The 72,089-nt window shown below is 37.8% G+C and overlaps 1 protein-coding gene across 1 annotated transcript; it reads left to right on the top strand.

Annotated features, from left to right (window-relative positions):
- Positions 1 to 40,815: 40,815 nt before the first annotated feature.
- LYPLAL1 (lysophospholipase like 1) lies at positions 40,816 to 64,036 on the top strand. Its single transcript, XM_015857280.1, has 5 exons — positions 40,816 to 40,946; positions 43,860 to 43,959; positions 53,748 to 53,917; positions 63,044 to 63,159; positions 63,777 to 64,036. Exons 1-5 carry the CDS (start codon positions 40,835 to 40,837, stop codon positions 64,014 to 64,016), a joined length of 738 nt encoding a protein of 245 aa, XP_015712766.1. The 5' UTR covers positions 40,816 to 40,834; the 3' UTR covers positions 64,017 to 64,036.
- Positions 64,037 to 72,089: the final 8,053 nt, after the last annotated feature.

The following is a 72,089-nucleotide window of genomic DNA, read 5'->3' as shown; positions in this document are numbered from 1 at the left end:
GTCAAATATTGATGAAAATAGAGAGACTGTCAGAGATCAGATAAAAGAAAGAAATGATTACATTTGGAAGAACAATGTGAAGTGTGTGGCCAACAGAGATTTCAAATGTAAGCTAATAGCAATCCACCAAAGAACAAAGCTGGAGGAAGTCCCACATATTCAATCACATTTACAGTCAGTTAGCATATGTAAAAATGTTATGGTGCATTTTTCCTCATTTGGAACTCACAGAGTACTCGGTTCAGTAGATTTGACTATGGCACATAGTTACAGTATATTGCCAGGCATCAGAAAGTTGGAAGAAAAAGTGACAAACGTTGTTTAGGTCATTTTGTTATAACACTGGTTTTCAAAATTCTAATACAATTTCTGGCATTTCCAGAATTTAACCAAGTTATAAAAAGAAAAGGCTTACTGTTTTTATACATTATGTGTGCTCCCATGAAGAAGTTCTGGTCCTTTGGGTGTTATTTTCATGAGTATCATGGTACCTGGACATAGGACAATACCTTATTTTGAAATGCTTGATTGCAGTAAAAAAGCTGTAGCAGAAGGGTTTGTTAACACAGTGCTTATTATGGAGCGACCCATTTTTCCAGAAGGATTTTAAGCAAAATCTCTAAACCACAAATTTCCACACTTTGCTGCAAACAGCAAAGATTTCAGCAACTGGCAAATCAGTGTTTCCTAGGCCTAAATAAAGATTTATTTGCCAAGTTTTTATGTTTATATATAGAACTACAAAATCTTAAATCTTTAAATGTAGAAGATCAGGAGGATAGATTCTCTACACATGGAAGACCTGGGTAGTGTTTCAAGTTCACTTAAAAATACAATAGCCTTTTCTGTAACAACACAGTCCTGCAGGTTTTACATAGCTTCAAATATTTCAAGACAGTTTTCCACGTAGATTCTTAGATATGTTTAGTTTTGTTTAAAAGGGCAATGAACTTTGTGTCCTGTGTTCAGATGTTTGTTATATTGCTTGTAAATCTTGAGTAACTCTGTGGATTTCAGCACAGTTATTGTATACATAAGTGTTGTAACTGAGATCAGTGTGGTCTTCTATTCGTCTTGGAGAGAGATTACAACCCATCCTTTCATTTTAGCAGCTCTTAGATCAAAATTTATATTTGGAACCTCTGTACATGGGCACTGCAAAGCTGACTACTCCCCTAGATAGAGGATGAGATTTGATTCTCCATTCCATTCCTTTGGGTTTGAATCTGGAGTTTCATTTTTCATCTTATCTTTACTGTAGTAAAAAATGCAAAGAGAGAATGAAGGTATCACATTATAGAAACTGTCATAATCACTTTGCCCTTTTCCCCATATTTCACACTGTGATCATTCCCTTTCGTGATCACAGGGATGTTTCACTCACATGTGCTTCAAAGCCTGGCTTAAGCTGGGTAAATCCCTAAGGAAATACAAGACAAAATAAAGACATGGCCCCCAAGGGGAAATTCTTTGACTGCTGCATTTGGATTTGAAAAAGGCATGATAACATCATCCAAAAGATTTAGCACCGATGATATTTGCCATGTGATCTTTATCAACATTTGTATCATAAATACACATATACAGACCTAATTAAGGTAAAAGGGTTTCTTAGCCATGCTCCTCACTCCTTCTAGAAGTGAAAAAAAGCGCAAAATGAGCATTTGGAGAACAGGAGAGAAGTTATGACCATAGCCTGTAGGAAGTGCAGATAAGAGGGCTTGTACTAGAAGTGCATGTGATGACAGTAGTGTGTATTATACTAGTATCAAAATAATCTTTTGATCTGGAGAACTGCTATCTGCATCTGCAAACATAACATGAATCTGGATTTTAGAGGAAAAATAAATCTCTTAATTTCCAATAACTCTACATGCTGCCCCTAGAGGTGAATAGAAGGGCTTTGATTCCCAGCGCTAAACTGCCAAGATCCAAATGGAAAACAGTAACATCCCAACTTGTAGCCATCTGTGTCAGTTATGGAAAGTAACCTCTCATAGGTTAGAAAGAGGTTTAACTTGGAGAAAACAGTAGTTCTCATGAAGTTTTTATACAGGGAACTTCAGCTAAACTTGGAGTTATTCTGCAAGTCTCTGCTTTAATAAAATTCATTTTGTTTACCAAGTTTTGTTTCCTCTCATGTTTCAGCCTCACACAAAGTATCTCAAATGCAACATGTAAGTACAAGTAACATTATAACACAAATGCACTGATGCCAACAGGTTTTAAAGGAACGCATACAGTTCCCCTTTTGAATGGTTTCCTTGGTTTGCACTGTATTTATAAATATATTTTGTTATCTTCTAAAGTGTAATTTCTTATTTTGTGTCACTTTATACTGAAAAAAAAAAAAAAGAAAAAAAGAAAAAAGAAAAAGAAAAGGAAATAAAAGAAAAAAAAAGAAAAAGGATCTGCTATTGACGCTTATAAAAGACCCAGATTTCACTGGAGAAGCTGGTGATGTGATCATTTACTGATTTCATTTGGGCTGCATATATATAACAAAAAGCAGAATTCAACAATCTGTCCCTTGCAGTGAGAATGTGCAGACATACCGAATGTCATAAATGTTCCCAGCTGGAATTGAGACCTATATTTTTCTCATAAGGACAGCACATAACTTGGGAAGTTTGTCCTTAGCTCAGAGCTGGGTGGCCTAATTCCTTCTGTTTTAGGTTTCAGACCAAAATCAATGTGTACATCTGGATCATAAGTGCTGAGAAATTTTGGCTCATAGTGGGAAAGATTACAACTAGACCAACATTAGTGGTATAGGAGGAGCTGACAGCCTTGTGCACTCCCACGGAGTGATTCTTGGACCATTCCTAAGAAAAAGGGTTTTCAGCAGGCAGCCTTGCCAACAAAGAGAAGATGGGCAAGATGACTACAAGCTTTTGCAAATATGATTTTGCTTGCAGACATACTGCTTTACTGAACTCTTCAAAACTCTCCTAAATGAAAGATGGGGAGATTCAAATATGTGTTTCTGGTTTAGACTGCCTCTGCATGAGGGAATTTTGCTTGTAAATTCTCTTATCAGTGATATTAAATTAATGTCAAAAGTTGCTAGACAAAATGCAAAGTGCCCTTTCCTTTCCTTGAATGTGTTCTAGATAGGGGAAAATGCAAAGCTCATGAGTTGCCAGAGCTTCTCTTTTCCTCCTGTCCAGTGAGCAATATTTGGTTATCACGGGTGGGGGTAACCTTCCAGATTCCTTGTGCAGGAAGCAACAACAACACAATTTCTGGTTAGAAGTGCAGAGGCTGAAAGATGTGACACTGAAGAGTGGCAAGCAAAAAGATTCTAAGTGCTGGTAGTTCATGTTTGTGGAATGTTGGTTAGCATGAAGTCAGTAGTATGTATACTTAGAGAATGGGTGATGTGTCTCTATGTATTATAGAAGGTTCAGGATTGCAAGTGGATTGTTTTGACAAAACAAGGAATTATGTTTCTCTCTGAAAGGCAGAGACTGCTGGGGAAAAGTGTCATACAAAGGGAGACATTAGATCTGGTCTTGACAAAGCAGTCAAGTGGAGTTTGGGCACGTTGTTGACCTTCTTCCTTGGTCACATTTAACCAGAAAGGTTTCAGTTTCCCTTAGGTTTCATCAGTCACAGGCAGTGAATATATTTTCATTACCTTTGAAAACTTGAGCAGTTCAGGGTCACCTCAAGCCTGTTAATCATATGGTGTAGGAGGTAACCAGTCTGGGACAGCAATGAAGTAGCAGCTGCAGAACATACCACTTGATGGTCCAGCCACAGCATGCGTACCACCTCAGTGTGTGCTCAGATTTGCCTGAAGAGGACTGGGATGTTTGTGTCACACATGAAAAGCTGAACTGTCTGTCTGGACACCCCTGCTCAGAGGACTTTAGGCAAGAATACTATATTGTCACTCAGTGCTTCTTAGGGTGATTCCACATTATCCCCTCATGAGTCAGACTCCACAATTTGGTCCCTCTCTAAACTGCAGAGATTACCAATGGAAACACAAGTTGTTGTGTAAGTTGTTTGATACAATTTTGTTTACATACTAGCAGCAGTTTCTCAGAAATTTTAAAAAAATAATCAAATAACACATTAACTCAATATCTGAGTTCCAGTGCTAGTCAGTCTTCAACTCTGACAGCAGCACATCCAGCTGAAATAGAAAATACTTTAAGTAATTTACACAATAGTTACATTACCCTGATGAGTATTTCTTCCAAAAGAAGGTCACAGTTGCATTTGTGACTCTTTATTGTTTGCAGTAAATTGGGAAGCTCAGTCTGCATGCAATAGTATTGGAAGAGATTTGCAAAGCATTATTAAAAAGACACTAGTGTCAAAAGACTGTTCCATAAAAACACATGTACTAAAACCTTCAGCATTAATTGAATCATGCTTGTGTTTTGGCAATGCTGGAAACCTGGCTCAGCTGTAACTCCGGTGATTCATTAGTGCTAATTAATGCTTTTTCCAGGCTAGTAACAAACTAAAGAGAGACTGTTTTTCTCTACTGATCATTCCACAGTTATAGTAATGGCTTGATTTATGTATCAGCCACTTAATGCTCTATTTCATTCATTCCTAAAACAGTTTCAAAGGGATGGAGAGCGCTCGCACTCAAGTTTAAAACAAGCAAACAAACCATTGTGTTTTCTCTCAGTACTGCTAAGCAACAACACTGGGTTTCCTAGGGCTTCCTGCCCAACCTGCCCAGGCTCCTCTCCCCCAGGAATCAAACTGCGTCCTTTCCTTCTCAATCCCAACTGGCCAGGCTGGGCTGGCAGTGGATACAGGGCTCAAGCTCAGGCAGCCAGCTGACCGGGGGCTCCCAGCATGGTCCTTTCTGTCCCATGCTCTCTCCTCTGGTCTTCACTGCTGATTTTCCCCAAAACGCCTCACAGCTTCATGCAAGCAGTTCAAGCTGAGGGCACAATTGTATCTTCAGACCTACACCGTGGACCTGAACTTCAATATTATTCTGCTCTAGGATCTACAGGGTAGATTTCAGCTCCAATATTTTGCTCTCTCTACAGGCACAAAAATGTGTGTGCCAGCAATAGCATAAAAAGTGTAAATGCTGCAAAAATATGTTACCATTTCCTCTCACTCTGCTGCCCAGTTTAGAAATTTGGCTGCAGGCATTCACTGCAGTTTGGAATTTTCTTTTAATATCGTTTTTCTGTAACTGTTTTCTTTTACATTTTTGAAACATTTTTAGTGCTCAGGAAATGTCTTAGAAGGGGAGCCTGGAAACAGAAGCACTTTGCCTACACATAGATCAAGAATAGGGTGAGCAGTGCCCCATCCTGCCAAAGAGCTTCAGTCGAGGGTGATCTTCTCAGTGGCTGAGAAAATATTTCAAGCTTCATGTACATTCAGTTCTTGGTCACTTTTGGCTCAGCAGTGACAATTTGAGTGTTGTGAATCTCTTTCCATAAAGTACAAGACTGACATCACCAATGCGTTTCCCATATGACAGCAAAGAGTTTCCAGATGGAAACAAGTTTCTGACTCTGTTGAGTGACCATGAACTGTAGCAGGGACAGAGAGCTCTCTGAATCAGATAAAACTGCTATTGTAAAATAACAATAATAATAACAACATCAGTAAAATATCTGGCTGAGGAAATATGAGAGAAGAAATGGGGAAAGTCATGTTAGTTTTATAGGGTCTGCTCACTATACAACAGGTATAGGATCAGACAGATTGCTTTTGACAGAAACAGTAAACCACTGTGGCCTTGCGAGAAAGGTGGAGTACATTTAAGCTGATATATGAGATCTGTTAGAAAACCATTTGTGCTCTCTGTCCTTTAGATTTGTTAATGATAAAAATACCAGCTCCTAACATATTATTTGCATATGTTGGCTAATAATAAAATCTTGTTCTTTAAAATTCCAAATTAATATCATTTGCAAATACAAGACATTTGAATTACATGCAGCTTAAAATCCAACAAGAGAGAAAAACGGGAAATTAGAGATGGGTTTGCATTTAAAGGACTAAAACATCACTGGGATCACAGAGACATGGTGGGGCAGCTGTCATGACTGGAATGCTGCCCTGGACAGATGCAAGCTCTTTAGGAGGTACGGGTGGGATGGAGAGAAGGGGATGTCATCTTTTACACAACAGAGCAATAAGGAAGAATGGATATCTTTCTAGGGAGAGATGTTATGTCAGATAAGGGTCAAGATTAGTGGTCTGAACAAGGTGGGTAATGTTGGGGTGGGTATCTTCTACAGTCTGACTGGACAGAAAGAAGTAGGCAAGGCTTTCTTCTGAAAACTGAAAGGAGACAAGAAGTCTTATGTTGACGGGGCCTGGTCTGTATGGGGACTTCAACCATCCTCAAATCTTTTGGAAGGACAAAACAGCAGGGCACAAGCAAACCACGTTTCTGGGGTTCACTGAGGACAGCTTTCTCATACAGAGGATTAAGGAGTAGATGAGAGGAAGCACCCTCCTGGACCTCAGTGTAGTCATGAATGTCAAGGCTTGGAAGATCCTTGGCTGTAGTGACATTGAGATGGAAGAATTAAGGATCTGGGAGGACAGAAAAAGAGCAAGGCCTAGGACTACCACTGTGTATTCAGGAGAGCAGACTGGACTGTTCAGTGGCCTGAGAGGAATAGCCCCATTGGATACAGTCCTAAGTGAAAAGATGTTCAGCAGAGCTAGCTGATATTCATGGATCACCTCCAAACTCTGGACTGGCCCATCCTGACTTCTAATAAATCAAGGAAGGGTGGCAGGATACCTACTGAATGAATAAGCTGCTCCTGACAAAGCTCAAAGGTAAAAAGGAAGCATAAAACAGGTAGAAAAGGAGGGGTAGGTGACTTTTGAGTAGTAGAAAGAGGTCTTGAGAAGTGGAGAATATCAGGTTAGGAACAATTAAGCAAACTGAACATTAATAAGATTTGATGAGATACAGCTATGAGTGCTGAGGGATCTGTTCAGTGTCACTGCTAAGCTATTCCTAATAATCAGTGTGACTGGACAAGTTTGGTGAGGACTGGGAGAAATGAAATGCCACTTCTATATTTAAGAAGAGCAAGAAGGAAGATCTGAGTAAGTACTGGCTGGTCAGCCTTGCCTCAGTCCCTAAGAAAGTGATGGATTTAATTCTTCTGGAAGCCATTTACAAACACATGAAGGACACAGAGTTGATTTGGAGCAGTCAGAATGTACACATGAATGTGAAAACATTCTATCACTAGTGGATGAGGACAGTTGCCCTGCCGTTCAGAGAGGACTAAAAAGTTGGGAGAGATGGGCAAAAAAATCCTAGGAACATTAGTGATGGGAAATGGACACTCTTATTCCTGGGGCGGAACAACCAGAAATGACCCCAGAGATGCCTTCCAACTGCAGCTGTTCTTTGAGTTAGTGATGGTTTTTTATTTGACTCTAGTTGGAACAAAAACTACCACCTTACCAGCTGTCATTATGATTTCACCTTAGAAAAATCATTTGAAGTAGATTTAGGACTATCCTATTAGTTTATCTGATCCGGTTCTTGAACTAATGATTAATTAGAGGCCTCTGTACTTGGGGGAGTGTCACATTTTGAAAGTGACATAAATCTACATCCCAAACACTGAGATCATGAAACAGCCACTGACAATTTCTCAACAGTACTGCTGTTAACCCTACTGAGCTTGAAAAATGTCATTTTAAAAAATTATGTATTTGCTCCCATAAAAGTTCTTTGATTCTGGCTGGCTGTAATTTTTCTGATTCTCCAACCACTCTTAGAGTTTATAAGCTGTAATTCCATGTAAGTCAATGCATTTGCACTTCTGCAAAACTGGTGTGAGAGAAAAGCCTGACGCAGAACTCTCCTAAACTGTGCTTTCCTGCACACTGTTAAACAGCTGACATACCTTGCTGTAAAAACTTTTCTGTTGGATATATGGAGCACTGGCACATTGAGTTATAACTAAGTTCTGAGGAGAAATATGTGTTTTCAGACTTGCGGTCACTGAAGATGTTTCAGATTTGTACTACTGAACCTTAGATCTGAACCATTAACTTTTACATAGCAACTTTTACTTGTTTGCTTAAGGCTTTCAGGGAGCTTTGAAAAATGTTCAGTTGCAGTAGAGCTACCAGGAATTACATGTGTGCTCTTTCAATCTTTAGCTAAATGCAGAATACAGGGAAAACACAATACAGATTGCTTGCTTTGCAGGAGTTGTTTGAGTATCTATGGTAAACACATCACTAGCACCATGATACAATTCAGAGGGAATGTACAAGGAATGCAACATTCATATAGGAATGGTGCGGGGTTAGGAAGGAACATATTCACTGAACTAATGTTGGGAAACTGAAACTGATAGTTCAGAATGTAATTTTTTATGCAAACATCAAGGTTGGTCTAAAAACTCTGAGATTGTAGCATTCTTTTTGTTTGCAAAAAGGTGTGCAGAACTAGACAACTGACTTTAAAGCATGTTATTGCTCATTGTTGTAAATCTAAAGCTGATTTGCACAACAACAAAAAATAATGGCATATTTAGACCAAGCATGACCTTGCTGAATCAACATGGTACTCTCAAGAACAACAAAATAAAACCACATGACACTTATTTGTCTTTATAGATGCATCTCACAGTATGCAAAGAACAATTGCAGTGGCTATAAGGGAACCAGTTTTATCCCCTGTAAGCTCTAGGTGACATTTGGCTCCATTAATGCTACAAGCAACAGTGAACTCCCACAGGTAAGGCTTAAGTCCTTCAACACCGACATGAGTTTCATTTAGAGTTGTTGGCAGAATAGTTTGTCCAGTTACGAAAAAACGTCCTCACACAAGCAAGCTCCCTAGAGGGATGTACATATAGTGCAGTGAATTTTCTGAGCTTTTCTGGAATTGCTACAACATTAACCCCTCAGAGACTCTTCTGAATTACATTTTTCATATTGTCTTCCCACCATGTATAGTTGGAAGAACCATGGAAAAATCCCATCCTAGCTCTGTGTGCCTCTCATTCTTCTGCACTTCTCTTTGGATACAAGAAAACAACAAAGCCTTTTACTGGATTGCATGATAGAAGCATCCAAGGTTGGATGTGGGAAAATGAAATGCTTTAAAAAGATGAATTAGAGCTGTTGTTGTTTTTCTGGTCTTCCCACGGGCATTGTGTACAGATACAGAATGTAATCTATCTGGCAGCTACAGTGCCAGGTTTGGTCATGCCTCCATCTACCAGAGATATTGTGAATTACGTGCTTGAGTAACTGTGAACTTTTTGGAAGGTGACTGGAGAGTGTCCTACTCCCATTGCAGGGAGGGTCACGTCATTCCAGCTCTGCTGCAGAAGTCAGGGTCACCCGAACTACCAACCACAGCCTGAAAGCATATCTACAGCATGTTTCCCCTCTCTCTCACCTACAAATGTACACAACATTGGGTTGGAATGCTATTGAGAAGGGTGAAAAATAGCATGGTGAAACAACAAAGCCACCACTCTGGATTTGCTCTCTCTTAATTCTATATGTAGTAAACAACCATAATACAAGTATATTTACAAGAGAGTACATGTCCTAAGTGCACCTCTGCAACACAATGCTCTGTATCTGTTTGCTACCTGTGCTGCCTGTAGTGTTTTTATTAGTTGAAGCCCACACTTGACTAACGTTCTCCTGCCACCATACCACAAAACTAATATTTAGCCCAACCCTGAACATGATATTGTCTGCTGTTCTCCTGTCATTAGAGATCATTTCCTTAATATCACACGTTAATATGGTATATATGACTAGACAACTAAGACAGAAGCAGAATTTTCATTTTTCACTTCAACACATTGTATTCTGGGAGCTGACATTTTGGCACAACACAGCACAGGCTGTAGCTCAGCAAAAATATGATTTCCTTTGCAAGAATCTCATATACAAGTTGTTAACTGCAAATCTTTGCTCTGTGGATGGCTGTACTGGATTAAGTGTAAATATGTGTCCCTTACACTTTGCCTGAGAGAAGGAGAGGAAGGAAGTTTTTTAAGGTTTTGTTAGTATGATATCTAAGGCTTGAATAAAAACCTTACCCCAGTAATTCAGTAGGCGGCAGGACAGGTTTAGGAGAAATAAGGTTACCACATGTTAAAACAGTAATCTGTTTTTTATAAAATCAAAGCTGAAAAAGAATTTTCTGAGGGACTCTGAAGTGCTTGCTTTTAATTTATTTCTTTTTTTTTTCCCCCCCTTCTGTTTAGCTACAAAAGTGGGGGCACCAGTAGTGGCTAAGGAAGGTGACTTCATATTGCTCAAAGATGATCAAAATGGGTGTACAAGAACATGAGGGTTTCCTAGAGCTCACTTTTGCAGAGGAATAAGTTTTCTCCCAAGCTTTCTGCTGCTCTTACACTGCTCTCCCTTCCAAATAATTATTTCTGATTCATACCACAGACTATGAGAGTGGAACTGGCCTTTCATTTCCACTGTGGTTGTACCAGGGTGTATTTGACTCATGGATGTCAAGTAATCTAGGTCAGCATCAGCTGCACATGAGAGCTCTTGGGTGGTTTTCCAGATTAAAACCATGCTATTAGCTCCCAGCATTTTTTCCTTCATGAACTGATAGCTGAAAAATGCACACAACTCTGGATGACAGAAGTTATTAAAGAATGAGTAATACTTAAAATATCGTAAAAAGAAAAAACTCCACTTGCTGCTGTGGTTGATTCTTGCAAATATAGTGTTAACCCACAGGGATCTGACCCCATCTTCTAAAGTATGGCCATCTATGTGTGGCCCATATGATGCGAGATCTCACACACATGTGTACTAGTGTATTTGTGCACCCACAATATGAGGTATGCTTCTCACTTTAAATTCAAATTTATACTCAGTCGCATACAGCAGATGACATCCAGTAGTAGAAGTTGTGGGGCCACAGAATTTTTGGCAATTGAGGCTTAGACTATGAGCCCAGCCCACTTTGGAGATCAAAGGATGAATATATCCTGAACATCTTCAGAGCCTGGTGAACAGATCTCCTTTTTTTTCCTTTTTCTATAATGAAACTCTAATGAGGTCAGATTAACACTGCTGCAGCTGACAGATCCACTTGCCTTACATGACTCAAATAAAGGTGAAATGCACCAGCCACTACCTCACTGTGCTCACTTCCAGTGTTTTGTCTCCATTAACATCCAACAAGCAGTGATGAATGTCAGTGGGTGCTAAGTTTTCCACAAGGAGAAATTCAGTGACACACCTTTGCTTCAAATGCTCTCCTGTGTCAGACACCATTTTATCAGTCTGCCCCTCTGCTGCCATCTGTCCCATGGTAACAACACATAATGGATATTGGTGGGAAGGTTCAGTCTCTACTGCCACGCCACCAACATCCACCTCTGATATTGAGGGGTAAGGTAATAAAATAGGTGCTATTACCTTCAGAGCAGCCTATGAGCCTATTCCTTGTGAGTCTTTTTGTATCTTGGTGGATTGGAAATTTCCACTCTGACCTACATGGCCCAGTTAATTCCACCCTGAAGGAGACTATAGTTTGGGTGCCTACCTCACTGCACTGTCTCCTAATGAAGCCTAACTGAGCACCACTGAAGCCAGATGAGACAGACCCAACTCTTAAAGATTCAGTGATTCAGTGATGTGATTCATCGCAGCCCCTCGGATGTTTCTGGGAGAATAGAACAATCTGGCACATGTACATTTCTCACAGTTAACTCATGATGCACCCAGTGGAACCAGTACAAGCACAGGGACTCTGGGCAGACGTGGTCCTACTGATCCTACAGCATCCAGACTTCAGTGGGCCTGCATTCACCAACCAGAGAGTGAGAGATTACACCCACACAGCCTCAGTGATTTCACTTACATGACACTGAAGACAGTATCCAGCCCTTAATGTTTAATCTCAAAGAACACACGATAAGTAAAATCAAATGTAGCCCTTCTGTGATATGTTGCAGCTGCCATATTAACTGAAGCTCTGCTCAAACACCATTCTCCTTGTTGTCACTAAAAGGTATTTAAAAACTCAACAGAAAGGGATACAGACTAAATCTCTGAAATGCTCTCATGCCATTCCTAAATCTCTGTAGCTTTTCACAGATATTCCATGGATAGTTTTTAAAATATATTTTGGTGGCAGAGCATGACAAAACCTCATAAAGGAAAATTGACCGTTGTAGTGGAAATGCTAAATCACAGCCTGAAACTGTGGTTGAGCACCTGGTGGGAAGGTGGGACCAACCCAGGAGAGCTCAGGTGCATAAAATCCACCCCTTCCCAGACCTCATTTAAGGGTTGGCAGTGGAGATAATGGTATTTTGCTGTAGGTTCCTGCTTAGCTGAGGCCTTATTGAAGTTTGTAACTCCTTTCCTTCATTTTTGTATCTGTGATTGTAGTGTTTCGGCTTTTTCTCACTTGTAGCTAAAGACTTGGTCACCCTGCTCTTATCATGATATTTTCCTTCTCATTATTGCATTAAAACTATCTATGGGATCATTTTTTCATTTTATTAATGCATCCATGCTGTATATGTATTCTCTATTTCATTCCTTCTGGTTTTCTTCTTACTCCATCTTTTGTTTCAAGTCAAATTAACCTTTAATTTTTGTTAAACTTGACTAAAACAACCAACTTTCCTTCATCTTTCTTTTTCTCATTCCTTCTTCTTTCTTTCTCTCTCTTCTTCCTTTCCTATGTGTTATTCCTGATTCATGTTTATTTTCCTCATTGGGAAATGATGTTCCTAAGCACTTCAGAACTTATTATTTTAAGCATTTCCAAGTAGCAGAAATATCTTTAGAACTGAAGCATCTTCTCATGGGTTTTAGAAATCTAATGAGACACGTGCAATATATATATATTACAGTATATGTATATATAATTCTGCTCACATTTCAATCAGTCTTTCTGTTGTTATCTGTACAGCTACTTATGTACACACTGTACAGTTAAAGTCTGTAAGATTTCCAAACTCAGTGTAATTAAAGCTTAGGATAACTTTATTAAATTCCTACCAGAAACAACAGAGATCTAGGGTTGTTCTTCTACCTTACTTTTCAGATTAATATGAGCAATACTCAGCAATCGCGATTGCTTTTAACTTCTGATATCTTTGATTTATTGATTGGCTCCAGTTCACAGGCAAGCTGAAGTTAATATGGATTTTGATTTTGTGATGGCAGCTTTGTAAACAGACTGGTAAATCAGACTCCCAGAACTTTCTCCAGCAGGACAACTATTTTTATTCCTGGAGGAATTCCTAACAGGATTGCAATATGACAGGTATCCCTTTTACTAATACATACAATGGTCCCTTTCCCATCTCTTAGTTACTTTTCTCACTCTCCTTTGTGCCGGGGAAAATCTTTGCCTTGAATTTCTGTGGCTCTTTTTCGGGTGAGACAAGGAAAATCTCTGAAGAGACTGAAGTGAATTTTTTGAATCTCTAATGGATGCAGGATGCTTACTTTTGACCCAATGTCTTGGTTATATGCACTATTGCCCTCTACTGGCCAGGAGCAGAGCTATGATGGGTCCTTCCTGAGGTAAAACAGCTCACTTTCCAGAAGATACTTCCACTGTGTGAAGATAACAGCTGTACCAAGATGCTTTCTTTACTCTCAGAAAGGAGCCAGGGTCTTGCAATAGCACTAAGTCAAGGATTGCTGCCTTGCTCCAAGTCTTTACTTCCCACCTGAATAACCTCTTAATGGTGCTGATGTTTATTATCCAAAGTGTGTTTGAACTATGTATTTTTAGAAAGTGGTTTCATGTTGTCATATTTCTATGAAGTTTAATTGCTTGGTAAAAACAGTGAAATGCTTAATCTGCTGGAAAAACAGCATGATGAGCTGTAGGCAATCCAGGGGGTTCCTGGAATGCATGAAGTGTACCTTCATGGACCAAAAAATAGACAGCCCCACCAGGATGCATGCAATACTGGACCTGTTGCTTGTAAACACAAGTGAATTGATTAGTGACATCATTGGATGCTGCCTGTGCTGTACTGTCCCTGTTGTGGTGGAGATCACACTCCCAAGGGATATGGGACAGTTAAAGGGTAAAATTAGAGTGCTAGCTTTCAGGAAAGCAAAATTCCAGTTTTTCAGGGAGCTGGACAACAAAACCCACTGGGAAATAAGGGCAAGGGAGTGGAACTGGCATAAGGAAGCTTTCCTCAGGGTGCAAGAGGTCTCCATACCCAGGTGTAAGAAGTCAGGAAAAGGTGGCAAGAGTCCGACATGGCTGAACCAGAACCTGCTGGTCAAACTGAAGAGCAAGAAAATGTACAGCTGTGGAAGCAGGGGTAGGTAACATGGAAGGAGTGTATGAATGCTGCTATGCTGAGTAGGAATAGAGTCAGAAAGGCCAAAGCCTTGGAGAAATAGTTCTTTTGACTTTTCCATCAGTATTTGATACTGCACCTTAAATGTGAAAAATGAAAACAAGAAGATAAAGCTTGTCTCCTTTCCTACTTGCTCTGTTTGAGATCTTTCAATAAGCCTTCTGAGAGCCATTCAGATATATTTGTGTGCTTTGTGGATGTAGGAGTTGTTTCCAGATTGGTCATAGTTTGGTTCTATTGCTTCCCTTTATTTTCCCATGACTGCAGTGTGCCAGCATGTTAAGAAAGAAGTTGTGCTGATACAAAAAAAGAGTTTTTTCATATGTTCCTTGCAGAAAGATCATTTCCTAGATGAGTTAATTTCTACATAGTGAATCTTTTGAGTCATCTAAATTAGAGGATACAAGCCTTTTCCTTGCTGAGGGCCAAGCAGACTTTTCATGCACCTTTTGCAGACCACACAGATCAATGTTATTTTATAATTTGGGAGGAAAAAAAATACTACTTCAAGACATGACATAAAGTTGCAGGCTAATCCTGCCAATGGGTTCTCACATCATCTCTACCTGACCTCCTTTTTGTGATGGACTCCCATATTGATACACCTTCTTGAAAAATAACTTGTCAACATTTTATTACGGGAAACACCACATGTAAGCATTCCGGGCCTGGAAAAGTTCACAAGGAATGTCTTTGAAATTGTAAAGAATAGCTCGTATCTGCCTAGGTCTTTAGCCTAAAAAGGTACTTGCTGAAGCAAGAAGGATTACATGTATTTTCTTCTACCAGCTCCTTCTGCACCCCTCTGCATTCACTCTGGAGATGCTGGGCAGTGGCTCCCATGGATATCTGTCACTGGATGCACTGCCACCCTCCCATGAAAGTAGCCGTATTTGTGGAATCCATGTTAGCTGAGGGTGTATGAAGTCTTAGGCTTGCAGTCTGCAGGTTTTCTGGCATCAGGGGCAAACAGTCAGTGCAGGTCTGGAGCATTCTGTACATGTATCCCTGTATCATCTCACAGTTCTAAAAGGTATCTTATAGACAGCTAACTATACCTCCGTCTTTCCAAACTCTCTCCCTGTATTCTTGTCTTCTCTCATACATTGGAAGTTTTCTTTGTATCAGAGAAATCCTCCCACATGATATGCCTTTGTTCCCTTGGCAGTATTTGTTGACAAGAATGGATTGGATACAGAAAACAGTCTAAGAATATGAAAGCATAACTAAAACTTAACTGGAGTCTACATTAATTGAGAGTAGATCTCAAGGCTTTTCTCTTGTGGATTTTAGGACTTCATATTCTCTTGCATGCTGTCAGTTAATGAGACTATAGCACAAACTTGTGAAAAGCCATGCTTATCACGTTGTGTCACTAGCTGAGGTTACTATACGGTTGTAGTTTCCCAGAATATATCCTGTCTTTCTGCCTGGAAATGTTCTCTGAGTAGTAAAAGATAATTTTCCCCATTTGTCTGGATAAGTCAGCACAGAGAAAAGGTAGCTCTCTGGCTGCCAGATGTCCAGTCGCCCCAGGCAAGCATATGTGCAGATCAGTGGGTAGATGCATTACTTGGTGTAGTAAGCCAGATGGGCTCCAAACCCATCAGTACTGCTGTGCTTAGTATCTGTGCCACTCCTTAGTTTTGGAAATCTGGGATAAAGAAACATGGAGCTCCATTAGCTAACATTCCTTGGTTCCACATCAAATAGCAGTAGAGCAGTAATAGCCTGTAATTTCTTTTCTTAAAATACTTGTGCCTGACTTTCTATATTGCCAGCACCTCACCTCCACTTGAAACCATCAGGCTCTGTGCTCCCTACTGCAACAATCTTTTCATCTAATCTGATGATAAGTGTTAGATTTAAGATATCTCACCAGTGGGAAAACCCCAGCCCATCTCTTGGGGAATAAGGAGATTCTGGTAGTGCATTGCTGCTGGGATGACTCCTATAGTATCACCTAATCAAGAGCATCAACTTTTGGCTATCTGAACAGCATCAAGTTGCTGGGAACTAGGCCAGTTGCTGAACCACTGAAGGTGAGGGGTGGACCAGCAACATGTGCTCTTGACCTCTCAGCTTAATGAGAAGCAGTTCAGATGTGATTCATAGTCTGTATATCTATGGAGATAGAGCTGGTCTGTGGAATTCATGTCTCTAACTATGTGCAGGGATTCTTGTGTGTGTTTTACATACTGCTATAAAGTGATGTCACTTGTATACCTAGTTTTGATCACAAACTCCCTAGTAAGAATTTGGCTAAAGATACATGGCTGTGATGGCTCACGGGATACATAAAAGGAGACAAACACAAAATGGGCAACAGTACTGCTGAAAAGGAGGTCTAAGGTGTGATGTCAGAAGCAGAATTTTACGCTTTACTGTGGCTCTAATTTCACCCAGCAGAAAGGAAAGAAACTGGTGTTGGGTTACCCTGTAACCAATCTAACACATTTGAGAGTTCTCATCTCACCCTACAAGCTTCATTCTTACTGCTCTATGCTTTTCCAGCCAAACAGAGTAGGAGTACTGCTTCTTCAAATCTACAGAAAACTACAGAATCTACTCTGCATTGTTATTGGATGACTTTCTTGAAGGTGTAGATCAGCCTCACAAACTTCCTTTGTGCACTGGGAGCTAAAATGAGCTAACCTTCTGTCAAGCAATGAATTTCGGTACATTTTTTCCACTTTTGCAAACGTTAGACTGTTTGAGTGAATCAAGTACTGAACATGGCACAATGAGGAGGAACTCTGGGGAAAAACTAGTGAGCTCATAGTCCAAAACTGATCCAGTCACAGTATTCAAAGAAAAAGAAAGAAAAAAGCCTTCAAATTTTCCACTACGATAAAAACAGAAGCAAGTGTTAGAATAAGTAAGTTTTGACATCCATTGTTCAGTGTCACGAGTGTTATTTCTTCTTATATAGCAAAACAGTGGTTAATTCATAGCTCCTGGGATTTTTTCAAGCATAAATCACTGCAGGGCTTTTTTTTCCCAATATCAATCAGTGGTTTGTAAAAATCTGCAGGGAGAAATAAACCATACAAGCTGGCAAGTAGTTTTAAATGCCACTAAAACAACTGTGGTAGTTATAAACAGTAAACAAAACATAGTAACCAATTTAAACACTAGAGATTGTTGTATCGTAGGAGCATAAATCATTAACTTAATAATTTCAGCAGCAGCAACTCAAATACAAAATTAAGCCAACAGTACCCCCTGTGGCAATAATGAAGTACTGTATATCGTACAGAAAACAACTTCCACAATTGGTGATTGCAGCATGGAGGTCCTCTGAAGGAGAACCTTGGAAGAGAGACCTCCAATACACTTCAGCACAAATGGCTTCTCTATAAGGAATGGTGTCCCAAATGCATTATTATAAGCACAATCCTGAGATGAGGCCAGAGGCTAAGGGAGAGATACACGCATGTAAATGTGAGAGATCACTGCTAAGATGCAGACCACTCATTGTTCTCAGAAAACACTGCTGGTCCTTTTTCTGAAGAACTTAGTGACACACCAGTGTTACTCAGTAGCTGATTTAAACATAGAGGTGTCTAAAGATGCAGTGTTGACTCTGGCTAACCTCCTGTTACAGTAGGACTGAAGGGTTCAGATCCAAGTATCCCAGCTGGCCCTTCACAAAACAATGAAGCATATCTGAAGTGAAACCATGTTCCCCTTCCCACAGCCAAATCCATCCTACAGCTCTTCCTATTGCCTGGAAATGAAGCTCAGAGAGAAGCCTTCTCTCTGGCATTAGTCATGGAACTAAGGGGGTTGAATCTTTGCTTTAACTCTCCTCTAGTTTTCTGAGAAAACTGCAGAACTTCTAGGATGTGTGAAGGCTGCTCAGCCAAAATTTCTTTTAATTACCATCTTCAGATTTTGATAGCTTTTCAAAGAGATGCAAAAGCACAAAAATGGCTGCCAGAGTTGGTAGAAAATGCTTTCACCTTCTTTCTTTCATGTTGCTGTTTCTCTGTTGGTCTTCTTTCCAGTACAGCGTTTCAGATGCAAGAACAAATTGGGTATTTCTGATAATGGTAGATACTAGAGGGGAAAAAATCCTGTTGTAACTTCTCACTCTAGAAGAAACATTTAACTAAGGCACTTAGTTAAGGCACTTATACACAACTAGATCTTTTATTCTGTGAAGATATGTCATGACATACATTACGGCTCGCAAGAAGTATGAAGTCACTCCCAATACACCAGGGAAGATGCAGACTGAAAAGTATGTGAATGACTGCAAACATTCCTGAGTGTGAATACAAACTATTGATTCAAGCCTGTGTATCATATATAAAATATACATTAACAAATAGAGATGATGAAAGGAATTTGCAGAAATGACAGGCTGTGGTGTTATGTATTCTAAAACTTACCCGCAATTTCTAAGATAAAATCTTATGGAACTTATCTAAGAAACTATCATCATCTGCAACAGTTTTAACTATATTACATTATCTTCTTAAAGCATGTCTGAAAACCCTGGAACAATATGAGGTCTTTTTATTTGGTGTATCAGAGAAAAGGAGATACAGCAGAACATTGCTACTACTGGTAAGTAGTAATTAAGTAATTACTGGTAAGCAATGCAAACAATATGTCTGGGTAACCACCAAGAGCTGAGTTGAGCCTCAGTTAAAAGAAAGCTTTTCTTTTGGGAAGGCCTTCTGAAAATCAAAATGCAGAATCAGGAAAAGAGATCAAGACTTTATGCAGATCATTCTGAAGCTTGAAACCAGCATGGCGACCAGGTTATTAGGTAACAGAAAAGCTGAATTCACAAACTCTTGGCAAAGCCATCAGGAATGCAGGTGGTAAAACTGCAGGGAGCCTGCACAGCAGAGGGGCCAACTAGGAGTCCAGGGGAAGATGAGCAAACAGCAACAGCAAATGGGGCACAGGGCTCACATCAGCAAGCAGAGGTGACTGTAAAGGGATGAAGGGTCATTATGTCACCCACTGAAATCTAGAAGACAACATTCTCCATAAATTTACAGATAACTACATACAAATGCGGAAGGGATACTATCACAATCTGGGTAGCTTTAAGATAGTATCATTTACATGCTAATACGCAACGGATTAAAATCCTTCAGCCTTGGCGCTCCAGAGTGAATTCTCTGATCACCTTCCAGAGGGATCACTTGTATTTATATCTATTTAATAACACGCAGAGAGTAGCCTGCTGCTGTATACAATACCAGCATATATATATATATGTGCATTATGGCAGTGAGATGTGCCAGGCTTTGAAAGAGATGAATTCAGTTCATATACAAGCATTTATCCATCACATCTAGCAATAACATGTTCAAAAAACATCAAGTGCCTCACTCGGGTTGAGATTTTCTTCTTTCATATGTGCCCTGGTGTTTGCTTTAGTTCTGAAGCAGAGTTAGCCAAGAAAATCCTGACAATGGCCAGATATCATTGCTGTGTAGCCAAGCTGAGAAGTAATAACACATTTAGCCAAAAGCAGAAAGTTTAAGAACATATCCTTAGATGAAATGTTTTCAGGTATAAAACACTGCTTCAGATCTTCGCATGCAGAAGGTTTCTGCCTTATTCAAAAAGAAAAAAAAAAAAAAAAGAATTATCAGGGAAGGCTAGAGACTAAATAGGAGGCCAATTGCTCAGCTACTAGTAAAAAGTTTTTTAAGAGGAAGAGGTGTTTTGTGGAGTTTTGCATTGGACAATACACCCTAGGTTTGATTTTTTTTAGCTTAAGAATACTGGAGCCTTTGGTTACATATAAAATCACTAACTTTGTCTGGGACTCCAGCTGTGAACCCTTTGGGAGACTCTGAGAAATGAATGTCCACAGGTGAGTGCTCCACCACAGTCTATATCCTGACTTTTTGGAATAAATAGGATTTCTTCATCAGGGAAGGCCAGACATTTCCCACAGTGGAAACTAGTTCAGACCCCAAAGCCGTTGCTAAGTTGTGACCACCAATCCGTTCATCCACTGTTTAGAGCACATTTTAAAAAACACTAAGAATTTGTTTCAGCTGCAGACTTCATAGGCTTGCAATGTATTGCAAAATGGAGACTACTCCACAAAATATAGGCTAATGTTTTTAACAATAGGAAGCCAAAGAGGTCTCATTTTGCTGTACTTAAGCAGGAACTGTCTTCCTACTCTGGATCTGGATTAATACACATCCTTGGAAGAAAATAATTAGGTTCTTATGTGTGAGTCAAATGTCACATTATGAATAGTGCATGTCTCTGCGATGAAGAAATGCTACGTATGAGTTCAGTCTCTTAACTATATTTTCAGCCAGATCTTCTGGAAGTTACTTAATATGTGTGAACAACATAAACTGCAAGAAAATCTAGAGAAGGAATTTGGTCCTTGAAATACAACTTGTTTGGTCCTAGGGATTATCAAATCAGCCGGTTTGCTGTACCATTAGTCTCCTTTGAACAAAAGTAGTCTATTTGTGTCTTAAGTGCATGTCATAAATAACAGGATAATGTTCTGACAAAGCTGCAGACAGACGGGCAGTGAAGCAAGGACATGATATAGGGCATAGTGCTGTTCTTGAGCTCCTATCAAGAAATATCAAACAACTTTAAAAGGATTTATTTTGCAAACAAAGTATGAGATTTTTTTGTCAAAACAGAAAGCTAAATGAGATATTATAACAGTGCTACTAGAAAATATGCCAATATATCTTCATCTATCCAATGCCTTATAAATTCCCATAAATCATGACAATTTATCTTAGGAAATTCTGAAATGCCCTCAATATGCCATCATGCTCAGTCAGACTAGGGAAGATCTTACTGTTTCCCAAACACCTATCTGAAAGCACAGCTACATGTTTTTTTTCCAAATTCTCATCCAGAATGACATCTCACTGCAAAGTAATTGCTGTTATTCCTTTCTGTGGCCCATGATCTATGATTCTACTGTCCTTCATTTTCAATAAAGAGTATGTAAACATTTCATCTAAAATGGTAAGTCCACTTTATGATGATTCTTCCAGTGAACTTTTGTAAGTATTTAATCTTGACTGCCAGATCTGTTATCTGGAAATATAGCTCACCATAAGGAATGGCTAGAAAAAGCATAATGGCAATTAGCATGTTGCCTTTATTTTGGTCATGTGAACATTCTTCTGCAAGACAGCTCATTCTTATGCAGAGTGACCCATAAACTTGATCAGGTGGCTTTGACTATTCCAAGAGTCTTACTAAAACTCAATACAACCCCTACTGTATCTCTGTAATAGAGAAAATCTATAATTTTAACAGCACATACAGGTTAAAACCCTAAAAGTCATTTATCTTTAAAGTGGTTAAGGGAAATGTAACTATTGATACCTCCAGGATAATTAGAAGTGAAAGAAAATTAGCTTGTTAAAGTTGCTTTATGAGGAGCCTTGTACTTATATTTTTTGGAATAAGATCTTACTATTGTCTTTCTTTCTTGTTTCTACATCCTACAGCTAAAATTCTGAGATGGCAGCATGATGAATTGTATTGTAAAGCATATTTAAGGACAGAAATCTAGTATACATAATGCGTTTGAACTCTGTAAGTAAGTGATAATGAAAAACATACAACCCTTCCAGGCAAAGAAAATCTATTTGTGATCCTTATTTACCACTCCAAAATCAAATGAAAGGATAAAATATGCCCATATAAAAACACACTGACAAGCCATAACTACAGAAATCACTTCAGCATAATTTTTGAAGATTCTGCACGAGACCGTGAATTATAAATAAGCATGTGTTTAATAGTCAATGGTATTTTTTTAATGCTATTTTGAAATGTCAGATACACCCAATAGAAACAGAATGGAAAAACATGATAACATCTGGTGGTGTTGGAAGCAATCATGTTCTTGAATACCACAATCAACGTGCCTGAACACTCAGCATTTCTAACCTGTCTTCTCTGTTGAAACACTGAAATAATTCACAAATATGTAATGTAATTATGTATTAGCAGCATCCAAGTATGTTCACAATTGTATTTCCAACACTGACATGTATAGAAGCATCCATCAAAGTCTGGCCTCATGCAAGGTTCTATTCGAAGAAAAGAGAAAAAAAATGCTATCAACCTAAGTAAGACAAGATGTAATAAGGGCATGAAGAGAATCGTGCAGCCAAATGAGAGAAGAGATATGATAAATTGCTTATGTAGAATCACAGAATGTTCACAGTTAAAGGGGGCTATGTATTCCATCCCTTGCTGCTGCACCTTTTTTGTTTTTTTTTCTGTAGGCCATGCTTAGAAAGGGGAATAAGTCAATTGTTTAAGTAAAAAGCAGTAAGTTCTGCACTGTACTAATTTTTTGTCTGTGACAAAATAAGACATATTAATCATGCAAGAATTCTGTGGATGCTTATACTATGATTCACAGTTGTAGCATACATTTTGAGACAATCTAACGAACAGGACAACACCTAACAGTCCTTTAAGAATCTAAAATTGTGCTTACACTGTTGATTCTGCCTTGCATAAATTTACTATCCTATAGCAAACTTATTCCTTGGAATAGTAGTTAGAAGCCAAAAGCATGGACATTCCCAGGGATTTACAGAAGATTCATACTTCAGTTTCTGTTGGACTTTCCAGTTTTCCTGAGAATATCGTGATCCATTGTTACAAAGACTAGGCAATCACCTTTGCATTATCTTTATAAGACTGATGACTACTTTATGCTTGGAATGGCTGTTTTATGTAACTGAGAACTGTATTGTTTGGAACTTGAAGAAACTTAAGAGGCTAAGGGGGAAAACCATTTGTGCACAGTGCTCTGTTGTAAAAAGCTGATTGTGTAGGTGGGACAGAACCAGACTCTTCTCAAGATGCCCAAGCACAGCTTAAGCAACAGCTACACATAATAGAAAGGAAACTTCTGGCTAAACATCCCAAAAAATCACACTGAATATGGTGCAGAGTGGCTGTGAAATCACCAGCACTGAAGATATTTAAAACTGAAGCTACAAGGTCCCAAGTAAGAGGATCTGACATAGTGATGCTTTGAGCAGGACTAAGAGGACTCAACAGGAAAAAGCATATGCTTTCAGAGTTGTGAAAGAAGCCCAGTCACCTTACACCAGTGGAGACATCTATGTGTAAGGCCTGATTTCCTCAGAGGGAGTAAGTAATCAGCGATGTCCACTGAAGTCTATGAGAAATGTCAATTTTTATTACTGTGAAGAAATTAAAGGAAGTTCACCTCAATTCAAAGACCAGATTTTTAAAACTCCTGTATGAAAGGTACTGAAGAATAACTGCAGACACATCTACCCACGTAGGTGTCTGAAAACTGTTGCTAAAGCTCCATAGAAAATCAGACCCTCATTGTTTTATGTGTCTCCTTTGTTAGTTACAAGGATCAGATTTCTTTTGCTATCCCACAGCGCTAATATGTGATGTTGTGTTTATTTTCCAGTCAAGTAGTTTCATGCACTGGAAATTTAACTTTGAAGAAATAATATGAGATGAAAAAACTAAAACAAAAAAAGAAAAAAAAAAGAAAAAAAAAAGATAATCTTAAATCTACCAAGTTTAAAGGGAAGATAAAAAAGTTGTGTTCACATGATTAACTGTCATAAGCACAGTACATACCATCAGAGGTGCCAAAGCCCAACTTGAAAGGTTTTAAATGTTTCAAGCTGTGCAAGCATGCGTTTCTTCAAACAGGCAGAACTGATTATGATGATCACAGGCAGAACCTTAGTTAAACAGAGGATGTGCAATTTTTGTAAATCGTTATACAGTGATTACTATTGAAGTAAATGGCTCAAATGTTTATTAGCAAAGCAGACTTTTTTTTCTTTCTCTTCTGTAGCCCTGCAAAGAAAAAGGAATGTTGCAGGTGATGAAAAAAATACTTGTCATTGCTAAAAGATATGCAATGGCTTTGGGGGTAGTCAATTTTGATCTAGTGTTCCAGATTTCAATAAGTTTGGTGAACTTCAGGATAGTTTTAATTTATGAATAACTCTTTTCTAACCCTAAAGAGATTTTCATCAGATTTCTTTACCCATTTATTACTCACAGCCCACACATTCTGTTAGCAGCAAGATGCTAAATGAACACGTGTTCCGCACTGAGCCAGGAGATGCACCCTCCTGTATTCTTGACCTGTTATATGAATGGATACAAAGAAGCAAAGGAAATGTTGAAGGTAAGGATAGGATCATGTTCTGTTCTTAACTCTTAAAAAAATGTTTCTCAACTGAACTGTACACGTCAGCTGGAGAATACTGGAAGAAGCCTGATCTTCAATAAATGTTGCTGCCATTATCTTTCCAGAATACACTGCACCATTCCAGTTTAGATTCACAAAACTGTCCATTGCACTATGTTTAAATACACTGAAATAATGATGTGTTCACAATGTCCTCATCAATATGTGCCTCATGTTTTCCAGGCTGGTTTTTCCAACCACTGTGATTCAGAGCACCTAGAATAAATCAAATCTATTTGCTACTATTTATGTATTTATTTTGGGGGGAGGCAAGGGGGATGCAAGCAGATTTGTTTTGTTTACAGTGACAAAACATCTTGATTCCAGTGCCTGGCTCTTGGTCACAGTTTATTGTTTCTTCCATTTTGTGATCCAGTACATTAAATAGGATTGGTTACCAACAATAAAAGTGTGGGGATTTTTTCTTTAAATCAAGCGTTTCATAACAAACTGATGCATCCACTGGCAAGTTTCTCTCTTCCTCTGTAAATACAGATACATACTCTTCCATCTATTTGCACTGAGCTATTTCTCATATATACATAAACATTTATACTCTTTATGAATATGAATCACTTTCTGCATGCATTATGCAGAAGGATAATATACAATTTCTGGTATATTGAGGTTGTCATTCTACAATATCTTTAAATTTGTAATGGAAAAAGCCTGATCCAGTGGGAAATCTGAGAGGTTGATTAATACCAGAAAAAGAATAAATAAGATTGGAAACAGAGTAGATGCCTGAAAATCTTACTTGTTTCTACCTAAGGTCACTAATTTAATTTTCTCCTACCGTCCATGTGGTTTTTGTTTTTTAATTTCCAGGAATTCCTGACTGTTTATTCTATAGCAAACCAATGGGATTCTGAGGCCATGGTATGTTGTGGGAAATGTCTCAGTAGTATGTGCTCTTTGTTAAAAGTTGCTGTGGAGTTGCCTTTGTGTAATTGAATAAACACTAACTATCCCACTTTTAAAAGGGAATGTAATCTGCACGGCAATTAAAGCCAAATGTCTGCTTAATGGTTAAGACAGGGCTATGTGTCATCCTCCCAATATTCAGCAATGAAGCGTTCATATCAAATTGCCAGCATAAAAAAAAATAAATATATCTTCAAATAGACGTGTGAAGGCAGATGGCTTGTTTATACAAGATTTTAATAAGAACAGTGTTTTTCTAATAAAATTATGTGTGATTCATCCAACATGTCCAGCACAACAAAGGAAAGCAAGAAGTGGGCTTTAGGCACATGCACACCAGCTCTGATTGTACACAGGCCTCCAGCGCCTGCCCAGAGATGTGCTGCCTCCCACCAGCACAGCTGGCTCAGTGTGGAAAGCTGGGGCTGCAGCCCAGCACTTGGGTAAATGATTGGAACACTCCCCAGTCTTCCTCTCACCCCATTCCTCCCCACTTCTAACAAACCTTTCATGATACATACAGATGTAAACATGAAAGACCGCTGTTGTAACAGAGGTGCTGCCACTGGTAGATATGCGCCCCTGATCTTAGTCCAACTTCACTTGTCCTTCCTTGCCTCCTCCCATCAATAATATTCCTTCCAGCCCTTTGCAGATGTTTTGTTATCATGCTACTGCGTGGTTATTTTTCAAGTGGCTTCTTAGAGCAGATGTTCTACAGGCACGTGCTCCTCAGACTTCTGTTGACACTATTTCTCTTACAAAAGAAGCATGTTGCTGCCCTACTCTTAAAAGAAAGAAAAATAAAACCCAGGACTTCACATAAACAAACAAATCACTGGGGATTTTAAATACCTACTGATAATATTATGACATCCCTAATCAGCTTGGCTGTTGTTGTTATTATTGCATGCTTTACAAAGCAGCTCTTTCAAAATATATCTTGCTCAGAAAGCTCTAGCTACCCTATTTAGTTGCAGAACAAATCCTTTAACACTTAGCAATAAAGGCTACATGACAAATAAAACGTGGCATGAGTAAATTTAAACACGCACAGCTCCACTAACAGAGTTTGATTATTTGCTTTAGCAAAAGGAGTCCCAAAATAAAACAATCAACATTTGGTTTTATGCTAGCATGCAAGTTAATGCGTAGTTCATACACTGGGACATACTCCTACATGGGCTCAATATCTTTCCAAGGGATGAAACATCCCCCCTTAAGAAGACAGGCTGAAAGACCAGGGCTGCTCACTCTGGAGAGGAGTTGGACTAGATGATCTTTAAAGGTCTCTTCCAACTCAAACGATTCTATGTTTCTATGACCTTTCTGTTCCATTTCTAATCCAATGTTTCATTCTGGTTGCTAACATGGACAAGCAAGTGAGGAAAAATTCATTGCAGCAAAGTATCACTGGAGGTTGGATTTCAAAGAGAAATGTGCAGCAAAGTAGTCATCTGGAAATAAAACTGGGTTGGAGGCACCACCTGGGTGGAGAAAATAAACAAATATCATACAAGTTTGGGAACTAGTGGCCAGGTTTCCCAGTGGGTATAACCTGGAATTGTTCCATTAATTAAAACTTGGTTTCATAGGAACTTTGCCAGTTAAAACCAGCTGAAGAGCTAAGCCCACAGCCCACAGTTTTTGGCTTTGACCAAATTTCACAACTTAGTATGTGCCCTTGATGTAGAAGCACGGACTTGAAGAATGAGCACAAGAGTAGAAAATGTTGACTCAAGCCACCTCGTGCCTCTGCTCCAGTTGGCCTTTCTATACAATCAGCTTATTAAACAATACTTAAAGTGCCTGATTCATCCTCTTTTATGCCAGTGAAATTGTTGGACCTGGACCAGCGTAAAACTGGAGCCACACACAGCTCAGCTAAGCCCAAGGATTTTGAAAGAGTTGAATTAGCTAATCCTTTTCCAGTTCTTGTTAATGTAAAGCAGCAAATGCATCTCTCTCTGAGAGACTTCCAGAAACTTAGAAGTGGAGCTGGGGGAGAGCTGCAGTGTGACAATGACAGGCAGTGAGGGAACAAGGTAGTCTTTCCACCAGGTTGCCTTCTGTAACCCCAATTTCTGCTCTAAAGGCCAGCTTCAGTCTCCTGAACACATCAGTTTAGGGAAAAAGAATCCAACTTTTTCTGTTTACAGTCTCTCTGTCTAACATCACTCTTCTCTCACTGTCCTACATACCACCAAAACATCTGGGCTGATGGCCCGTGCCAGAACTCACACCAAGAAGTCCAGTTGGTCAGATGTCCCCTAAGACAGGACATATGCCTCCTATCAGATGTCTCCCCATCCCACTAATAGGCTTGCTACACTAAGAAGGTCTCAGTGCAAAAAGAAACATGAAGAAGAATAAGTAGGATGTAAGCAGTTTGGGAGCCAGGGTGATGAGAGAGAGGAAAAAGGGCTAAATATAGTTCTGTGCGTGCACAGGTATGTGCATTTGCACACACATACGCATATATAAGCTTGCATCAAAATATACAAGATGGATTAGAAATTTCAAGGGTGAGTACAGAATACTACCAGAAAGCATAAAAGAAAGAAAGAAAGTAGCTGACTTTGACCAAAAAAAAAAAAAAAAGAAGAAGGAAAAAGAAAAAAAGAAAAAAAAAGTGGAAAGTATTTTTGATTGGATTTCTACTAACTGTGGGAAAGCTACTAGGGGAAAAGTAGGAAATGTTTAAGCAACTGTTGGAAAGAGCGCAGCTGAAATTCTTCCCACTTCAAGCTAAACCAGCAAAAGTGCAACATAGGCCATTGTGGTTAGGTATGGAATGAAACGTAAAGAGTTTTACAAGCAGAGAGCTGAAAGCTTTTAAAAAAAGATAAACAAATCTGTGCAGAGGATTTGGAGGCACTATATGTAAAAATAAGCAGAAGTAAGTTAAGGGATCAAATTAAAGGAGCAAATGAAATTACTGAATGCTAAACTACATAAATATTTCAGCTGACAACAATGGGCTCCTTAGACATATTCGTGTTAAAGAAAAAGGAAAATATAATAGTGGTCTCCTAAACACACACACACACACACAGAAAAATGAGAAACAGAGACAAAGGAAATGGTCTAATAATAGTATAGAGCAGGAAGGGAAAAAACAAGGATTAAGTTACTGTTCTTGATTTAGAGCCCAGCGCTACAGGAATTGAAATGCATCTTTCTTCTCCATTAGGGCCAGACATTCAGTTGTGCCAGGTAGAGGCAAAGACAGAAACAGCAGTGCAAAGGTGTCACTTTGTCCCCCTGTCCATAACACTGGTTGTGGGGAGCTCAGCTCAGGATGCCGTGTGTGGAAGAAGTGGCAGGAATCTTCATTGGCTGCAGTGATGCTGGAGGCACCTCTCTGATATTTGTGAGTCACTGGGAGTCAGCTATTTCTGACCTCTTAGTGAATACAGCACTGAGCTGAGGCCAGAGGGTAAGGTGCTATAAAACTATTCCAAAATACACTTTGGCAGCTCAGCAACACTTAAATTAACCTACCTATTTTACTTACATTTTGTGTCCATGAAAGGGAAAATGGGTATTTTAAAAACAATATCAGATCTCAGGATAATGTAACAGACTGTGCAAAGCTATCAGTGACAATCAGATAGCCAGTGACCTATGATTTTTGGACGTGAAAAACTTACTTCTCTATATTGCTTCCTTTCATACAGGCTTTCAAAGCAAGGAACATATGCAGAGGAGGATTTAGAGTGGGAGTGGGTTACCCCCTCTGCATTATTGCATGGTTGTGCTGTTTGATGGCAAGAGGCCTTTGCACTGCTCTGGAGTAGATACTCTGGTACTTTTCCTCTAAGCTCTGTCTCCACATCTGGCTCCACACTTGGTACGTGTTAAATTTATTTTCAATGATGATGAAAAACATTCAAAATGACCTAATAGGTGATAATGATGTACATGATAAAACATCTTCTCCCATCCAAGTTGTTCAACAGCCATGAAATGTGGCAGAAATGCTCATAACATAAGCAGGAATAAAACCCAGTAATAACCTGTTTCAACAAGAGATATAAACACCTGGAATAAATGGTCACACTGGGCAACAAGAAACAAATTGCAGTAGTAATTTAAGTGTTTTCACTCTGTTTTAAGTACATATATATATCTACATTTATACATATATGTATATGAAAGTCGAAAGCAGGAATGAGCTAAAGAAAAAAAGAGAATAGAAAAGACGAACACATCCCTATTCAAGCTGCACAAGGAATAAAAGCGACTGTAAAATAGCAGTTGTTTATTATTAGCAGTTATCATCATTTATCTGTATGAAGCCAAACATAAATGAAGCTGAAGCTAGGTACTTACAGTGTAAGTACATGCTTGCTTTCATGCTTTACAAGAACAAATCCTGCTTTCTTACCTTGAGCAATGACTGTTCAAGATGATGGCACTGACATATTACGCATGACCACTCATGAAGTATGCCAGACTTTCAGAGATTAAGACCACCATTACTAAGAATATTCACTGCTTTAAAAAAAATCCATCAGCCTCTCAAACTGATTTCATAGAATGGCTTGGTTTGTGAGGGACCTCAAGAATCATTAAGCTCCAACCTGCCTGCTGCAGGCAGGGCTGTTGACCTCCATAACTAACATTTGACCAGGCTGCCCAGGGCCCCATCCAACTTGGCTATGAACACCTCCAGGGAGAGGATTTATTCCTTTTAAAGTCTGATTTGAACCTGAATTCCAAATCTAAAACCTTGAAGGTATCGTTTTTTTCCTCTAAATCTGAAACTTGGACTCTTTCCCAGTACTGACTCTTAATTTTGGTACCACAACAATTTACACTTGCTAAGTGTGTGGCTCTCTGTTTATTCCCTATAGACTGAGCTGAAAAATGTACATCATATTCTCTATGCCAATGTATGTTTTAAGACAGCTTTTGAAAGTAATATTAAATAAATAATATTGTTAAAAGTATGGAAGTACATTCAGTTTCCTCTTGAATAGCTCCACTCTCAGTTCTGTTAATTGTTGCCCTGAGGCAAAATGTTCATGTGTACAGATAATACCCAAAACACATTGGATGACAACCCTCTGCTTATACACAGGACTTACCTCAGTCCAAGTTTCTCTTTTCAGTCCTCACAAGCTGCTTTTCATGTTGTTCTTGACAGATTGTGCCTCAGGGCAAGAAACAACGTGGTTTCACTGCTGTGTTGCTTGGACAATTGCTGGTTGTCCATTATAGACACAGGCTTTTGTGATGTCACAGCCCATGTCCCACTGACAGACCAGTATGGTGATGGCTGTCACTCCTCATTGCCCTTGAACTACCTTAGGAACCTGCCACCAAGAAGCTGCATCTTATTACTGGATAGTGCTGAGCAACAGTCACAGGCAATGATTGATTCAATGAATTCAGCATGCAGAAATATACTGAAATCACATTATTCCAGTGAAAACATCCAGATGCCCTTAGGAAATAAATATAATAACAATTGTACTGAGAAAAAACTGAAAAGAAAAAAACAACACTAAGAATTTCAAGAGTCCTATTTAGTGGGTCATTGGACACATAGAATGGTACTGACCAGGACAGACAGGGATAAAAAACAAATTCACCACTACATCCATCCTATAGTATCTTACTTGATGTTTTAATTAAAAAGAGTAAAACTCTTTATTCCTAAGTACTGGCATCAGGTACAGAACAATTTCATGTGCTTTGAGATTCCAGCTATATATCTTTCAGAATCCTTTTGAGAACAACATGATCTTATCTCAGTACTCTGAGATAATAAAATCTGGTTGAGGGGAGTGAGTGGTTCTAGCACTTTTCTGCATAATCCTCTCATGGTCCTTTCTATTTGCAAGAATGCGAGATTCCTTTTAAATCCATGATTTCTGTATTCAGTCAGTAGAACTAAGCTCATATATGATCTTACGAAACAAAAAAAAAAAAAAAAAGGATGTGATACTGTAACAAAGGTACTTTCAATTTTGCATTGCTATGAAGTCCTATCTTCTCAAGTTCACTGCTGATAACATCAACCGAAGTTGGATAACACAGGCAAGTCATTCTTTTCCTGCAACTTTAGCCTGGCCTACACAATCTTTTCAATACATACAATTCCTTCCTTACCCTTCTGTGTAAGTTGTTCAGTTCAATTGTGTGATAAAAAGAATATCTTGCAATTCAAGGACCTCTTCTCCACACTTTTGAATTAACTGGACTAATTATCTTTGATAAAAATATAAGGGCTCAAAACCTGCAGCATCTCTTTAAATAAAATATGAGAACAACTATTCACTGTAAGAAAACAAACAAAAGCATTATTTTTACATATAAAATTCAGCAGAAACCAAGCTGCTCAACTCTTGCATACACAATCATACATACATGTACAGCTGACACATGCTTTCATCACAGTATGGTCTTTAGTACCTTTTCATTCTCTGTATCTGAAAAGTATAGTATGATATTAAAGACACAGGATCATTATTTTTAAGCATTTTATCATTTAAGGTCTTTTCCAACCTGAACAATTCTATGATCCTACAATTCTATGATTAGTAATAAGAGATTAACTCAAATGCTTACATATTAAAACTTCTGTTTGAGCATTTCAAAATTGATATTTTCTTGCTCAAGATCTTATTGCAACAATTTCAGATGAGGATCTTCAGTATAGAGTACTGATTTCATTCATTGTAACACCAGGCCATGACAGAAATCTCTGACTTCAATCTGTGCTGAACTTTGGCTTGCCATGAACAAAATTTAAATTGTAGAGTCTTTTGTTTCCAGAGTATCTCCAATTAATAAATGCATTCATTTGAAAAAACTTCACCTCAAGTTCCTCCAGGTCCACCTTTTAAAAAAAGGCCTATTTTCTCCTCCTGACATCATTCGCAGCAAAGACAGATAGATTGTGTGCAGAGTTTATTACAAGATCGATCAAGATAATTGAGGTATAATTTTCTCAGTGATTTCTGTCATCATTTGTAAAGGCAAGGATGATTATGTTTCTCTTTCACCCATCTGGGAAAACACACAGTGTTCTCATGTAATTTGAACATTTCAGCAAGGATGTGAGACCATCTTTTTGGATGTAACTAATAGCACTGCCATTAGGCCATCCTCTCCCGAGACCTCATTTTTCTTATTAATAATCATCAACACTATCTCTTGTTCAGAAAAAAAACCCAGCCACACCTAAGACTTTTCCTCACTGGCATAAAAGCTAATTCCAAATTTAAAATGAGGCTTATGGTTATGACAATTCACATGTTCCCTATGAAAATCTCCACAGAGAATCCCTTCCCCCCCCCCCCCTCCACACACACACACTTTTTAAAGAATGTTTATTTAAGTTACTCTTGTGGTTTTCTCTAAGGCCATTTCAAAACTAAACTCCAAGTCCCCTAATTTTGCTCAAGTAACCACATGAAATGTTCTAATTTACACCAATTTTTCCTTGCCATAATTTAAGCAAATTATTATTAATTACATCTAACCTTTCAGTAGAACAAGATTCTGATTGTCTGCTGTTATTTTTTCTCTTGGTCTTTTTTTTTTTTCCCCTGTGTACTATTCTGTTTTGGTAACTGTGATGTCCTCTATCACAAAAAGCATTCATTTTCTGACATAAAATTTCTTTGGTCCAATATTAGATAAATTTCTGGATCTGTGGTGGTAATGCTCAGTTTTATTGTGATCACCTATATCTCAATCTACTGTAACCATTAGTACTCTACCCAGGAATTTTGTTTCAATCACTTTCACCTCTTAACACCCTGAAAGGAATAAGGCTTCAAGTTAAAGCTTTTGCCTCTGCTTATTACTAAGATAAAACCAAGACATCAAACAGGTTAACAACACATCCATGACTGTATATTATTGTCTAAATAGTCTGTTTTATTGTTTTGAACCCTGGTTTTGTTATTCTTCCATAACTGGCAGAGTTAAAGTGTTCCTTCTGGATATGAAACCTTTGATCTCCAAGGATGTTTGTGACATAAACATATTTAAGCTTCAAGGTCCATCTCCAAGCATCTATATCCACATTAAACATTCTTTGCATTGTATATATAAACAAATAATTTCTGATTTACCTTCTGCACCAAATCCAGTCATTTTAAAAGCATAATCAAATGCAATACTTGCTCTGCATTCAACTTAGAGTAATAATAATAATCAACTTATTCCATTGCAGCTTACTGTTTGGCAATATTTTTTATTTGCTACCAAAACAATGCATTGGACCTAACCTCATTCCTGAAAATAATTACAAAACTTAAAAATAAAAAAGTTAAATTGTAAACTTTGTAAATTTGTATCATAATGGTTAGTTAAGCAAGACTTTCTTCAGATCTGCCAAAATCTGTTTTAAAATGAACTGTATATTATTCCTTATCTATATGGAAATTCAAAGCTCTTCATGATTTTACCCAAGAGTCTGCCTGATCCGAATGGCAGCAAAATAAATATGATGGGTGGTCTGTTTAAAGGACCTATCCGGATCTAATGACATTACATTTCAACAGCATCAACATTTGAAAACAGTATAGCTGTTGCATCAACAAAAGTGCATGGGAATATCTCCAAAGCAGATGGCAACTAGCACATCACAAAAACATGCAGATTCCTGAGCCAATTTATAGAGCAAAACAGCATCTACCACAGAGCAAAGAGAAGAATAATTAGCATTTTCAAAAGTTCAGAACACCCCAACATCACATGGTTTATGCTAGGGACCATGCAAAGTAATTGCCGTCACGTAATACTGACTTTCGTTTGGAAAAGACCCAGTTCAAGCAGGGTTCAGTCAACTAAGTAATTCCTTTCGAATGTGAAGAAATACAAATTTGTTTGAAAATAGTGGACAAATTTTGCAAAATGGGAACTATAAGAACTCAGGCAAGGGTCTTAATCCAAACAGCTAAGTAGTTTGGTGTCGGCTCATTCAAAGAAATAAAGTTCTAATGACTGAATTAAAGTCCTGAGAGACACCATTTTCAATGATCTGCTAATAATGGTGTTACATTTGGAAAAGTAGTGCAGTAGAAAGGTGATACAAAAGTGAAATGGCAGAAAAGACAAATAAGGAAAGAATAACCCCATCTCTGATGATCCAGGTTTGCAGGGAAAACTCCACAAGGGAGGGATCTTCAACCAGAGTGGAAGTCAGTTCTTAAATGAGGTCTAAGAGGGGTTCTTATCCTTCCAGTCACACAGCTGAATTTCCTTCAGCTGCGCTCCCAGGGCTGAGATGGTCCTTTCCAAAGGTGATCAAACAGTGGTTCAGGCTATGACTCAACAGTTCCCATACAAATGGTATGGCAATGATCTGGAATCCTACAACACAAAACCAAAGTAGAAACTTGGGGTGTGTGCAATCTTACCTAACTTTAGACATCCAGAAGTCAGGGAGACATAACAGCTCTAATTCCATAAACAACTTCTACCCTCTGTAGAGAGCAATCAGTGTTCCTCTTGACCACAGAAGCCTAGTATTACCGACTCAGAAACAGGAATCAACACTGTTAAATTCCAATTAAGTAGACTAGTAAAGAACTACCACATTTTTTACTATTCTTAGCCAACAGAAAAAAAAAAAATAGTACATCTAGAATTTATTAGCAGAGATTACACAACATAATACTGGTACATAATTGCTTTAAGAAAAATAACAAGGCTATAATTTAATAAGTGTGAATATAACACTCACTATGTGTATTGCCTTTACATTCAATCGCAAATTTTCACGTATGAAAATGTATTGATTAATCATATCTTTTACACCATATCTGGTCCATGAAGAAAAAAACAGCATCGCTGTTATTTATCTTCAGTCATTACAAATCTTAACTTAAAGCTCAGAGGATGGTATTACACCTCTCAACTTACCTTGATGTTAACACTATATGTGTATGTACATACACGCACATTGGACACTCTTTTGAAAAAAACTGATGAACTGACATTAAGAGAATTTAAAATAAAAGTACAACACATTCCATATAAAGAAACTGGGTATCCATCAATACCCTGTCTGAAAGTGGAACTATGTATCTTTACTATTCCTTCAGACTTCCAGCGTTCCAGGCATCTTGGACCAGATAGCACCAAATTGTACTGGAAAGTTGAACAAGATATTTGCTTTCCCAAATGAAACACCATAAATTTAGGCCAATATAAATCTGTCAGAATTATGCCTCCATAAGCTTCACACCATGATGTGGTGCTGTACAGCTGAGAAACTGAGCTAATAAGTGTTGAAAAATGCAAAATGCTGTTTTATGACATCACGTAAATTGGCACCAAAAAACCTGCTTGCAACTACACCCCAGTTTTTATAAATACCAAATATCAAAATGTGGAAGCTGTAAGAACAAAAGTCCCAGTAATACAAAAGCAAGAGGAAAGAAACAAACAGGTGTATTAGGGAGTTCTATATTTTATGTTTCCTGAGTTAATAAAGATTTGTATAGTTTACCTGCTGAGGTTCAGAAAGTGTAAATTAACCCAAAAATCAATGAAAATGTGAACACAGATAGCTTCCACAGACACTAAAATGGTGATTTATGACATTTCCATGTTCTAACACCATGATAACATTGTAAGTCCAAAAGACTCTCTTGATTGGTCCAATTTAGCTTTGGGTCAACCAGAGGATTATTCCAGATTGACAGTAAAGTAACCAAAACCAGATTTTAGCATTAAGAAAGCTAATTTAGATTTTGTCATGACTGTATAAAGACTTGCCAATATATTTATATGAGCAAAGCCCTCTTTCAGACTTCCAATTTATACTGGCAAATGTACTCCACATTGACACGAGATACTTTGGTTGGACAGACTGTATTTCTGTAGAGAAAATGAGAGGGACTGCTAGCACAGCTATGTTATTTGAGAGTACAATGTGTTTAACACTCCCAGTTCCCATACCCTTCAACACAGAATGGGGCAGCAAAGATCTGGGCACACTCATTTATGAAATCCCATGCAATAACCTTACTAGAGTGCTCCATTAATAACCAGAATTTGCAGTTCTAAGTTAGAACTCAAAAATAAAATAAAATAAAATAAAATAAAATAAAATAAAATAAAATAAAATAAAATAAAATAAAATAAAATAATTATGAGAGTTTAAAAACAAGAGTCTTGGGGACTTTTTCATGTGTGTCTGGAGTTTAGATTCGTGTTCTCAAAGCTTTTTCCTCCACTGAAGATAGCTTTTGTACTGTTAAAGAAAAACCCGTGGTTCACATTTATTAACATATATGCAAGAAACAGTCTTCAAAAGAAATTCCGTAGCACACAATGAAATCACAAGGAGTAACAAAGGATCTTTCATTCTGAGATCAGAAATTTTTCCAAGGATTGGGATAATATTGTGCTCCCAGGACCTCCATCCTGCAACATCAAAGCTCCAATGGACACAAAGTATCTCAAATTACTCCAAAAAGCCCTCAACTCACATTTGGCTGCCAAGGTTAGTTCAGTACCCAGGGCAAGCATCTCTGGAGTACTGTCTGGTGCTTAACATAGCTCTGCCAGCAGCAGTCAAGTCAATATAAAACCAGTCGTACCAGTTAGTAGCTCTAATAAGTAACATATTCAAGAAAAGGCAGACACCACCAGTCTCTGCATTAATAGAAAGCAGCTCTGCTGTTTGCTGAGAATACTGTTAATGTGTTTTTTTGTAAGCTCTGTGCATGTCTGTGAGATTCCTGGGGGAATTCTGCTTGAGGAACATCCCTCCAGGCTCCAGCAGGATATAAGCTGAACAAGATGGACGAAGGCACTTGCCTGGGAGATGGCTGCAGATGCAGCAGCTGTGTGGACATCCAAGTGACTCAGAAGCAGCATACCCACTGCAAAGAACAAGCAGAAGAAACACACTGGCTCCAGTGACATAGCCAAGACTGGATTTGTTTTGGCAGAGTGTTGGCGAGCTGCAGACTCCAATCACTAAAGAAGGGAACTGCCTCCTGTTGTCCCTGGGACTGTGCCCTCATTTGTTTTTAACTAATTAGATGGCATGCAGTAAATATCTGGCTTCTGCTAGAAAAATTATCTCACAAGACCCCAAATGTGAATTATCCATTGGGCCAAGAAGAACAAGATTTGTTTATTTATCACTTGTTTACCTTGCTGTGGTAACTAGAGACATTGGATCAAGATCTCATTGAGCTAGAGAGTGTTCATTTGCTGAACACAACTTGTTTTTCTCTTTGTGGACTGATTTCCCTCTCCTATCTGCATGGTAAATAGCATTCACAAGAAGGGAGATGTAGCCTAGAGAAGGAATGGGAGAACAAGGTACCAAAATATATTTCTCATTGGACAGAAAAAGAAAACCTTTAAAATCCATATATTTTGAATGTTGAATAACTCTCAGAAAAAAACAAAATCAAACTCCTAATTAAAAAATATCAGTATAAATACATTTTTGTTGTTGTTGTTTGGCTTTATGAGGGCATGAATGTTTAAGCTTGGTAAGTGGGGTACTAAATTGCACACTTGAATAGCAACCACTACTGCACTTTCTACCTCTGCAGCAGGTTAGGAGAGAACTCTTGGAAAAAATTGTTAATATCACCTACGGAAAGGTGGAGACTTCAAGAGGAGACCTAAAAATAAAACATGCCACATAACTTTAGTGTCAAATTAATGTGGAGATCCAAATATTTTATGTATTTTATTTGTTGCTTCTTTGTAGCCATCTACAAAGTATCTCAATCCAACACACCTATTAAAAAATAAAAGCAGTAACTGCACAGTACCTAAAAACTATTTTCCCATGTGGTTTTCAAGGGCATTAATTCTGCATTATAAGCAGTGCTTCTGGATATGTACACATGCTGTACATAAAAATAACTGCAACATGCTGCTTTCAGCTAAAGTTAATATTGAACTGCAAAACCATTTTAAATGAGAAAAATATCAAAACAGTTGCAAGTAAATTAAACTCTTGTGGTTTCTTCCGAATACAGTCGGTATGAGAGAACACAGTCTGAACAGAGAGTACCATGAGCAACAGCCTATCAAAAAGAAGAAAATGCTTCACACTTAACAGCTACTTTCTTTAGAAAACTTAGAAGTGTCTCACTCATATTTCAATTTTTTATGCAGTATTTAAATCAAAATTTAATCCATTTATTTCTATGAGGCCAGGAAAATTTTAAAGAGAGAAGCAGTTGCAACAGAATATGCTCTTAAGAGTGTGAGAAGACAGCTTACTGAGGTTGTGAAATATAATAAATTCCTTTTGGAGATGATATGTGTCAGCAGTGAAAGACTTGTAAAAAATAAATATGAGCATCAGAAGTTAAGCAGATGCCAGTTTAAAAAAAAATTGGAGAGCTATTTTCATATTGCCTATAATTTTCTAAAGCTATTAACATACTGTTAATTCATTCAGAATAGTCCTTCCAGTTTTAGCAGCAGCTATGAGTTTCATAGGTTATGTCTGTCTGCTTTGTACACTTCACTTGATTAGCCCAGAGAAAAAGTCATAGCACTTTTCTAAACCATATTCTGTGCATATTCTCACCTTTATTTACTTTGTTTACTGGCACTAGAAACACTGCATCTCCAAGCTTCTAACTTATCGGTGCTGAGAATGACAAGACATAGCTTTAATACGACTTGATGATGGTTTGCTGTTGTAAACGTGCAGAAGAGTTCATCCAAAGCCACCCATCACTGCTGTACATTTGTTCAGTCATCCCTCGCACAATTATAACTCTCATGAAAGATGACACTTGTATTAAATGTTACAGATAAGACTGATTAAAATAATAGATTTGTCCTATAATCATGATTAAACATTTTGGCTAAACCCCTCTTAGCCTCGATGTCTCAGATAGCACAATCACTTTGGTATACTGAAAGTCAAATGAAAAGTCACCCATGTCTTCGCTACCAGGCAGTGACAATAGTGACTGACATGGAGATAGGGCTTTGCTGAGATTTTGTGTTCTTGAGTTGGACAAATGGGATTGTAGAAAATCTTGGATCTTTCATCCCTTCACACCATGCAATTTTCCCATTTTCCACAAATATCAGATTTTATTTTTTTCCTTTATTTACTTCAAAAACCAGTTGCAGAATTCTTCAAGGTACATATAAAAGACAGCTGCACACATTTTGAAGGGGTATCATAACATGTTTTTTGTCACTTCAGGTTTAATCAGCTCTTATAGCCTAGATATATAGGAAAATAGTAGTCAGGACAGTAATTTGAACAGAAATACAAGCACAGCATGCTCTTCATATTACACACACACACACCAATGCTTCATCTACTTAACCCACAGGCCATTCTTAAGGTAATAACATGCTACCTCAAGAGGCTAAGGTTTCATTACATTTTTAAGGACTAACAGGTGTGCCGTTAAAGCTTGCCAAAATACTTCATGATGAACTGCAAAGCTAATCTGTAAACTTGCTGCTCACCCCCTGGATCACACTGCACCTGGCTAGTGAAATAGCAATCGTGGAACTCATGCTTGGTCATCCTTATTCCAGTACTGCAGACCTCAAAGCACCAAGGCAGATGGTTAATCTACACATCACTGGAAATAAACCTTATGGCTTTGAAGAAAGCGTGTGTTAAGATGCTTTTTAAGAAGTTAATATAAAAGTGTAAAATATGTTTCCACTCTTTAATGCCGTACAATACAACCTACCAAGGGCCACTGTGCTCAGAAACTAATTAAGGTCAGATAAGCTTTCAAATCTCTTTTCGGTCCGTTTCATGCTGGCCCTTACAGACCCCTCACTTTCTGAAATGGGGTCTAAAGGAGCCATCAAAGAGTCCCCCACCACCTGCTTCCCTTCAGCTCAATTGCCAATGGGGCCTTTTTTCTTTAAAACATGCACCTGGTGAGGCTGAAGCCTAATCACCTTTCCAAACATCTATGGCTACATAAAAGGGACAGCCCCCAGTCCTCCCACTGTTTGATCCCTCATTTGTCCACCATATGGTATTTCTAAATATAGGGTCTGTACAGATGTACCGTTTTCTATAAATAGACTGTGGCAATAGAGTATGGAATTAAAAGTAAGGACTTCAGAGTCAGGTCTAATCAGGACAGCATGGTGAGAGTTTTATTTGCTCTACTAAAGATTAAAAAAACAAACAAGAAAAAAACCGAGAAGGCAAGTTTACAGCCACCTATGGAAACTTCAGTTTAAAACTGAGGGCGCTATTTGAGAAGATGATGAAGATATACGCGTAGGTGGACATAAATAACAGCAAAAGGCACTCTAACAACGCCACAAATTCCGCCTTCTCGCTGCATGGATGAACACAGCTCTGCCCGCCCGGGGCCGGCCCTGCGCCGGCGCGATGGTTGCGCTGTTGGCTGGGCGGGGAATAGCGGGCATGGCGGCGCTGCGGAGGAGCGTGGTGTCCCCCGCTGGCCGGCACACCGCCTCCCTCATCTTCCTTCATGGCTCAGGTGGCTGCTCAGGGCCGGGGCGAGGGGCAGGGGCTCGCTGCCTGTTGGGAAGGGCGGGGAGAGCCGTCCTCTGCAGCTGGGCTCTGCCTGGAGCGTGGCGGCCATCCCTGGCGGGGCAGAGGGGGAAGGAAATCCGGCTTCGGGTGCCTCGTGCCCCGCTGCTTTAGCTTCTCCTTCCCGTGCCTGGCTCCAGCGTGGGCCTGACCCCACGTGGAGGGTGGGCTTTGTGTTTGGGCTTTCCTAATTTCCCATCTGTCTGGGTCACTCGTGGTTTGTGGTTCTGCCCTGTACCTGCTCAGATTGTTTTGCCTGGAAGCTGTGCTTCCGTTAGTTTGATACTCTGTTACTTCTGTGTCTAGCCATGTGTGAAGGATGGTTTTCATAATTAAAATGGGGCTCCGAGCACCTTGATAGAGCTGTAAGCATCCCTGTTTATCACAGGGATTTGGACTAGGTGGCCTTTAAGGGTCCCTTCCAACTCAAATGATTTTATGATTCTTTTAGTAGTACATGTTAGTAGGCTGTGTAAAGCACCTGCTGAGAAGATTCCAGCCTGTGCAGGTAGACATCCTGGCCCTTACAGCAGGCCCTCAGCAAGTAGTACGAGGGTGAGAGGGGAGGGTTCATTCCAAAGGTTAATATTAAATAACAGCCACAAAGTACATGTAACTTTAAAAAGAAAAAAAATAGACAAGGAAAAGGATCATAGGTCTTTATTAGATCAAGGACTTGCAGTCTGTTCTGCTGAGTAATTTGCACATGATGGCATGCTTAACTCCTGATTAACTCCTTAAGTCAGTCTTACAGTAGGCTTTGTTTTTTTGGGTGATATAGGTGCTTATTATTGTTTTTTCTTTTTAAATAGTTCAATTACATTTCTCTAAAATCCTGGAAGTTTAAAAAGTAAAAGTGAGTTCGTAAGGTGTGTTCAGCCCTTTTGTTAATACTAATGTTTTAATGCTCGAGGAAATAATTTCCTCTCATGTTGGAGGAAGAAGGAAAGATTATGGTTAGAGGTTTGTTCTGTATGTGGTCAAAGCACTCCACAGTTTTTCATTTTTAATATGATTTCAGTCATAATGTTTGCAAGGGGTAAATAGGAGGGTGCTTTTATTTGGTTTTGTTTTGCAATTCCGCAGGACAGAATTTAAAACAGAAGTAGCCACAGTGCCATTGCTGTGGGCTGGTGTATAAAACTGAATTGGTACCTTCTATACAGAGCTTGTGATGGGAATTGGCAGTCGGATGACATGAATCCATTTTGTTAATAATACTTGCTGCAGCCGAAATGTAACACGTGGAGAATGTAAATACAAAATACTTAAAATTATTGTACATTTCACCACCTAAAGTTTACAACTTTATGTAACAAATGCTAAAAGCAAATTTGAAAGTGAAAGATATATTTTAAAGGAAAATAATTAGTTTTAATTCAAGGCGGGAAGACAGACAGTATTGCTACCATCAGTTTATTTCAGGTTTGGAAACAGAATTGACCATTTGCCTCTTAGTGATGGTCAGAAGGATAAACAGTGCTAAAACTGAAGAACAGCTTTGAAGAGAAACGTTTTGGACTGCTGTTGTGCTTTGTTTGGTGTCACTGTGTTTTCTATTCCTCTCCTCCTTTCTGTTCTTAGCAAATGCAGATTTTTTACCCCTGCATAGAAGTACTTGTAGGTTGCATAGCATTTGGACCAGGGGAACTCTTGGTGTACAGTAAACCACGGTCAACTTAATGAGTTTTGTATCAACTTTATGTTGGCAAACCAGTTTCAAGAACTGTAGATGCTTCTACTAATGCTGGCAAAGACCTTACAACTCATGGAAGGAAAGTGCTGTGGAATGTGTTCTGAAGCATCGAGTTGAAAATGTAACTTTGACTTTTAACATTTAAAATAGCACAATAATGTGGTTGGTTTTGGGATTCTATTGTTTATTGGCCGCTTGGGATATTTTGCTTAGAACGTCATGGTTTTGCTATGTGCTCAACAGAGGGGGGAAAAAAAAAGATGTGGGTTTGGATCGTTCTTGTTTTCCATTGTTAATTCTAAAATGCACTGGCTGTAAATATAGTGAAGTCTGTAAATTTTCTGTGAATGGTAAAGCAAGAGAAAGCCTTGTCTATTGGGGAATTAGTGTAGCAGTAAGTTGGTATATTCATGTGTCACTGTTCTGAGGAACCCATGTAAGAGAGAAGCAAGCACAGATTGGGCCAATTTGTATTCATCCTGCATATAAGTTGATAGCCGTTGTAGTTGTAGGGACTTGGCTATAAGCTGAGTTTGGATGGTTAATAATAAAGTATGCAGTAGAGCTCAATGTTTGAATAGACCTGTTGGATTAATTGTTTTAAGGAGCCTGCCAGATATTTGAATTAAAACTTGGACACGCTTGCAAAAAGTTGGGAGTGTTTGACTGATGCTTCCCTTAAAGTATAACATTAGCATAATAGAATCTGAAGATTCTCTTTATTGCTTGACTGTGTTTTGAAGTGAGTTAGTATAAAACACTTTTCCTCTTAAAAGAGAAAGTCACATTTTACTACAGCAAGGTTTCTAACTCATTTGTAGAGTATCCACTGGTATTCCTTTATTTTTTTGCCATCAGCAAGGAAGGTAAGTTGCAAATAAGGTGTAAGGCTCTGTTCCTGATTGGAAGCTTTCAGCTGCTGGATGTACTAAAGTATTTATTAAACTTATGCTGTTGGAGCTTCCTGGGGAATCTGTTTCTAGGACTATTTGAGTCCATCTTCATTTTAAAGGTAATTGAGGTTATTGAAAGTTATTTTCTGTAGGAGTTTGGGGAATTAACTTTGTGATTAAGAAATGAGCTCAATCTAGTATATTTGATGTTGTGCATTTAAAGGGAAAACAATACAGAGTAATTCTTACTGTATTCTTCTGTGTGTTACAGGTGATACTGGCCAAGGAGTAAGAACATGGATAAAACAAATTTTGAATCAAGACATGGCTTTCCAGCATATAAAAGTAATTTATCCAACAGCTCCTGCCAGGTATTGCTTAGTATGTTTTAACAATACAATTAAATTATTCTAATCCACTACTGTAAATTATGCTTGTATTGGTACAGATTGTTGTAATGCATCCTTAATGTTTATGCCTTTTGGCAAAATCAGAGCTGAACGGTACATTGCTGCACTGCATCTGCAATGCTGAAGGATTAAGATTTCGTGTAAGTCACAGTTTCCAATTCACATTCAAGTATCGTCCTTCAATCTTTCAACATCCTTGGTGTCAGATACTCCAGTGTGTGCTGCAATTGAATTATAGAGCCATATTCTGTGTCTCTGTTCCACCTGTATTAATTTAAACACTGAAATACTTTGTTGTATCTAATGTTGGCTTCAGTTCTTCATGGTAGATGGTCTTTGTGACCAAAGATGTGAATAATCTGCAACTCCTGGAGAAAGTACTGGGAATTTTAAGTGTATACTTTTCCTTAATTTTCCCTCTAACCCAACTGTCAAAAAGAACTGTGTTCAGTGTTCACTGTAGATAGGATCTTGTTGGTAAGTGACACTTGTGTATTCAGTGGTACGCTACAAGGGGTTAGCAATATTTACCCCTGTGATTCTGAAAACTCGGGAGATCAAAATAAAGTCCGTAAGTTGGTCACCTGTGCTTGTCTTTAACTATTTAAAGATATGGTCTCATATTTCAGAGATGCTTAATTTTTCCATAACATCAATTTGTGTGTTTTTTATTTTGTTTTGTTTTTTTTTTTCAGTGACTGTGGCTCTAGGTTAGGAAAGTGTTTTCTTTAAATGTAATGGGGCTTAAAGATCTTTAAAGTTCTGTGGTGCCAGAGTGTGGCTGTATGCTGAAGGAAAGGAAGTTGTGATATTCTACATGAACTTTCAAGGTACAAAGTTCTTAAAGTCAGAAAAAAAAATATTCTTGGAGCATATTAACAAGTATAATAACAGATCTTACCTGGCAGTCACTAATATGTGGAAAACCTTTCCTTGACCTTGATCCACTTAGGCAGGAAAAGCAATGTGAATGTGCTTACTGTTACAGAAGTGTCAAGCCTGTGACAAGGCTTTAAAGAAGTGTATTTTGGGTTAGTAGGTATTGAATGTGATTGCCTGTAAATAGTGTGATCATTACTTTATTAATGACAGACTAAGATGATAGGTGGAATTTTCAGTGACAGATGATATATACTAATGGGCTTTATTTCTTCCCTGTCAAGATCAAGTACTAAAGAAATGCTGAGGCTTTGCTACCTTATGAAATGTCAAGTGTTGGGTGTAGCCAGAGTGCTTCAGACCATATCTGTAAGGCTAGTGTTTATCTTTTCCATCCTATTGTACTTCTTGGATAAATTTTTCATTTATTTTTGTGGCTTTTTGGATAACTACAGGTATAAGTTATGTATAAATTAATAATCAGCAAGATCAGAGCTAAATGAGTGACATTAATGTGGACATTAATTGTTTTTGTCTCAAGACTTTGGATTTCTTTACTATTATGAATAGACTGGGAGGAAGTTATGATCTTATAATTAAGATCTGTTTAAACAGACAGCTTTTATTTTAAAGCAAAGGCTATTTTTAGTTTTTTCTAGAGTAGGTAGAGACCATGCAGGACTCAGTTAAGAAGCATTTCTTAGCAAAATTATGAGAAGTATTGAAAGAATTAAAAATACACACACTATTTCTCTTTGCCAATGTAAATTATGCTTAGGAATATTAGTGTAGACCCTTCTGTCACTGATAAACACCATTAACTGACATAGTGAAACAAAACAGATATCATTAAGTAAAGTGAAGGTAAGTATTATCGGTCGAAACAGAAATAACAGGAGCCTTTGCAGACCCTTTCAATGTTATTTTGTTATTCAAGTTTAAGCATGTTATGCTTTTAAACATATTTGCAATGATTCCTCTCCTTGGAGTCATAGAATCACCAGCATTGGAGGAGACCTCCCAGATCATCCAATCCAACTGTCTACCTACCACCAATATTTGCCCACTAAACCATATCCGTAAACGTTATCCTTCCATCCACAAAAAAAATGAAAACAAGATCTAGAACATCCAAACCTAAATAGCAAATGAAAAATCTGCATTAGGTGTTTGAAAGTGCTATGATTTTATATATGTACATTTATATATATGCATATGCATATACTTACGTTTGTGTGTATGTGCTTCTTTTGGTAAGAATGCCAAATGTTTCCAGCACTAGCAGGGGAATTCAGAGTCCTTGATAATGATACGTGCAGGTGGGCAGTTATGTCTGTGCAAGTATGTACATATGGTTCTGATCCAGCTTTTTTGAGCATCTGGAAACACATGCTGATGAAAAGCTGCAGTGATGAGTGAAGGAATACCTCTGCTGCCCACTGCATTGTCAGTTTTAGAAGCAGAGCAGAAAGTTTTGTGAGTGGGTTTTTACACTAATGATGAAAACAAGAGCTTCAAGTTAGGCAAGACCATACTAGGACTGCTTGGTTAATATGCTCTTCTGGCAAGATATTGCTGATGTTAATATAGTTCACAGTCTGTAATAAAATCCTATCTTTGCCAGCATGGTTTACCACATACACATTGAACACTCTTAAGGCGGTTATGCCAGTAAAAGCAGATTTAGTATAACTGCAATGCTAGAGGCTTTGACAGGGTAACTGCATTTTACAGAATATCTCTTCAAAATCTTGACTGATATAGTTCTGCTGGTAGGTAAGTATTTAGATTTGGCTCTTCGTCTCTTAACCAGAGTTCTGAACAGCAGCAGAGCTCAACATTCTCAATAAACCATTAAATCATGTTCTTTGCAGAGCTCTGATGGGTTTTGCTTTCTAAATGTTATTTAGAATTTATCTTGAGCACTAATGCACATATGTTTCTTTATTACTGAAGCATCAGACATGTTTTGATTCAAGAGTCAGGGCACTTGAAAATTATTTTGGAAAACCAGCCCAGCATGTAAGCTAGAAGAATTTTCAAAAATTTCTGTTTCAATAGTATTGATGCCAGCGAGCACTCGTTAGGATTCTTCCTTCGTGTGGGTAAAAGCAACAGAACATTTCTGAACTGTGTTTTATAAGAATTGTTTTGAATCTCTGAAGGTCTCTGTAAAACACTTCAGCCTTTTTTAAAGGCTTACTTTTCTTTGGTCATTCTCTTTTGTAATGTTCAGGGTCTATCTAGAGAATGATACTCCATGTCTCCCCCAAACGAATGAGGTGTGTGTACCACTTTTGTACTTTCCCCTTTATTTTGGAGTGTTTTGATGTTTCTCAAATTTGCCCATTACCTGACTGGAAGTAACAGAATGTAGTTAGAAGATACGTAGGTGTCCTAAGAGCAAATTGCAGTTACAAACAAACTCTATGGTGAATAGTGTACTTAAAAAATAGCTGAAGACAGGTATTTAAAGTCTCAGTGAGATGCAGTGAGAGTAGTGGCAGCTGAAAGTGCAATATGTTTGGAAATTAAATGCCTGGATGTGATATATGAAGATTTTGTTCAAGTGACTTCCTTTACAAAGTTATGTTTTCAGTTTTTTCTTCTTAGAGAATTCTTGTTTTCTGTCACATAGGCAACTGGGATACTGAAAATCCATTGGTGTGTTTTATTTTAGTAGGTTGTTCTTTCAGCTTTAGCTTTCTTTCAAGACTGGTGCTAATGTACGTGGATATAACTTGCTGAAGACAACAGAATTGTATTTCTTCTCCTTTGTAATGCTGATATGACTTCTAATTAAAATATGGGATCTCAAACTGTAGCCCTAGTAGCTGATGCAATGCTTAAAGCCACGTCTACAGTAGTAGTTTTAAAGGAAAGGCTTTCCTTTTTTCCTTTTTTTATTTGGGTCAGGATGACTACAGCTTTAAATACTGTTTCAGCTGCCATGGCTGTGACTTAAACATTAGATTTCTATTGAGATTCTAAATCAGAGCTGAATGCTACCCAATTTAACCTTTTTTTTTTTTTATAATAGAAAGTGATAGTTTAAATTGGCATTGCAGGAGCTAACGTGGTAAAGTTAAAACCATTTAGGCTCCACTTGTTTTAATAAGTATACCTTACCTTCTTTAATTCCCTTAAAAAATCTAGGTCAAAGATTCTTTGCATTGTCTAGCATTCCATTCTGACAGTCTTCTTCTGCGAGTCAGAAAGTAAACTATAAATACCACTCAGGCTATTTTGTGGATCTTTTTTGACATTCGCTCAACATACCTTTCTGTGGCCAACAATTCTTTGCAGAGTTTGTCTATTTTTTTTTTCAGTATACTCTGATTTTTGTTGTTGCTAAGTTTGTGGCTGCTTTGAGCTGCTTAGCATTAGGCGCACTGGTCTCCATCCTTTCACCTAGGTTTGCATCTCTGCTCACGGGTGGAAATTAGTTTCATCTCCTCGTAGTCCCCATTTGGCTATACTGCAAAACCACCAGACAGTTTGGCACCGTTCAGCACCTTTGGCAGTCTCTGCTAGTGAGAGGCCTAGGATTGGAAAAGCAGCAGGGGTACTGCAGGTCAGACTTGAGATGGATTGGCAGAGCCGTGTAGCGGAGCGTGCATGGTGCCTATCATACTATGCTTGGCTCAAGCGAGCGTTATTAATCCCTCGCTTTTGTGAGCCCTAACCTCATTCATAAATGTAACACAAAGTTGTCTTTTAGAATTGGAATTTTAAGGGACGAGTGAAAGGTTTCAGTATCATGAGGTAGTTATTTCATTCTAAGCAGAAATCAGCTGTATTCTGCATAATAGTGATGAAAGCATATTGTGAGAAGCTTCATGTCTTCCTTTTATTTCATCCTTTCTGTTAAGTGAGGAAAGCATGGATATGTGTATGCATAATGCTTTCCTGTGGGGTGGGAATGGTCACTTACAGTCTACTCATCTGCAGTGTTATTGTTCAAATAATCCCCCCAAGTGGCATCCTTCCTCCCCCTTCCCCAAATCAAAAACGATTAAAAAATAAATAATCTGTCTGACCTGTTGAGTTTTATGTCAGCTGCATTTGAAACTTCCTGTGTTTTGAGTGAGAAACGTTTGTCACCAGTAAGGAAAAACCAAGAAAATATCAGTTCTCCAGGTAACTGTTATGTATTTGTTCAGTTGTTACAATTTCAGGCAGCAGAGGTTGAGAACAACTGTTTTGAAAGCATTTGCGTTTACACTGATGTGGTTGAGTGAAGAGGCACAGGATGTTCTGTTGAACAGATGGAATTACTCCTTGTGGAGATTACTCTTTTTTGTGTACTTGTTGAAGCTGTTTGAATTTCTGGCACATTTTATGTTGTTACCATACTGTAATGCTTCATCGTTAAACTGTGTTGAACCTCAGATTTAGCATAAGGTATAACTTGGATCAGGTCTCTGAATAATGCTTCTGGTTTGAGTATGTAGATTCTCTGCCCTCTACCTCCTGTCTTTGTTTTTGTTTTTAATTTTAATTCGCTTTAAGCTTCGGGTTGACAGATTTTAAAAGCAGAGTTCATAGCCAGGTATTCTGTTGTGGTACATTGGTATCAGCAGTGTGATTATGCAAAGAGTTTGGGATTAGGGAGTTAGATTGAATGTTTTTTTTTGTATGTGTGTTTGTTTGTTTCTTTGCAGATGGAAGCAGCTTTAGCAGAGCTGAGACTTGCTTCTACATCTTGGATTATCTGGCACTGTGCTTTGTAGGTTTTCTTAAAGAGGTGTGTAGACTTCGAAAAAAAAAAAGTTACAGTGTCTTTTGTGAGTCAGTGCCTCCTAACTTGCAAGGAGGTGAATTTAGGAAGGAAGCAAAAATAAGGATTTCAAAATTTTTGGAGTATCGTTCTGTGAATCTTGAAGCTTAACTTTGCTATAGATTCTCATTTCTGTCTGGAACTTGCAAAAACAATAGCAAAAAAAAAAAAAAAAAGCCTTACAGTGGTCTGTATTTCAAGTGACTGTTAGTATGGGGATCTGAGTGCTGAATGTGAAGACAGTGATAAAACTGTGCATCGAGAGGAGGAGTTAGTGAAATATATTTGTTTATCAGTGTGCTTGTCTGCTACTCTGCACTTCTTACTGGAAGTAGCCAGTAGTCTTGTTTTTATCCTTTTATGCCTTGTAACGTAATGTTTGATGGACAGTGATTTACATGTTAATAAACAAACACCTGTTCTTTTATTTGACTTGATATGAAGGTAACATTTTGGAGATAACAGCATGATTTTAGATCTGAAGTTGAACTTTGCCACTGTTTGCTTCCTCCCTGCTCCTGTTGACTTAAGATCACTTCAAGCTACTTAGCACAAATCTGTACAGGCTTAAGGTATGGAATATATAATCCATGCTTCAGAAATGTAGAAAAAGATGGAGGCGTTGCTGTCTGCTTTCATTCTGCTTTCCTTGTTAGTATGTAACCCACATTAGCAGATTCTAATGTATCTTTAACTTGTAAAAACATGGTTGATTGGAGTTGCTTGGAAACTTTGCGATGAAATCAACAAAGATTACCTTTGTATTAATGTGTATACTTAAAAAATTAAAAGGATGACAAACAGAGGTACTAGAGCACAAACTGTTCTTTTAAGACATTCATTTGGTAGGTGTGTAGGATATTCCTGAACAACAGTTTCATATGCTATCTTCTTCAAGAAGTATACGCATGAGGTAAGCATCAATACATACCCTTGAAAAAATGACCTGTCAAAATAATAATAAAATAAAAAATCTAGAATGATGTGAGGAAGCACTTTACAGATTCTTTTCTTGGGAGTTTTTGCAGTTTCTTAAATGCTATTTGCCATGTCTCCCTTCCATCCAGTCTCTTTGCTAGAGAGTTGGTGTGACTTGTAGGAAGTTGTTTCAAATCTCTTAAAAATGGGTATACATTTGGAAGATGAATATATGGAAGAACGTTTCTTGATTCATATTTTCTGTTGCAATGAATCTTTTATTTTTTTTTATGCTCCAGAGGCTTAACAAGAGAAGCAAAAACACACCCTTTAAAACAAACAAAAAAGCAGAACAAACAAGCTTTGGGTCGTGGGCTGTTTTGTTGTCTTTTTTTTTTTTTTTTACTACCATTCAAAAGGAGTAAGAGAAGTGAGACACCTCAAAATGCACTGGGATTAATGTTATACAAGTTTTGCTTGAATTTAGGAAAGCAAAAAATGTAAACTTAGTAACCATTTCATTTGACACTGTCCTTAACTGACCATACTTAGCTTAATAGATGAAGATTTCACTCCAGTCTCTATTTCTTTGCTTTTGTGTATTTTGGTCCAATCTCTTCTGTCCATGTAGCATAGGAATTTTTTTTCTTTTGTGGTTTAATTGTATAAAAAAATTTTATGCTGTATTCTTGGAGCTGTTCAGATGGTTCCATGCCAAGCATATTTGTTTACCGTGGTAATGTCTGAGTTGTTGTATGCCAGCTAATAAAGAGATTTATATAAAGAACAAGGTGAATGACTAAAACAGATGTGCCAGTTGGGTGAACCACTAAAAGAACCTTACTTCCCAACTTTATGTAAAAGTTATTCTCAATGTATTTCTGAGAAATCAGGAGTGGTTGCATGGATGTTTTTGAGACAGCTGAAAGAATCTCACCTGTTTGCTTGGGGGTCTTTTACTCTGGGATTAAGGCACATTAGTCTTTCATCTGTTTCACTGAAGAACTTGCAAAATCATGAGTTTTGACTTCTGATTAAGCATTATAATCACAACATGGGTTTAGTACTGATTCTAAGTTGTCTTACAGTTAAGGGGAAATATATATATATATATATATATATATATATATATATATATATAGTAATATGTATTTTCGATAAATAAAACACATCTTTATTACATGGGAGTCCTTGATCAACCTCCTGTTAAAATACTATAACCTTACACGTTTTCTCATGTATACGTGTTACTCTGGTTTTACTAGAACATAAAGCTCTGACTGCTAAGGATTTTTACTAGGACTGGCGTATAAGTGGGAAATTAATCCTTTATCTAAGTTCTGTTTAAGTGCTTAGTCTCTACAGCACTTTCTCCAAGAGTCTTCCAGAGCATCCATTGATTTCACTGTTGTTGGTGTTTCTGACTGGAGTGGATACTCTTAGAAATTGATAAGTAAATTATAAATTTTGTAGTCTTGTTTCTTGGCATTGATGAATTCATTTGGGAAGGGTCCTGGATACAGACCTAATGTTATGGAATTAAAAGACCATTTTTTTTATCTATCTTCAGCTTGTTGGGTGTATGAAATATTTCTACCATTTATCCTTAAATTTAGTGGTTACACATTTTTATAAGACAAATAAGGATGGATTTAAATGTACACGTATATATGTTCTGGTGGTTAAGTACATGGTTAGGTTTAAATAAAGTAAATGGGGGACAGCTTAAGGTACACTTTCAATTGAAGTTGACTATCTTGAGTATTGATGGGTTGTTTTGGTTTTTACAGACTGAAGCTGTGCTCAAGTAGGCAAAACAGTGCAGTCTGTGTGTGCCTTCCTGCTCTTTGTTGCCTTTCTTCTTGGCTTATCAGCTTTTAAGTCATAGATCTTACGTACTTTATGTTCATAGTGCCTGTTAGAAGAAACTCTGTCCTCTCATTTTTTAGTTGTGTGACTGAGAAATGCAAGTAGTATTCAGCTTTTTGCACACTTCAGCTAGAGAGAGTATTTGTGGTTTAGAGGTAGTTGTCATATGAAACCTCTCTGGTATTAATAAAGGCAGAATTTGTTGGTTCATTAAGAGTAATTAAAGTAGTGCCTTTCTCGTTTTCAGCCAGTAGTGTTTTTGCTTAATCCTAGTACTGAAGAAATCAAGAGCATAGAAGTCAGCATTAGCTTTTCAGTGGGTTCTCATCCAGACAGATTTATCCAAAGCTGTCTGTTTGTAGGCAATGATAGTAATCTGATCTGAGCTCACCTAAGCTTAAGTAAAAATGAAATATATTCCCCTGATCAGACATTGCATTTAAGGATTTTAGGGGGCTTGGTTTTGAGCTGAGGCATCGATCTCAAAGCAAGATTTTGGTATTAAATTGTGAAACCATTGCAAGGCAGTTAGATCACCTTTCTTGGGATTTCAGAACTCTATTTTCTTTATTTTAAAACAAATAAGAATCTGCTTTCAATTGGAGCTTTCATGATTGTGAGGTATAGGCAAAACTTAAAAAAAAAAAAAACATATATATATATAAAAACATATTCATCTGACAACACAGTATTAGAGTGAATGGAAAAAATAAATTGCTTTACCTTTAATTTGTTTGTGTACAATCCAGTAAGCACATGGCACTTCTTTCAATTACTTCTGAGTAACTTACCTTATTATGGTGAAGATGGCTGTGTTTAACAAAAAGTTAACAAAATAGATGTCTTAAAAGCACGTGGAGGTTCATAATATGCATTTCCTTTTAACTTCAACAAAAATAAGAAAATAAGACATCTGAATCACATAGCACTAGTTCCTTCAAAGTTATCTTGTTGAGCAGTTACTTAAGCGTGTTCTGTTCCTTGTGGGATTTCAATCCTAGCTTTGGGATTAAGAACATCTTGACAGGGTTATAATTAACATTTAGCTGAACTGATCAACCTTCACATTGGAAGTTTTGGTCAGTTCATTTTATAAAGCAGCCAAATGCTTTCTTCACTCTTGAAGAATAGTCTCTTGAATGCAAGAAAGTGCAGAGCGGTTGGGGGTGAAGTGAATTAGAGCTGAAAGATATTTCTTCTTTCCTTTGCTGGACGAATAAAAAATTACTTTTATTTACCAATTATGTTGACAACTTTTGATCTTATGCTTAATCATTTGTCTCCTTTAATTCTTCCCCTCTAGGCCTTACACACCGATGAAGGGAGCCACTTCCACTGTGTGGTTTGACAGATATAAAATATCTAATGACTGTCCAGAACACATTGAGAGTATTGACTCTATGTGCCAGGGACTTACAGACTTGATCAATGATGAAATGAAAAATGGCATCAGAAAGGACAGGATACTAATAGGTAAGACTTAATTTTTGATGTCTTTATTTTAATGCTTCCAATTATTGAGCTCGTCTACTTGGAAATTAATTCACCCTAAAAGCCCATTAGCCTGTCTTGCAGTTGCCAAATAACTCCTTCAGCAGCCAATCCTCAAGAACGTTGAATCACTCTTTAAACCTATATCACATAGTGAATGTGGCTGACTGCAAACAGTGTCCTCAGAAATGTAATATATAACTATTTTAATTTGAAATGATCATTTGTAATTGTAATTTAAAACATAGTGAGCAGTGCTTTACTAGAAGCAATGGAAAATACATGCCTTTTGCTTCTAGCAATTTTATTGGGTGAAAAGGCATACTTTTGGCATGCTTTGCCAGAGAGGCTTGTAGTTTGGAGAGTGCAGAGGTAGCATATAAATTGTCATGGACTTTTTCCATGCTGCTTTAGCATTCTGATTTAAGTTATTACATGGAGAAACAAATAGCATGTAATACATCGCTAACAGTTTACACTTGACAACAAATTATGAGCTAGTTGTCATATTTCATACATACGTCTATCTCCTTGTCACTCTTCATTTCCATGTATTTCTGGTGGCTTTCACAGTGCTTCTGTGAAATAGGGAGTGGGATATCGAGGCACAGAAGTTGAGGCCAAAGGAATAGCCTACATGAGAGGAGTGAGAATTCAGGAGTCCTTGGCTCCTTGTCCCTTCCCTAGACCACAAACTATTTCAGGTTGGGGAAAAAAACTCCTAATGTGGGAACTTTAAAATTTATGGCCAAGTGAGTCATTCCATCGAGCTCCTGCGTGGTGAAGCCACTGCCCTTCAGCCTACATGTTTTCTTGGTCCAGCCTAATGTTACTCTTTGAAGGCCTGTGTTTACTTTCCCTTTCTGGCTTATTGCCCTGGCTGTGGAATGCATTGTTTTGGATGGCTTTCAGCACAGTCTTTGATCTCTCTTTCCTGTGTTATACCTGCTGGCTTGGAAGCAGCTGAAGAAGTGCAGGTGCTTTTTCATAGGGTGAGCTGGGGGATGTTCTGTTTACAGGTCTAGGTTGCTACTAGCATTTTCTTCTTACTCTGTAGCCCTCAAAATCGGTCACAGAACTGCAGGATAAGGTGTTTTTGTTTTTTTCTTTTCTTTCCACAAGTTTTAAACAGAGTAAAGTTGATGTGCTCCAATTCCTTCAGCATGTATTTGGAAGTCTCTGTCTCTGTGGACCTGCATTCCTCATCTGTAAAATAAATAAAAATAAAAAAAAAAAAAGCACACAGTTTCCTCACTCTGAAGAACATTTGTATCAGGCTTCTAGAGTGAGGTGCTGTTTCTTAGTAACAGGAGCTCCATCCTAGTGAATCTAATTTTCATGCAACAAACAAAACAAGATAGTTCCAGCCAGAGTACAGAGGTGAAGAGCTTGCATGGGTATATAATAAAAATAACTAGTGGAAAATGAATTGTCACTTATGGCTGTTCAAGTCTTAGTGTTCTTGCAAAAGAACTTCGTGCCTTCTCTGTGCTGGTTTTAATGGTTAACCACCATGGGATGCAATGGAGAGCAAAGCTTAAGAGATCCTGTGAGGATTCTCTGAACAAAAGTTGATTTTAATGTCAGTGAGAGTCAGAGTACTGGAGCAGACTTGATAATTTTTGATAGGCCCTCTTGAAATAGTTTAACATATTCTGGCATTATTTCTTACAGAAAAGCAGAACTCCTGTAAAGGCACTTGGTAGCTTTATAACATTTTTCATCAAAATAACGTGACACCACTGGTTAATTACTTGGATATATTCAATCCATCTGCACCAATCTGTAAAGCCTGTAATGGGAAGATCTTAAATAAATGAGAAAGGGCCTGGAAGATTGACATAAAGTCTGAAGAGCAGCAGGGGTCCTTTTTGAGGTACATCACAGAAGCCAAGAACAGTTGTGTGAGTAGGGAGGGGAGTTAAAGAGAGTGAGATACCTTATTAAAGGGTTATGGAAAACTGGGCTGTGGGACTTTATATTTTGCAATAAGTGGGTGTTTTAATGAGTGGAAAGAAAACAAAATAACTATGAGGAGGATAGCAAGATTGAAGGTTACAGTTTTATATAGAATAGTGGACTAGAAATTACAGGCTGAGGATGAGTGTCAGATATTGTTAGATGATGGCAAGCTAGGTGTTAGGCAAGCAGGAAGGGGGGAAGCAGGATAGGCACCCAAACAGTGGAAATGAGCAGCCCATCATCAGGTGTTCTAGGGGATGATTCTCCTTCTGGAGCAATCAAAATTTCCACCAGGCTGAAGACCATGGGTACAGTAAGGTTATCTTCTGAGAGAAACGATAGCCTATACTGTTACTTTGGGTAGCAGGGCTAGTTCTGAAATCCAAAAGCAGCTGTCTGTAAAGCTGAACACTGATACTAAGGATGAAGTTTAAGCATATGATGGTGTACAAAAACATGACTTACGTGGAAAATGCCAAATATTTAAACAGTCTTACTCATGAATATTCTGATTCTGGGTAGAAATAGGTACTTCTCATTTGGAGTGTAAGGATAGGGTTCGCTTTAGTCAACTATGTTTCAGTGAGAGCCCATCTTTTTGTTTTCTTCATTGTTCTTGATTTAGTACTTCTTCCCTACTTTACGGGTCACTTTTTCTGTAGTACAGAAATGCTGATCCAAGCACATTGGGCTCTGCCACCTGTAGTCACTTGTAAGCAGCCAGTGAAAATAAACTTTCAATAACAGTCCTGTAGATTTGACTGTGTGCCAAAACCCACACACATGATTCCTGACCCCTTGTACTGTAACAATAACAAGACACACAACCACTTTTGTTTATCGCTAGACTTCTTACACAGCTACTGAACTATGGTGGAAGTAACATGAAAGTTCTGTGCCTCTTGTAAATATTAGCATTTTCATCTCTGTGTGTGTGTGAGAATGAGATGGGGAGGAAAAACCTTTGGTTTGACATCCCTGAGAGAAGATTCTGTAAATATGAGAAGATGTAAAATCAACAATAATTCATTAAACCACAGCACGAACTACTTTGAGATATGTCACAGAGTTCACGTTGACACGCACTTCACAACTGTGCCTATGGGTTCACAGAAGAGAAAGGCTTAACAAGGTCAAGTTCTCTAATCCATCTTCATATGTCACTGCAGATTCAGTGCTACTTAAGCAAATCCTTACCATTGCTTTTCTTTCTTTTCTAAAAGGTCTTGAGTTGCAGCTTTCCTACACCAACTTAGAATTACTCTCCTGGTTTTTCTGTTTTAAACCTTTCCTTGTAGATTGTGTTAATGCAGTCTCATTTTTAATTCTTCTTAAGGTCCTCTGTTTTACAGAAGATAGGTATCTTTATTGTGAGCAGTACACATTTGCTAGAGGTTTGAGTCATAGATAGTACTTTCTGCAGTGAAACAAAATAAATGCTCCATTTTTATTTATTTTTAAGGACGGAGTTGAAAGGAGAGAAGGATTAGCATTCCAGATAAGTTTACAAGTATATAGCAGGTTGCATGGAAGAAGCAAAGGCATGAGATAAGAAAAACATATAGATGGGAGAAGCAAGCAAAGCTGAGAGATAAACGACAGGAGTTGGAAAGCAGGTTTTCTAAATTCATTTTCCTTAATGCATGTTTAATGATGGGTGAATATTGTTTTTTCCCTAGTGTTCTTCCACCTAATTTTTCTTCATTTCTTTCATTCTGACTTGGCCTCAGGGGTACTCCTCTTCTGCTCCTCGTGTAAGTTAAAGCTTCTCTTGGTTGGAGAAAATATGATTTTTGGAGTATTTTCTGTCATCATGCATCTTTCTGATTACTGCTGGTTATAGGCAGGAGGAGGGAGAAGAGGTACATGTCTCTAAGCACTGTAATACATGGGCTGTGAGGTCTGCAGATATAGGTGTTTTGGAAATCAATCTCAATATTACAAAACTGAGCTGACTGTATTAGAAAAACAAAACAAAAAATACAGCAGGTTTGGTGGGAGGGCTTTGTTGTCATCCTCGGAAGCAACCATGAACACATTTGAGGTGTGGCTAGATCCTTAGCTTTGGTAGAGTAATATCTGAATGGAAACTCCTCTGAGACTTAATGGCTTTTTACTTTCCTTCTAGGTCTGAAAGTTGATTGCTTATGATCTGTTCTACCACCAACTACAGTTGAAAATACACAACTAGATTATTGATTAACTAAGGTGATGCTTCAGAAACTGCTGTATGCTTTTTACAAGAAAACAGTGAAACTAATGTCACTTAAATACACATTCAAACATGCTGTTGGCTTTTTTTTTATAGTGGGAAAGTTGAATAGCAAATTTATTCCAGAGAAGAAGTGGCTGAGCCAGTCATGAGAATTTGCCTTTGTTCTTGTAAAGACAGTGAGTAACTAACAAACAGAATGAATAGAAATGCTGTTAGGGTTTAAACCATTCATTTCAGTTCTGTTAGTTTGGAACTTCGCTAAATATTAAACTTACAAAAGTAAAAGGAGAAAAAGGCTGATATGAGGAAATATGTATTTGAGACAAAGTACATATTAAAGCACTTACACAGGAGCAGTGTTCTGGGACTTTTGTAGAGAAGGGAATTTGCTGTTTCACTGGAATATTTGTGCTCTTCTCTGATATTCATATATGAGCACTGTTAAGTGTATATAATACTTCCATTCATGTATGGAAAAAGGAAGGTCAGAACAGAGAGTCAGCTTCTTTGCAGTTGATGTGTAGAACAAGGATTTGCTGTTACCATTAATAGAAGGTAAATCACAGAAAGTCCTTAGGGAGAGCAGAAAGTAAACTGAAATGTAGCTTTAGGGAAAATTCATGATAATAAACTGATTAAAGCAACTGTAAGTTGAAATTTCAAAAAGGAGGAATGGAGAATGAAAATTGCTATGAAAACAAAAAAGAAAACTAGGCAAGAGCGTGTAATAAATTGTGATGATAACGGAGTAGGCAAAGGCAATTGCCAGCTGCTGGTGTAGCCCAATAGAACAGGAAGGTAATTGTCTCTGATTGCACAGTGCTGGTACAGATGCTGTGACATTCATCTCTTGCCACTTTGTTACCAGGGCTGCACTGACAAATTTGAAGCAATGCAGAGAAGATGAAAAATAACTGTTAGAGAAATAAAGAAATAAACGTTGTTTAAAATAAGCACTTCAAAACCCGCTGCTATATCTAAATCCGTATTCTTATGTTAAAAGTCTGGGATTCCAAAGTTTTTTGTTGTTTTTTTTTTTTGGTTTTTTTTTTTCAAGAATGAATAAATTACATGCAAGCAGTTCATTCTCTCTTCACTGTTATATCACTGTATGGATAGGGTTAACTCATTATTGATACATGCTATTCCAGACAGGAATGTTTTGTTATTAATAAAGTAGATCTAGGGAGATTCCTTCTGATTCACATTCTTTAACTTGGAAGTGTGAAGACCCTCAGATTCCAACAGATCTTTTGTGATTAACAAAAAATATTTCTTAATTGGCAAAGCCAATTACAAGCAGTGTTATTTTCACTGCAGGGGCAGGCCTTACTGCATACTTGAGTGAAGTTTCTTTGCTAGAGAACTCTGTTCTGCTGAATTGACTGTTTTATATCTGCTTACGCTTACTTAGCCTGTGCCTAAACCTCTTTTGTAAGATAGGCAATGTAATACTACTGGTTAAAAACTTAATTTGTGTGACATAGTGCTTCCCAAAATGGCATCTATAAGGAGAAATGTTGTTACTTCATCACTTAATTTTTTCAACTAATGATTATGCATCTCTTTAAGAATAGATATGAAGTGAAAAATTAGGAAGTGAGTTCAAGTGTTCTGTGAAAACATTAGTAAAATCTGAACTTTGTGCAGCCTTTTCTCTGGCATATACATTTGTTTCAAGAAGGTCATGCCTATCTAAGGTCAAAATGTTGCACTGTGACTTTTTTTTTTTTAATCTTGATTAATTCATAATAATTTTCTTTACAATACTGTAGGATTGGAGAAGAGAAGGCTCCAGGGAGACAGGAGTGGGAATGGCTGTTTACAAGGGTGGATAGTGGTAGGACAAAGGGGAATAGTTTTAAACTAAGTCTTGGGAGGTTTAGGTTAGGTATTAGGAGGAAGTTTTTCCACACGGAGGGTGATAAAGCACTGGAGCAGGTTGCCCAAGGAGGCTGTGGATGCCCCATCCTGAAGGCATTCAAAGCCAGGCTGGATGTGGCTCTGGGCAGATTGGTCTGGTGGTTGGTGACCCTGCACACAGCAGGGGGTTGAAATTAAATGATCACTGTGGTCTTTTTTAACCCAGGCCATTCTGTGATCTTGGTATTGGTTATATTGAGATGACCAGTGTACATAAGCATGTTGTACTTCATTGTGTTGCTTGCGTTCCCTCACTTCATACATTGTTTCTTGTAATATCTATACAGTGCCTCTTATTTTTCCTTAATCTGAAACCTGAATTCCTGTAGTAGTTACTGGCTGAATGTACTTTTTTGGTGTTACGTTGAATTTGCATTTACAGTGTCATACTTGGAGTTGAGATTTGTCTCCAACTGCAAATGCTTATTCAAATAGTTGTATTTACTATATGCTGTTTGTTCAGTGATTATGGTGGTGTTAAGTGATAAAATTCAGGTTTTCTCCTGGAAAACCAATTGCAGAGAGCTAGATGTCCTTTGTGTTACATTTTTCCTAGAGTAGTGTGAGCTACATGAAAGAACCATTACCTAATATTCTTCTAAACAGAAGGTGACTGCATTGTCAAAGACTGCTGGTGAGTAATTGCAGATAGAGTTGCCAGACTGTGACTAACTCGGTACAAAATTTTAGATTAAATCATTTACAAACTAGTAATGAGTTTTCAATGCAAACTTTTTGTATTTGAAAACATTTAAAACAAGCCTCATTTTTTTTATGTGGACAAAGCATATCTGCACTTCTTTGTAAACTATTATGATAAAAAGCGCTTCTTGCAGAGGAGTGACATAATTAGTGTCATTCAGACTGATCAAAAGAAAGGGGAGGAAATGACTAGGTTCCACAGAGGAGAATACGGAAAAACTCAGCTCCATACAAGATGTTGTTTATGTGATAGATGTGTAACTTGCTCTATTTGTAGGTACTTTCATGGAATTTATTTTTCTCTCTGTGAATGTGGAGTCATTGTCAAAATTTTGGGGGTTACTCGGAGTCTTTTGCAACATGTGTTTTATTTCATTGTTGAATCCTTATAAATATGAAAGAACGTATCTGGTGGGGAGTGGTGAGGCAGGTGAAAGGCCTGCAGTGTTGTTTTCAATATTTTTGTGAAGACAAGTTCACATCACTTGAAGTTTTGAAGAAACCATCTGAAGTTTTTTGAAATGTGTTCTGGATTTACTTACTCAAGCATTCTTCAACTACCTGTATTTCTGAACTGCCACTTAGACTTATTACTTTTAATATTACCATTGAAATCAACCTTTAGTTTAAACAGCAGATCCTGTCTTTATTTACCAGAGGTAAATATCAGGGTATTATCAGCTCCCAATCTGAGGGTCATTTTTGCAAAGGAAGGCCAGACTCTAGTCTTTCAGACTGTGTGTTCTTCTTTCTCCCTCATAATCATGTAAAATTGGGATGTTTCAGGTACAGTTTTGGCCACGTTCTCCTCAAGACTACAAGATGACAGTAACAAGAAAGAAGAAACAGGAATTCAATTGAAATTCTGGTCACAAATTGATCAGAAATTAAAAATACTTTTGTGTGAGAGAAGCTGAATGCAATGATTGGATTAGTCTAGTGTTTGTAGGAGAATTTCTAACACAAGTCAAGCCAGATCTTCCAGTTACAATACAAGATGTTCTGCAAGCTAGTAGGGTCTACAGTCATAATGACTGGAGGATGCTTTTCTGTTCAAGTCTGTCTCTCTATGACCTTGTGTGCCCCAAGGATATTGTGTGTGGTTGCAGCATTCAATGAAGTTGAATATCATTGGGCTCAATTTCAGTATTGCAGTGGCATTGCACTTGTTGAACTTTGTACAGCAACCGTATGAAACATGTACAACAGAACTAACTCAAAACAGGGGGCTTGCATAGTCCTTGCAAAAGAGCTTTGTTCATTTTCACGTCTGCATTTGATCAGTTCAGCTAAAATGGTTGCATGTTTTGTGTTTCTCCTTCAAGCTGAATCTCCTTCAAGCTTGTATTAAAAGGTCTGGGTACAGAATTTTGCTACTAATTAGCACTTGGATACAGACTTTTGCTACTTATTAACATGAGTTAACAGCTCTGCACAAACCAATGACCTCACTAGTGCACGTGTACTTGTGCTGCTTTGTGCAAGGCTGCTGTCACAATCTTTCTGCCAGTTATCTGTATGCTGGAGATGTTTTAGCCAGCCAGTCATTCTTCATGCTAGTCATTATCTGGATGCAGTCAGCTTAGTACCTTATGTACTGCATCCTTGTGAAGTAATACTGTGGTCTGGATTTCTTTCCTGATGAGTATTTGTCATGTAAAAAGGAATTCATGTGTAAGAAATTAGCACAGTTGAAGTTACATACTTTAACAGAAGGCTTTTAGATCAGAGATCTTGTTAGAACTCAGTTGCTCCTGTTCATTGATAGGGATGTTGAATCTTTGAGATCCCTTGCAACTTAAATGATTCTATGAACTGGGGTGGGCTGCCTCACTGTTTTTCTTCATTTATTGTCTATTCTAAGGAGTAACAACAACAAGACCTCAAACTCTGAGAGGCCTAACATGAGTGTTTATTGCTTATATATAGCAGTAAAACAGATCTTCTATGCTTAAATGGCATTAACCTTAAAAACAGATGAATTTTGGTTATAGAATTTTGCTTTGTTTATTTACAAATATATGCACATAGTGTTCAAATACCTGGAATGGGGCATACAAAAAGAGCTTCCAAAGTCACAGTGTTTTGGTTTTTGTTTTTTTCTTTCCCAATGATGAACCTTTAGTAATTTTATAGCTGCCCAACTTCTGAATTGAATCAACTTTTGATTTAAGATGTTTGAGTAACAAGATTACAATATAGTTTTCTGTTGCATTGTGCATAAAAGGTAGAAGTCTGAAGATGAAAACAATCAAACTGGATTACAAATGTAAAGTCCTATATTTGTTTCTTTTGTTGCATTGTAGGAGGCTTTTCCATGGGAGGTGGAATGGCAATGCATTTAGCATATAGGTTTCATCAAGATCTGGCAGGAGTCTTTGCGCTGTCTAGTTTTCTCAATAAAGACTCTGCTGTGTATGAGGTGAGTGTGAAAAGTTTTTACAGTAATGTTGCTTAGCTTAAAGAATAGCATGGTAATTAAAATCAAGCATAGCATGTTTCTACATCTGAGGTATTAGATTAACATTCTAAACTTACATTTTCTAGAATCAGGAAAGCAAAGTGTTCAAGAAATAAGGCTTTAAAACTGTCCTTTCATAATGTTTTGATGCTTTTTAACAGACAGTGCAACTACTTTTTTTCTGACTAAATAAATGTAGAATGAGAATTAACAAATGAAATTCTATGTAAGTTGTCAGTAGTTTTTAAAGTACATGTAAATGTAACTGGTCCTTGAAAATTTATAGTGAATTGCAGTACTCATTGGCTCCATCTGCTGCCACGAATTTCCTTTCTCTTGTTTGGAAAGGGACGTAGTCTTAAATTTAAGCCTTAACATTAGTCAAGGCTTACCACTAGAACTTGAAATGCAAGTTTTTTTCATCTGTATTCCTTTGTCTGCTTTTATAGACATTAGGATATCTGCACTAATAGGCAGATAGGTAAAATTAAACTGTTATGTAAATTCTCACTGTGTAATTGTAAATATTCTTTGAAAATGTATTGTGATGTGTTACACAGTGTTTCTTCTCCATCTAGGCCTTGAAAAGAAATGAAAGTGTCCTTCCAGAATTATTTCAGTGTCACGGAACTGCTGATGAACTAGTTCTGTATTCTTGGGGTGAAGAAACCAACAAGATGTTAAAGTCACTGGGAGTATCAACATCTCTTCATACTTTTCCAAACCTCAATCATGAGTTAAACAGAAAAGAAATAGAAGAACTTAAAACCTGGATTCTAAAGAAGTTGCCTGTTGAAGCTGAAATGTCAAATGAATAAAATATGCAGTTCTCATATACTTTCTGTTGTTTGTGGGTTTATATAAGCACACTTTCAGGTAGACACTGTGATATTCTATACAGTTAAGTAGTGACATGATGGTGCTGGCTATTAACACCCACTTTATCACGTGGATTTCTTTTTGGGTTTTCTTGTACAGATTTTAAATACACATCCTTGTCGGTCACTGAGATGTAATGACTGATAGTATTAAAAACTTTCTTAAATTATTCAGTGTTCGGGAATCAGAGTTACGTATTTCTGAGATACTTGTTTCCTCGTGTACTTTCCAACGGTGGGACATAAAGCTATAGTTGCATCCACTGGAGTAAAAGTAGACAAGATAGAAGACCTTATATAATGGACCTTTACCTTTCCATATATAATTTAAGTTAGTTAACTTAGTGCAACTGTGTTGGCTTCATGAGAAATGTCATCATGCGAGAATGAATATGTATCAAAGCAGAGTTGGATGTTACCTCACAAGAATAACTGATCCTCCTGATACGGTTTTTCAAGGGAGTCACAAGTAGCAAATGTCTGTCTGTATCACAGGCTCTTGATGTTACTCGGTATCATTGTTGTACTTCTTAGAGATTCTACTTTTATGTGAGTTCTTTGAGCCCTGTGTCTCTCACTCAGTAGGTTTAAAAAAGAAAGTGCCACAATCCTTGGTAAGATATCCTGTTTTTGAAGAAATCATTCTTTGGGCACTATTCCTGTAGAAACTTAGTTTTGCCAACAGTTTTATTTTGGCTTGCAAGATCACATTTTAAATTAAAAGACGAGGGTACTTGACTCCTCTGTGAACATTTAGAAGAGTTGTAAATAATAATTGTGATATAAAGAAACCTTGTGTCCATTTTAATGGTGGATGATTCATCTTTGTGTCAGCTTGATAAATTAACTCAGAGTATAAATATTCTTATGTAATTTTTATGCTTTTTTTTTTTTCTCCCCCTCTGCCCTGATTTCTCCTCCCCCAAATTCAGTAATTTTATTAGCATGACAAGGTATTCAGCCTTTTGCCAAAGTCAATAGATCCAAGTCTCTTGCTTAATCTTCTCCTTCCCCCTTTTCTGAAGAGTGGATCTAGGACACTGTTGTTTGCTCTGTCACAGCAGATTGTTGCCAGTATTGGCTATGATTCCAGAAGTGTCGGCCAGCTCCAGGGGACTAAGAGTTTTGTTCAAATTCTCATGCACGGAGACCTAAGCCAACTTTTACCTATCTTGAGGAATAAGCAAAGGGGAAAAAATGTCACTGTTCAAGTACAAGGCATGTAATTGGCAGTAGCAAGTAACAACTTCCTGCTGCTAAAAATATTTTCCTTTATTTCATTCTGCTAGCGTTAGCAAGTCAGCAGTCTGTTCTGAAAAACAGGATTTTAAATGGCACATGAAATCTCTGCTGTTTGAAACAGTAACTGGAAAGCTCTTTTTTTTCTTTTTCTCCTGGTGCCCTAGGCTTCTTAATTACAAATTAAATTGAAACAGGTGTGTTCAGAAGCAGCTGAGCTAACATTGCCCTGGCCCAACTCTAATTACAGTTGTTCACAAGTACGGTTTTAATATTGGACTGATGGTACATCATTTAAAGATTTGCACCGTTTTCTGTTCCTCCTGCAGTTTCTACCAGGAAGCTGTTTGAACCACTGGTAATGCAAGGTGGTAATTTGTTTTGGTGACAGCTGCGGCTGGATGGGAGATGGGCAGGTTTTTTTGCAAGGAGGATTTTAACAGGGTCAGAGAACAAAACAGTTCAGAAGTTGTTAGCAAGTCAAACTAAGTTTGTGGCTGTTTATTTTATTTGTTTATTTGGGGGGGGAGGGGAAGGTCAATCTTAACAACTGCAAATACAATTAGGTTTAGTTCTCTTGATATAATCTGAGAAACAATTAAGGTCAGTGTTTCATGGCATTCTTAGAAAGCAGTGAGGTCCCCAGTTTGTCTGTTTTCTTCCGTCTTCCTCAGCTGGTCAGTGAAATGACAAGTAATAGATGCACCATGGCATAAGAAATTTGGAATTGGAAATCTGTTAGGTCTGTGCTGTAAAGAGGTCCAAATCTCAGAATATGAGCAACCTCAAAACTAAAAACATTTTGAGAAGGTAGAGGACAACAGTGTTTTCATTTGGTTTGGAGGAAGGTACAGTGAGGGCAGTGTGATGTTTAGCACACTGGTTGAGAATGTTGCAGTGCTGTTCTTCAGATGGTGCCTTGCTAAGACAGGACAAACAGATTGAAACTTTGCCTAGAAAAAGTTGGACTGCTGTTGGAATTGAGAACCAGCCAGAGGCAATATTGGTCCTTCAAGACCATGGGCCTGCTATTAAATCTCTAGTCAAAAGAGAATTTTAATAGCTGAAGTTATCCCAGCTGCTTGACAGAACGTTACAGGAGCAATCCAGATAGATTTTTGGCTGTCTGGGCTTACCTTTTTGACCTGGACGGTTTTTATGACAGTTTTAAAATTTCACTTTTAAATGGATACTAGTTCTCAGAGCAGTGGTTCATTATCCAAAAGGGCATCTCAGCAAAGCATAAGGCACTACAGCTGCAGGATGTAATTAAAAAATTTCTGGGTGGAGTTTTAAGTACTTGGTAGAATGCTTAAAGATTGGAAAGAGTTCTCTCTTAACTAACTGCTTGCATGTTACTTACTCAAAATTGTTGAGTTTTGCTTGCATTTTTATTAACAATCTGATAGCAGGAGTTAAATGAACCCCTAGCAATGCTTAGAGCTGCAGCTGAGATCCAAACTAGGAGGTGCTGTTGACTCCCTGGAGCCTTGCAGAGGGATCTAGATAGATTGAAGCATCTAGTGCAACAAAGATGTAACAGGCGTGTCCTGTAAGGGAAGCCTGAGGACACTTGGACAGTCCAGTCTGGTAATTTTTTGATGAAAAAAGTGAGCAAAAGAGAATTGGTTTAAACAAAACAACGTTTTTGTGTTCAGTGAATGTATTCTGCACTGCTTCAGAAACAAAGCAGAAGCATTTGGACTCTTCTTAATTTTCTGACATTACGCATTTATATTTCAGATGTCTGAAACCTGTGACTAGATTGTTGCTGTGAGCTTGTATGCCTTCTGAGTAATCGGTGTTTTAGAACAAGCGTGCAGAGAACAAATGTAAATAAAGCAGAAATCAGCTGATCAATGCAGGAAGCCAAAAATCATTGGTAACGTAATTTTGACATTGAAGTAAGATGTTTTCTACTTAATCTATTCTCCTGTTAGACCTTTAGCTTTCTTTCTTTTAGTAAATAATTTTTAAAGCCATTTAACAAGTCACTACAGATGAAGTGAGCCAAGTAAGTGGGTGAATGCAACTTGTATTCATAAAGATGAGATCCAGATGGTATTACATGGAAATGGGAGCCTAGCAGACTATGTTATAGTGAGATTTGTTAAGGCATAGATGGAAGAAAGCAATAGCATTTTATTGTCCTAGAACGTGCGTCAACAGGAAGGCTTATTACATTGTTTGAGAGATCTCAGGAGAAAAAAAAAAAAAAAATCTATTCCATGACTTTTCTTCCTGGAGTCAACCTTCATTTGTGATGTGTCTAGCTAAAGGTGCCCTTGAAAAAGGAAGTAATGCAATTACCAATTCATAATTCATGTGTTTTCCTAACATTTATTTATTTATTTATTTATTTTAAAATCCCCTTATACTGGGGGAATGTGATATCAGTACTCAGAAGAAACAGATGGCGGTTCTATTTTCAATATCAAATTACATGCTCAAATATTTCTCTTTATACTGCCATGGGGCTTTATGCATCCTGTTCATGTCTTAGTTACTGAGTGATCAGTAGCATTGGCCCGGAATGTGAGAGACAAGTGTTTTTCCTGTACAGAGCTGTGAGTGAGAATATTTGTCTTCATAAATAAGCACCTGAAGGAAAAGGCAGTGGTTCCCCTACCGCCATTCTGTACTGTAATAGTTAATGTTAGCTAAAGCCATGAGACACCTGGATTTAATTCCTCTGCCCATCTGTGCATGTTCACCTGTGTGCCTATATAATCAATTCATCAAATATTAAGTATTGACTATGTACCATCATTCACTGTAAGAAAATCTCAGCTGATTTCTCTCTTTTGCTTAGGTGGGTAGCAGGAGTGTGTTATGCTCATTCTCCTTATCTCTCATAAGAGACTAGTTAACTGTTAGAGTTGAAGTAGTGAAGACAGAGCATCCTTCACTATTCTACTGACCACTAGTTTGAGTAATGTCCTGCAGATGTGGAATGCTGACTGGCACTTTCTTGGGGAGAGGTGGGAAATGAGTTTGTACCCTGTGTCTTTTGTGACCACTGATTTCCTGAACAGTTGGGTTTAAGAAAAGAAGTCAGCATTGCAAGTGATGTGGACCTAGTAAGACCTTGTACTCTCCAGGGCACAGCAGTTGGCCTGGCAACCTTCATTTTCCTAGTATATTGAGGTAGCTGTTGTGTGTGGGATTTGAAGTACAGGAATCCTATTCTTCTGTTATGCATATGAGACCTGTAGATGCTGCCTTGGCGAGGAGGCATCTGAAATATTTTGTGGGTTCATTGTATAAGTGAACCATAGGCTCCTCTGAAAAGGCAAGCAGATTTTGCTTGCTCCTTAGTGACTCAGGTTTTCAAAAAGACTTGTGTACTGAGTGTTGAACATTACTCCAGGGTTGTGAATTACTAGTGACAAGGATTCCTGAGAACAAAGCCAGTGAGACTTCATAAGCTGGGCCTCATGAAGTGAAGTCTTCCAGGACTTCATGGGGCCGGTATTCTGTGGTTGGAGGATACCATACACAGGGTTTTGTGAAGTGCTTATTGTTCTCAATTAACTGCAACACAAAGTAGTAATAATCTAATGCTTTGATACACAGAATTAAACCACAGAAGAGTTATTAATTGTCTGTGCTCTCTTGGTATAGCTGAAGGTGTTTGTCAGAATGAGTACTGGTAGACATCTAGCATAAAATTTGAATTTAAAAAGCCATCAAGAGATGTTGCTTTCATGTATACAATAGGGAATTTACACCTATGACTTCTGCTCATTCTTAGTCTTTGAAAAATGCAGAACTAAATCAGACTGCAGGGCTTGCCTGTCGTCATAGTTGATCTTAGATTAAAAAATCCTCTCTGGAGCACGTTTCAGCCAAATACTTGATTGATTCTCAAGCATATGAACAACCTCTACTGCCTTAAAGCCTATGGTTTCCACTGATTAATATGTCTGACTTCAAAGATGGAATTTATTTTGTTTTAGATTGGAGGGTTTGGGGTGAAGTACTTAATGTAGCCAAGGTCTTCTGAAAAGGAGCCAAAATCACCGTGAACCTCGGTCACTGTAGTATGCCAAAAAATGCTAAGGCAGTGATTTAGAACTTCCAGAGTAGGAAGAATGGTTAAATGCTTGATAATCTTTCCCTTTCATAGCTGTGATTTTTAATTACTGATCTTCAACCCAGTTAATGTAGACCTGCAAGATCTGTGGTCTAACCTTACTTCCTCCTGAAGTTTAAGATAGAATAATTTGCACATAGAAATGATGCATCACTCTGGCAGCAAACGTCATTTATAATTAAAGTGGATTTTCCCTTCATTGTATTTGCTGTGCAGATGTAGTAATGACTGGTGACTTTCTGGGTGAGAATAACTGCATTGCCATCAGTAGAATTTTTTCAAGTATGCATAAACTTAAATCACGTTTTATCTATAGGTCTGTCTTTATTTAAGTGTTGGTCCTGCGCCTTTGAGAGGAATTAATGCTTTCTGGGGCTTCCATCAATTAGTTCCCAGTCTAAATTAGTGAAATAAACACCCAGTGAGGAACTTGGGGTTTAGAAATTGGAAAATTCCCTTATTTGTTATGCATCAGACATATTTTTTTAGTTAGAAGTAACTGTCATCTTCCCTTTTTCACTGGTTTGGGGAGGGAGAAGTTTGTTTAGTATTAGATTCCTTCTCCTTTTGGACAGTCAGCCTGAAGAGGAGAAATTGTTTCCATGATGCAATACATGAGCTTTACATTTAGGAACCTGTGTAGATTTTTCTAAGTAAAGATTTTCATGCTGAGATATCACTCACATGCTAAGGTGATATGGAGTGTCATGTGCTAATTTAAAATATTTTTGTAAATAATGAACCAGAACGAAAATGAAGGATGGGGCTGTCCATTTTTAGTAATATATCGACATATTATTTGGAAGCAACGTGGTCCATGCTTCTGTTTGTATTTATAATTTAGCATGACTCATAACCAGAAGTCAGAACTGTCCTGGTGAAAAGAGAAGAATGAGATATTAAGATTGCAAGTGCCAAGGCAGATTTTGTGTATTGAAAGCTGACAAAAAAAAAAAAAAAAAAAAAGACGATTTGTAGAGGTTTCAGTAAGTGCATCATTAAATCATCCTTGGCTCCTTCTCAATTGTTGTTTTAAAATGCTGCTTCTCTAAGCAAAAATATAAACATGTGAAATGCTGAAGGTGACTTTCTTGGAAGAACTGTATTTTCTTCACTAAGGAAACATTTTTTTCTGGAGATGTCCAATTGATTAATGCCAGACCACATGGAATTACGAAGTGAAATCCTCAAGATGTTCTATTGTTTTTATAGCACTACTCAGTCACCAATGTTTTTCTGCATATGAAGATATTTGGCAACTTTGTTGACCAGATAGGAAACAGTGTTCTTATATTAAGGTCCTTGTTTCGCAGCTAAAATTTGAGATGTTGGTGCTCAGCTAAAGCAGCAAGCGTCTTCATAATTTCTGTAGAGCACTATGAGTAAGGAGAGCCTTGTATTATGTTCCACCAGGACTTTTGCCTTCTTTGCCTTCTTTGCCTTTTCTGAATGTGTTTTCAGACACTGAGCGTGAAATCATCTGCTGACCTCAGCAGTCCTTCCCCATTACTCCACTGGTGTTATAAGACATCCCCTCTTTGTAGCAGAGCTCCTTACACGTGGCGTGAGCAGCACTGAGAAACATACGTATTGTATAAAATCCCTTCTTGAAGCACTACCAGTACTTTGGTAAAGCCACTGTAAAACTACTGATATGCATTTGTTCATAGTTTGGAAAATACTGTTTTCATTACAGTAAACCAATATAAACATCAGCAATATTCCTATCAAACAAATTAGTTCTCAGTGAAATGTATGGTAAGTAAATTTGTTGTGTAGCTGAATACTGTGTTATTTAATGGAACTTGATTTGATGCCAGCCAAACATATGGATCTTTAAATGCATTCCCCTTGTGGCTATGTTGAAATCATCCACCAATAACATGTGCTGAATTCCCTTCCAGAATTGACGGCTGGCTGCCCTAAATGTATGAGGTTTTGAAACGCATCAAATTGTAAATAATAATAATAATAATAATAATAATAATAATAATAATAATAATAATAATAATAATAATAATAATAATAATAATATAAAAAACAGTGCGAATTTGTTTTGTTAATATTGTTGCAAAAATTTTACTTGAGTGAAGTTTTTGTCCTCTAATTTCTTCAGATTTTGTGTGTAGAAAAGAGTTGCACTTTATCTTCAAAAGCCACAAAGGCCTCCCGTTTCTTTGAGGATTTTGTCTCCATTTCTACTTCTTTCCTTTTTACCACTGTAAACGGGTGGAGAAAAAGGAAGGGGAAAAACAACAACCGTTTTCTTGTTTTTTTTTCTGTGTATATGTACATTTATGGCTATGTGTAGTAGTATTGGAAACCAGAATAATTCCCTTCTTGTAATGAAGGAGATACGCAAGTGTCAATGTTTTTAACACATTGTTCTTGCATAGCACTTTAAAAAACGCTGTTCTGTAATTACCTTTAGTCACTTAAATTTAATGTACTTCACTGACATTGCTTTAAAATCTTCGTTACTTAATCAAATGCTGAAGTGCTGCTAAGTGTGATGGGCCTGATTTTACTATGCCAAATTCCCTCCATTGCTATAACCACAAGTGAATAAGTTATCATGGTTTATATGTATAACATCTGCATACACTGATGTCTTTCGTAGATAAAATTGTATTTTGGCTTACTGAGGCTATTAAATGGCACAAGTCATGTTCCTGCAT

Source organism: Coturnix japonica, chromosome 3, assembly GCF_001577835.2.
Source record: "Coturnix japonica isolate 7356 chromosome 3, Coturnix japonica 2.1, whole genome shotgun sequence".
Taxonomy (NCBI): Eukaryota; Metazoa; Chordata; class Aves; order Galliformes; family Phasianidae; genus Coturnix; species Coturnix japonica.
This window is presented reverse-complemented; position numbering and strand designations above follow the sequence as displayed.

Coding starts and splice junctions, on each gene's coding strand:
- LYPLAL1 (XM_015857280.1), top strand. CDS start 40,835: ATGGTTGCGCTGTTGGCTGGGCGGGGAATAGCGGGCATGGCGGCGCTG. Junction 40,947..43,859: donor CATCTTCCTTCATGGCTCAG/GTGGCTGCTCAG, acceptor TGTGTGTTACAG/GTGATACTGGCCAAGGAGTA. Junction 63,160..63,776: donor AAGACTCTGCTGTGTATGAG/GTGAGTGTGAAA, acceptor TTCTCCATCTAG/GCCTTGAAAAGAAATGAAAG.